Genomic DNA, 72089 nt, shown 5'->3' on the forward strand with positions numbered 1-72089 from the left:
CTAGAGCTTAGCATTGAACCAACCACCATTGAACTAGGGAATTCAAAAAGCGAATTGGTATTTCACACCATGAGTTTACGGCCGTAAACTCATGGGGAAGTGGTCCCCAGGCCGTAAACTCAAGTTAAGGTCATTCTTGGACCTTAAACTCACCTAGCCTCTTGTTTAAGCCTTGGAACACTTAACCACTTAAGACTCCTTACCTTTAAGCCTCAAATAGAGCCCCATTAGAGAGTTTAAGGTCAGGAGTAAACTCTCCTGGGCCGTAAACTCCAATAAGTATGGTCCATGGACCATAAACTCAAATACGATGCCTTGTAATCCTTTGTTGCAACCCAATGGCCTCCTAGCACTTTGATTAAAGTGTTTTCCTCACATTAGGATGTTTATACCTATTTAATTAGTGTTACAATCACTAATTGTATGTATACATATGTCTTTATATGTTATTAGGATCATTGTGTGTGTTTAAGTCTTCACTTAACACCAAGCACTTGTCCGACACTTCCATACGATCCACTCACTGCAGGTGATTTCATACCCCTTAATTAACCTTTAAATGTTTCTAAATGTTTATAAATGCTTTTATGGGGGGGGGGAATACAAGTTGAATCATGCTAGTTAGTACATCAATCACATGTGATTAATAACTAGCATACAAATGGATTTACTACACTTTTAGCTGTTTTACCAAACATATTACTTCAAATGATTTTCTTAAACGTTTCTACACATTAAAACTCTTTATCAAACCGTCTTACATACTGTATGTTTCCTTTCAAACTTTGTTACAATTGTGTTTCAAACAAAGGTTTTCTTATGCTTAAAACTGTTATTATCAAACAAACTGCTTTCAAATCGTTTACAAACTGACATCAAGTCATCATTTCTTAGTTATTAAACTTTTCAAAGGTTTTACAAAACTTCTTTTATACTTTTATATTGTCAAATGCATGCCTATATATGTATAGTTATATAAGTAATGTTTAAAGGACTTAGGACGGTTAGCTCGCTTTATTTCCTTTTCCTCGTTGGGATGTGGCCTTAGGGCATCAGTTTTTCATCCGAATGTTGTCTAAATATTAGTTATATATCATGTATACATATATAGACATAAAAGTTCCATTAGTCAGCTCAGTACCTTTGGGTAGCAAAGGCATACTTCGGTTATACACGTACATTACTAGTAACTATAATAGGTATAGTTAGGAGATACTACTTATTATTGCAAGTACAATGAATCACACAAGAGTCAGTTCATTCATGAGTCTATACTAATACATTACATACTATATGAAGAGATACGATTACATACAAATACGAGACATACAATTACAGGAGATACGTTTACATAGATACATTTACATAGATACGTTTACATAGATACATTTACATATATACGTTTACATAGATACTATTACATATAATCTATTACATACGTTTTGGGACTTACCATTCCACTTCCAAGGTTGTTAGCTACAGTAGGGAAAATGCTCATCGACGGGTGTCTACGGTTGTACTGTTCGGCGAGTTACCACGCCATGAATATCCTAGTACAAAAGGATACAATTTTAGTTATTATATTATTTTCCTTCTTACCTTTACTTTGTGACACATTCACATGAACGACGAGGTAGAATATATTTGATAGACTATTTTCCTTATTACCTTTATATTGTGACACATGGACAAAAACGATGAGGTAGACGATAGTTTTATAATAATAATAGTTATACAAAGGAAAAACTGTCACATTTACAGTGATGCATACTTTCAAAACAGTCGGGTCTTGGTAGAATGCTACTTTCAAAACAGCCAGGTCTTGATAGAAGACTACTTTTTATACTAGTAGGAAATATGGGATTTTCTAGGGTTTTCAAACGTTTACAATTACTTACAAACATGTTCATTGATACAACTCTTCAAACAATTGCAAGTCTTTCTTTACAGTTTTACAAATCAAAGACACATAAATACTTATGAATTCACCAGCTTTATTGCTGATACTCGCTTTCAAATAACTTGTATTCTCTGGTCACAAATAGACGGGTACGACGACTAGGTGTTGTGAAGACGGAGCAGTCAAGACTCATCTTTTATTTTGAGTATTCATTATGTTGTTTTATACTATGAAAGAACACACTTGTAATTAAAATTATACTATTAATGCAATGGATGATGTTGTTGCTTGTTTACTACTTTGCATTATTGTGATACTTACATGATGTCCTCCGCTCCAAAACGTTTCCACCGTTCTTGTTTTTGGTGTGTGACATTCCTCCACCTCAACACAATGATGACGCTGCCACATATCATGGTCGAGGTAATTCACCTCCTGATCATGTTCGAATATCACTATTTTGTACCCATAATGCTCATGAAGTAGAGTGTGATCATCCATCATCAGCTCATACTAAACTGTGCTCTGCTATTCAACAAGTTCTTTCCACTCGAGCAACTGTTCAGAGGAGCAACCTCAACTAGATAGTTACTTGTAGAATTCAACGATTTTCAAGTGAACAAGCTCTCAAAACGGAACTCTCTTGTTTAATTGACCTCCCACATGAATCAGAGTCTTTCCACAATCGAAATGGATGTCGCTGAGATCAAGTTTATTGTTACAAGCGCTCACATTGAAACTGAGGATGAAGGAAATCAGTCTTCTCCGGCTAATGATCAACAACCGCCACCTGTTTCTAAATGTGCTCCTTCTTCTGGCGGAAATTCTACATCCATGTTGCCTCCTCCATCAAATCCACCACCACCAAGCAGTCCTCCTCTAATCTCTATTGATGATAATCAATATCTTTCACTTAATCTGGTGCCTCCCTCTTAAACTGATGATTCCAAAAAGGGGAGAATTTAATTTAAAACACTCCGACCAGTGATTCTGCTAAAGAAGAACTAAAAACTAAAGACATCCCTGATGAGTCGGATGTGGATCATGAGGTTTATGCTATGGACTTATCATTTATTGATCTACAACCTCTTCATCTAGGAAATATTTCCTGACATTTATTGTACCGATGCTAATGCGGAGGGTGTAACGACCCGAAAATCCTTCCGTCAATGACGTTAACGTTCAGTTACTCGAAGATATATATATATATATATATATATATATATATATATATATATATATATATATATTAGCTTTATAGGGTTAAAATGGAAGAAATCAAATAAAAAAGATAATATTTAATAACTAAAAGAATTAATTTAAATTGAAGGGGTATATAATTTAATTAATTGGTTTTGTGGAAAATAGGTTAAAATATAGTTCTTTTTATTGGTGTAATTAAGGTTGGGGGGCTAAATTGTCATAAAAAGAAACTTAGATTGCCAAACTAATTGGATTATGATTGTTAGTAATTAAATCATGAAAGTGTAGGGAGTTTTTTTGAAAAATCGAATTGAAACTTTGTAATGCAATGGTCCATGTGTTTAATGAAATTGAAGGCTCCATTCGTTTTTTCCCCATGCCCGTTTTCTTCTTGCGAGTACTATTCAACCCAAACTCTTCCTTGGGGCTTAACCCTTCCCTTGGGCTGCCACAGAGGACCAGAAGTAGAAATTATATAATTAAAAAAAAACCGATCGCATAGAGAGGGCAAGGCAGGAGAGGTCGACAACTTTTGGGTTAGTGTGTTCGGTCGGCAGGAGAAGGAAGGAAGCATCGGTTGTGGTTCTAATCAAGTCTAGTAATTGATCAATACTCTTGGTAAGTTCTTGATCCTTCTTCTTAATGTGTTCATACTACAATTACTTGAGGCTATTGGAGATGGTTTCTTCCTCTTTGTAAGCCTATGGTCTTTCTTCTCATGATAATTCATCTTCAATTAGTGTGAATTGGTTGAAAACATTGTCAATTGCTTTTTATTTGACACTCTTGATCATAATGCTTCCTAGTCTCAATTCTTGAAGTTATGTATTGTTAATTTTTCAGCCCGATTGGGTGTGTTTAGTGGTTCATTGGCTGTCAAAATCTTGTTATGAACACTCCTCAATGTCTTGTTAATCATGTTCAAGAATTGTTCAAAATCATGGAATCGATGCCTTTCTTTTGTTTCTAGATTTCATGCTTTCTATGTCAATCCTAGTGGTTTTTCATGAGGTATCTTTCTATAAAAAGGCCATGTTTTGAACCATCCAAAAGGTCTTCAAAGCAGTCCCTAATGTGGCTTAATGGTGGAGAAAACTCAAGCCCTAGTCGTGTTTTCTCTTTTAGCAAAGTACTTTGTTTTCCCATATAAACAATGTATTTTGAATCATGGATTGAGGTTAGAATTGTTATTTTAACTTCTATACATGTTGTTACTGTTAAGAACTAGATTTACATCTTTATAATTGATTTTGGTTGTGGCTTAATGGGTTAAGTTGTCAATTAACCATTAAAATGCAATGCTGGGAAAATTATGAAAAATTACTAATCTGTCCCTGTTTTCAAAAAAATCTAGAAAAATCATCAGAAGTCGTATTTATGATCCGTAAACTCTCAAAGTTTTAATTTTGGGTTTAGTTTGTCCATGATTTTTTCCAAGACTTGGTATTGTCCCTAACCAAGGTGAAAATCGTCTTTTTCACTGACTGGTCGGAAATTAGCTGCACCGACATTCTGCCTTGTAAAATTCATAGAAAATTGTAGAAAATTAGGTTGGACCTGTGCAAATAGTACTTTTAAAGATAAAAGTATGAAATATCTGAATATAGAATAAAGTTGAAATTTTTATAGGTTTAAGTGGTGCTAAAGTGGCCTCGAACAGACTGTTATTTTAGGTCAAAATCTGAGAATTTGACCTAATAACCTATTTGCATGTTTGGGTAGTAAATTGCCATAATTTGTTCATGTACACTTCTAGTAATACATATATTTGTGGTGGACTAGGGTAAGGTTTAATACCTTAGGTCCTACAAGATTTGAAGTGTGGAAATGGTGCTTATTTGTTCATGCTACTGGTCATTTAAGAAACACACGTACATTTCATTAAATTACAGTAATTACCAAATAAAAGTTCTTCACATTATTTATTTGGATGAAATTTTTTGCATCCCATATATTATTGGCAATATTATAAATGCTAAATGCCATAATTATATTATGTGTATTTGCAAATGTAGATTCATGTTAATAATCATTTTAATAAAAATAGTTAAATTCGACTTTGCTTATTTAAATATAATCGTTTTAAAGTGAGATTTTTATTATACACTTATAATGAATATTACTTTGGGTGATAAATAATTTAAGAAATAGTTTTTAAGATTTATTAACTTTTGTGTAAAATGATGGAACATTTTGTATCAATGTATATGAAAATTAGAATGATTGATTGTTTGATAAAAAAATAGAATATAAACAAAAGCTGGAAAATATTAAGAGAATCTAATTTATGCATGCATGATAAAAGATTAAATATTTAAATTAACCAATTTGTATGTTCACTTAAATCTATATATGCTGGAAAGAAAATGATAAATGTTTTTTTTATAAAGGAAAACTCGTAAATTTGTAAGAATTTTCGAAAAACTTCATACGCTCTTTGAAATTTTATTTTATGCAAGTTTTTTAAAAATGATTTATAAGTTACTTTTTGGTTTGACAAATATTTTAAACATAAAATGGCATCTAGACCTATGGTATCAGGTGTTGCCCTCTTTCCTTAAGGTTGAGTGTGCAAGTCCCATCGTGGAAATAAATGGAATTAATGAGTAGTTTAGGCAAGGTTCTAAATAACATTAGGCATGACATGACGACAATGTCAAACCTCAAGCTTTTACCAGTTGTGGTGAGTCATGTCGTTCGTAAGACGTGGCTTAAGTTGACAATTTTGTATATAATTAATAATTATATATATATATATATATATATATATATATATATATATATATATATATATACTGTAATTCATTTTTATATACATATTTGATTTAAGGCAGCATTTTGTTAAAGCGTGGCGGCAGATACAAGCTTTGGAGCCATGGCGGCCCATGACGAAGCCATGACAAACTTTCCTAAAACCTTGAGTTAGGAGTAGATTAGATTTGCTGTTTCAATATATATATATATATATATATATATATATATATATATATATATATATATATATAGTTTGTTAAATACAATCTCGATGATTTTTATCAAGACACATTTCAATGGCAAAGAGTAGGCAACCAAAGATTCAAAACAAGCCACGCAGCGCAGAGCACAACGAAAATCTAGTAAATGCCAACTCCATACCATTTGATATTGGCAACTTTAAACTTAATGCTTATCTTTAATATGTATTTAACCCGTTCCATGTTCTCTTCTTGAGCTCCACCATGTGATGATGTGAAAGAAAAAAAAGTTAGTTACAAAAATAGTCTAATTGTAACTTACATATATAAAAGCACAAAACAACAACAACAAACACAATAACAATAACAATAAAATTAAGATTGGAAATAGAAAGGTAGATATCGATAATTATGTCTTTAATAGGGGTAGCTAGAGTTACTGTGTCACCTTTGACATTTCGATATTTTAAAAATGCAATAAAGGTAGAATATGTCAAATTGAGCAATAAAAAAATAATCATGATACACAGTTACCCATAGGGGTCTAGTAACCTGATATCAAAATATTATCTAAAAAAAAGTAGAGTAACTCAAATCCACATGACATAAAAAAACATTTTAGTATTAGATAGAGGGGAGAATTTTCATGATATCATCTCAGTAAAGGACAGAAGAAAACCGTGAGGAAAGAGAGAGGAAAGATGAGTAAATAACCTTTTTTTAATAAACTTAACTATATATATATATATATATATATATATATATATATATATATATATATATATGATTAAAATTAATACTATTAATTGGTAGTTAGTTTTTCCGGTTACAAACTTTATGAAAAACACTCATGCATTATTTTTCTTTTATTTTGAAGACTTGTCACATAAACAACACCTAATTAACTCACGAACCCTAAAAATAGCTTCAATGTAAAATAGTTAATATCCTACTTTTATTTGTCTATTCTTTTGTCTCACACCAACGCGACTCCATCTAGATCAGCGAAGCAGGTATGTTTCTCGATTTCGCTCTTCCTTTAACATCTCTTACCCTCTCTGTGCTTCTAACTCAATTGAATAAATCGTTATTTTTCATGAATTTTAGGGTTTAGTTATTGGTGCGGCGCATCAATCTTCTTATTTATATGTAACTTATCTACGATTTTTGCTGACTCATGATTTTATCTCTGTACGTCTTGAGTCTAACGTGATGCATGCGTATTTGGGTTGGTGATCTAAATGTGAATTAAATGCAATGTTGTTTGAATTTTGAGTATAAATTTCGCCTTTCAGTTTGGGGATGATCATTTTATCAATTAATTCAGTTTCTTTAGGGTTTCGTTTCATATCCTGGTATCTTTGTGATTATTAGTCATGAAATTTGTTTGCACATGCAATAACCATTTGTCTAGATGTGATATAGTGATCATTTGTTTGGCTATTAGTGTCTCAGGTAATAAGGTAATTAAATAAGCGGATCAGTTAGAAGGCCAATATTTAATTACTACCAAAACGAGGTCAAGTGTCGTTCATTTCAGCATCGGATAGCAGCCATGGCAAACAACACTCAACAAGTGCCTCGTGTGCTTGTGAATAGGATGTCAGAGCAAGCTGTTTTCCCGTGTGGTGGTATTATTTCAAGGTGTGTGAGTACTCTCCCCTTTTTTTCCCAAGAAACACGCAACTCAGAACCTAGTTGAAATTAATTACTAATTAATTTTGGATTATATATAAAAAATATTATTTAGTCAAGAAGAGCCTAAAGGCCCATGACCTTATCTTTGACCATTAATATTTAATAAGTCCAAGCCTACTACTAACCCAATTTGACTAGTCCAACACCACAACCCAAACCCAAGATGCTTAACCCATTACTTGATTCATTTGAATAAATGAGTGGACAAGACTTATAAGGTGAGAAAAGATTTTCTCTTCCTCCTATATGGGACAAGTCCCACATTGTAATTTTGTAGAACAAAGCTCCAACAATGATTTCATTTTTGATTGTTTAATATTTTTTTCGTTTGTGTTTAATTCGATCCAGTGCAAAGACGATCACATTACAAGGTTGGAATAGGACGTTGGTTCCCACGGACTTGAGGTTCATTATACCTGCAGGAGTACGTTTACACATTGGTATGCATTTTTATTGTAATATTTGTTTGCCAAATTAATTGTTTGTTATAAATACCATCGATTTGGTTTGTTTTGTTTTGTAGCTATTATACCTGATTTGTCGCAGCAATCCCTTTCAGTTGATCAAGGGTATATGTGTGGTCCCTGCTCAGATGCTCTGGTTTGGGTCGATATGTACAATAGGTCGGCTTCACCCTTTAAACTTAAAGCCGGCGATCATATTGCATGGTTGGATGTTTTACACAATAAAATCACACCAAAATTAATTGATGTCACCCCTCCTTTTAATAATCAACCAACTAGTTACAATTAACTAATGCATTACACAACGCTATTCAATAACCACTTCTTGATATGATACCTAACATGGTTAATTTACGAGTACAAACTTTGCGTCAATTTCAAATGGAATTGTTTTTGTTGAATTATTATGCACTTTTGAATAATATAAATCGGAAAACCACCTATACTTGGTGATAACGTTGATGTTATGTGTTTTTTATTTCTATAAAATTATACACTTACTTTTATCTAATATAATCATGTTGAAAGTTATGCATGAAAGCTATACACTTATTTAGTTTTATAGTTTCAAAAGGTGTTTGGACTGCTTATTCAACTTATGTATATCGTTTTTCAAAAGTGTTTATCAAATTATTAACCCAACAAAACAAAGGTTATTTTATTGTGTTTGAAAATTTTAAAATAATATGGCCAAAAGGGTATCCATATATTATTGACGTGTCCTTTTTTGAAATATACCTCGTTACTTTTTATTATATTTGGTACAATATATAACATAAATAATTTCGTAAACCTTGAATATATATATATATAGGTGGGTTAAATTGAGAAAATAAAAAAGGTTGAGAATGGGGGAATCATTGTCAGCCACTCATTTAATTAGCCTCTAAACATAAAAGATACGGTGACAAACTTGTAAATATGATATAATAGCCTTCAATCACAAATACGAACAGTTGAAATTCATTCGTTTTTTGTTCTTTCAATCGAACCTTCAATTCTGTTTGAATATGAACATATCTTCAATATCTACGATTAATTATACTCCCAGCATCATTAGAACATCATCGATAATCAACAAAAAAAATCAATTCGTATCATTCATTCAACATCGTTCATCAAATAAAACATCGAAATTAAAGTTAGAAAAAGATCAAATCCTTTTTTGTTAGAAATTTTCATATATTTCTCCACCAATCTACTATTTTGTAAGATTTAAGCAGTCAAAGTATCATATTTATCACATTTTTAAAAAAGTTAACTTGTATGCACTCCAACTGTTTGATGAAATGCATAAACTAAATTACTACGTTATATTCACATATGAATATGTTTTCTCATCTGAATCAATATGTGATTATTAAAACACAAAACAAATATGCAAGTCTGTATGAATAACATATAAAAAATTATATATTTCTGAAAACACATTGTAATATTCATATATGAATATACTGTGCAATATTCACATATGAATATATCAACTATTATTCATAAGTGAATATACGATGTATTATTTTAATGTGATATACCATGTAATACTATATAATATTCACATATGAAAATATCATATAATATTTATAAGTGAATATACCATCTAACATTCACAAGTGAATATACTACGTAAATATGAATATACTATGTTTAGTATATGCTATATTTCATATATGAATGATACTTAAATTGTAAAAAAAAAAAATTAATCATAGCTTTATTCATAAGTGAATAACGAATGTATTGTAGTAAAAACCAGATTCATTTTTATTCACTTATGAATAACGATAGCTGAAAATATAAAAAAAATTAACTTTTTTATTTTATCTTAAAACTATATCAATATGGATGTCTATTTGTAGAGAATAAAAAATCATGAATTTTGGTATATTTAAAATCATTTTTCGATAAAAATAGCTTCTTAAAAATAAAATAAAAAAACGAAAAAACTATGTTTTTGTATATATTAAGGTAATGTTTAGCATAATTTAAGGAAACATGTTTTGTTGGAAAAGACATGTGCATTCCTTTCCCATTTCCGCTGGTACGTTGGAGACCTTTGCTGCAAAAATAAATGATTGGTCGAGAATGATTCCCCCATTCTCAACCTTTTTTTTCTCAATTGAACCCTCCTATATATATATATATATATATATATATATATATATATATATATATATATATATAGGTAGAGGTTCATTTGAGACCACCTATATTTTGTGAGACATTGTAGCACCTGGTTCCTGGTACGTAAATCTTATTTGAGTATTTTCCATTTTTAGCCTTGGACTCGACGAGTCATAGGTCCAACTCATCGAGTAGAGACGGGACTCCGGGACACGTTTAAGTTGGTGACTCGGCGAGTCCATATTCCGGACTCGGCGAGTCACCGCTGTTGGATGAAACCCTAAGTTTCAGGGGTTTGCACCCTATTTAAACAACATATCCGCCCCAAGCCAACCCCCATTCACCCCCCCCCCCCCCCCCCCCCCCCCGAGCTTCCAACCCTCGTTCTAAGCTATTCATAGAGAGTTTGAAGCAATTGTTGTGTGTTCTTGAAGGTTTTGAGGCAAAAGGGAAGTAGATCAAGAGGAAGGGAAGGGATCCAAGCATCTTTGTGCTCTCTCAGTAGTTCCTTTGAGGTATAACCCGTTTTCCCCCTGTTTCTATGCTTATTACTTCATTTAAGTCATTCTTGAGCCAATCCCCAAGCTTGTATGTGCAAATTATTTCGTAATAAGCTGATTGGCCCTTAGATCTAGGCATGGTTGAGCCGCAGGAGCTCAGATCTGTTGCCTTTATGGACCCTCATTGCATGAAGACCCTAGATCTACCCTTTTGGGTGCATTTTGAACCCTAAAACCCTTATTGGTGAATATCTACACGTAAAGTTGGAAACTTTACGTGTGATTCATGCTCTAGGAGCCCAGATCTGTGAATAGCATGGACTGGAATCGAGAAAATCCGTGTAGTTAATGGTTGCATGGCAACGACTCGGCGAGTCGTTCATCTGACTCGGCGAGTCGGTTCGCGAGTCTCCGAGTTTGTCCCCTTTTCGTAGTGTCGAGTGAGCAACGAGTCACGGGGTGTGACTCAGTGAGTCGGAAGCTGAACTCATCTATGGAGGAACACGGGGAGTCAATGCCCTGACTCGGCGAGTTCAAGGCAATCTCCTTAGATCAAGAACGGACTCGGTGAGCTGTTCATACAACTCGGCGAGTCGCAGCATAAGTGTTCTTCGGATGAAGAAGAACTCGGCGAGCTGTTCATACAACTCGGCGAGTCTTAGCATAATTGTTCATCGGATGAAGATGAACTCGACGAGTTGTTCATACAACTCGGCGAGTAGGATGAAAGACTTGAATATCAGTTTAGAAGGAGAACTCGTCGAGTCATCGCCTAACTCGACGAGTAGAAACGGGATTCAGGACAATTGTTTGGGTAGGGACTCGGCGAGTTGGAAAGCCAACTCGGCGAGTCGGTTCAACTGAAAGTTGACTCTAACTTTGACTTAGGGCATGATCAGGGGTAAAATGGTCATTTTACCCAAATGACAGTTAGCAGTGTTTGATTGAGTATGTTGTGGGAATTGCAGCCGGAGGATTTCCGGAGCAGTAGCAGCAACAGTAGACAGTCAGTTCCCGATCAGATCAGCAGCTACTTCGAGGTGAGTTACCTTCCAGTAGCGGTGGGTCTACGGCCACAATGCCGGCCCACCAGTAGGAGTTGTATGTAGATGATTGTCTCTGTGATATTCATCTAGGGATTACTACTACCTGTGTTATGTTTATGTGCTAGTATGATATGATGCTATGTGCTAGTGACAGTAGGGGAAGATAGTCCCCGAGGTATTCGGTCGGTAGGGCCGAAGGGGTAGTCATACCCAGCCATGTTAGATAGATTTTGATATTGTGATACATGTTATGTGGTAGTAGTAGAGGGAGGAATAGTTCCCCAGTATCCGGTCGAGAGGACCGAAGGGGAGGCCAGCATCCGGATATGCTAGGCAGTATCCGATCGAGAGGACCAAAGGTGTAACACCGTGAATTTCAAAACAATTTTTCGCATAATTTAAAAACATATTCATTTAGTTTTCAACTCCAATCAATGTCATACAAATAATCCCAAGATCACATATCATAAAAATCCCATGTGTGTGTACTGATCAAGCCGGCGCCTTCCCATGGTCATCGCTAGTACCTGAAACAATAAACACCAACACCGTAAGTACAAAGCTTAGTGAGTTCCCAAAAATACCACACATAACACATATTAGCCACTCAAGGCTATAACTCTGTCGGTCCGTAGACCCTACTCTGGGAACCTTCCGGTTCCAACTCTATAAACATGCACAACATAATTCACATAGAAATAATGCAGTACAACACATAACATACATATAGCATACAAATACTCTATCACATAACTCTGATTACCTACTCAAGGTAAAGTATAGTGAGAAGACTCACCTCGTATATCTCGATAAGTCGCGAATCCCGGAAATCACTCGTGCTCGATCCTCCGAGCTATAATCCTCCTATAACATCATATATCTCTAATTAACACTTTTACAACTAAGGTTGACTACCCCTATCAAGTCAACACTGGTCAACTCTGGTCAAGGGTCAACGGTCAACTTTGACCGAACTCGGCGAGAGCACTAGAGTGACTCGACGAGTCTATACGTGTTCACTGACTCCCTAGGATCCTCTCTTGACACGTCGAGTACATCCCTAACTCGACGAGTTCCACCTGGCATGAATCACAGGGCCACCACGACTCAACTCGCCGAGTCTCAAGAACAACTCGGCGAGTTCCAGCTCGACTCAGTCCATCTGTCAACCCTCTCCAACTCTCCCTGACTCACTGAGTCAACCCTTAACTCGGCAAGACCACTCGCTGAGTGGTTAAGGACAATCTTCATGCTACTCGCCGAGTCTGTTCTTCGGACTCGGCGAGTCCATGCCATGCATCAACTCAATCTCGCTCCTGAGGTCAGATCCGCTCCAACAACTCATAGATCTAGCGCTCCCAAGCACATTCATCACGTAAAGTCGCAATCTTGGCTACCATGCAACGCCTACAAGGCTTCTTTTGGTGAAATGACATCTAAAATGGCAACCTAAGCCCCCAACACAAAAGGAAAGGCATAAAGCAGAGCATTTGGGACTCTCTGGACCTACTAAGGTCCAGATCTAGGTACCATTTCCCCATGGGACCTCTCACACTCTAAATACAAGGCAAACAAGGCATGAAGAAACCCTAGATTTGACCATATCAAGTAAAACACGAGAATAAGCTCTGAATGTTACCTCAAATAGCTTCCTCTACTGAAACGGAAGTAGATCCAAGCTCCTCCTAGCTTGGCCTTCTTCTTCCTTTCTTGGAAATACACACAAAAATGGTGAATAATGGCCTCTTATCTCACTCACAAGGACTCTCAGCTGCTCTGGTGCTCTCAAGGTCGAAGGTAGCCGCAATGAAGGGTTATAAGGCCCTTTAAATAGGGCTTAGGTGTCACAACTAGAAATTTTGTGTCTTGTAATCACTATACCTAAGTAAAATGTTGAATCAAAAACTTAAGAGCATGTGTGATACCTACTATTATGACATCAAAAACTTCAACCAAATACATCATACAAATACTACAAATAGTCAACAAGCAATTGGAAACCCTAGAAGTTCTTGCTTAAGTCCATTTTTGGACTAGGACTTCCTTATTAGACTCAATGGACCAATAAGCTTCCAATTTGACTATCATGGGCTTAGAACCCTTAATTGGGCTCTAATTGGACCCACATTAATTCATTTAACATTATGGGCCATATTGGGCCTAGAATGAAATAAATTAAAAGTTTTGAACCATAATTAACCTAAACTAGCCCAACAAGATATAAAAATCACACTTGTATCTTACAATCACACTTGTTCAGGGGAGCAACCTCAACTAGATAGTTACTTGTAGAATTCAATGATTTTCAAGTGAACGACCTCTCAAAACTGAACTCTCTTGTTTAATTGACCTCCCACATGAATTATCATATATATATATATATATATATATATATATATATATATATATATATACATATATACAATCTCGATGATTTTTATCAAGACACATTTTAATGGCAAAGAGTAGGCAACCAAAGATTCAAAACAAGCCACGCAGCGCAGAGCACAACGAAAATCTAGTAAATGCCAACTCCATACCATTTGATATTGGCAACTTTAAACTTAATGCTTATCTTTAATATGTATTTAACCCGTTCCATGTTCTCTTCTTGAGCTCCACCATGTGATAATGTGAAAGAAAAAAAAGTTAGTTACAGAAATAGTCTAATCGTAACTTACATATATAAAAACACAAAACAACAACAACAAACACAATAACTTAAGATTGGAAATAGAAAGGTAGATATCGATAATTATGTCTCTAATAGGGGTAGCTAGAGTTACTGTGTCACCTTTGACATTTCGATATTTTAAAAATGCAATAAAGGAAGAATATGTCAAATTGATCAATAAAAAATTGATCTTGTTAATTAAATAAGTCAAGTTTTAGTATTTACCTGAACTGAATCACTATTCATGATTATATGTCCATTTTCATTAAACACTCGATAACAATGAGCCCTTTCCTCTATAGTTTTAGATGTGAAAGTTAGTTTTGGGATAAAATTGACTTTTCCACCTGGAAAATCTAGGTCTTCCCTAGAAGGAGCTTCATTAGAGAACTGCATCAGGGTATGTGTGTTAATAGGGGTATAAAAAAAATGAAAGTGATTATTCATAAACGATATGATATTTTGTAGTTGTTCTGATTTATATATGTATCTCCACGTAACCCCCTGGCCCCACAAATTATTGCATACTATAATTTTTTCAGTCAAGTGCACCCAACTCAAAGATACATGTGGTCAATTGATGTGTATGCTAGGTTTGTTGTTTCTATTTAAGCAATGTACTTAACTACTTATCCTTTTTTTATACAAAAATTTAATTTTAAGTTCTTATGTTGGATTTATTCAGTTGTGGAATGAATGGTTACTTGTGGTTGTGTGAGAGAAATGGTTTCAGGATGGTGCTTCCTTCCCTAATTAATGGCTTAGGGGATATTATGAATAACCATGTCATGTAAGTTTCCTTAAAAACAGTATTTTAAAAAAAAAAACTTTTTTTTAAATTTAGTTATTGTTTTGCAGAAATGTGACGTATATAAATCCAACACCTCATAAACATATTCCAGAACCTCCAAAAGGTGTAGTCATGCCAAAGAAGGTGTGTTTTTCACCTTTTTGTGTATATATTTATTGAAAGTATTATTATATTATATAAAAAATGATGTATATATTGATGACATGTGTAACGCCCCGTTCCTAGGAGTACCTAATTGTGAGTCCCCGGGATTTAAGAGAAATGATATTTTGGTCATCTTGTGGGAAAAGTGGAAAATGAGGGACAAGTATGAAATTTGGGGACTCGCCGAGTACGCCCAACGTAAGGCGTAAGTGGACGCGGGTGCAAGGTTGAGTACGCCCAGCGTACTCTCAGAGTTCTAAAACCCTAAAATTAGGGTCAACCACTATATAAGGAACATGTTGGTGTATACCCTAGCCTCCATAAGATCTCCCTTAACCTCATAAACCCTAGATAGCCGTTCCACCTCCATTGTTGGGTGTGTTTGGCCTCGAAAAGGTTATTTTGGCAAGGAGAGCATAAAGGAAGAAAGGAGAAGTTGTCAAAGAAGGAGAGAAACGGCTGGAGCTTATAAATCTGGGAAGACATCATCCTTTGGAGCCTATTTGAGGTATAAAGCTTCTTGCTTGACATTCATATTGTGTAGATCTATGTGTTGTGAAGCTTTGACACCATTCTTGTCCCAAAAGTCCTCATCTTGATGAATGTTTTGAGTTGGCCGAGATTATTTGTCCTTTCAGACCTTTGGAGAGGTCTTGAGTGAGAAAAATGAGGTCCCAAGGGCTGTGGTTGTTTCTTGGGTGAGATATGTGGGTCTTAATGGATTAAGACCTTGGATTAAGAGCTTTATGGACGTCCCAAGTGATAAGTTTTGAGACTTTATGAACCTTAGGCATGTTTGGCCTAGGGATCTGAAGTTTGGGCTTAAGAGCTTAAGTTATTAAGAAGTTATGGGGACTTACTGAGTAGTGAAGTTACGCCCCGCGTAACAAGTGAGTACACCCCGCGTAGCGATTCAGTGCCCTGATCCTCTGTTGTGAATCGGCGTGTACGCCCAGCGTACCAAGGAGGGTACGCCCCGCGTACTCCCACTGTTGGGTTTTCATTTTGGGCCTTAGGGTTTGGGCTATTATTTGGGCTGCTGGATTTTGGGCCATGACTGGACATTATGGTTAAAGTATTGTGGGCCCATTGGTTGTTATGGATCATGAGTTTAGGCCCTTTGGTGAGGTGGGCCCAATTTAGTAAATTGGGCTAATAATGGGCTTTGTTTTGGACTTCTGGACTTTGGGCCATTAGTGGGCTTGGGAGCTTACCTAGTGTTGGGCCGGATTGAGTTAGGAGTAAAATGGTCAATTTACCCTTAGAAGAGTATTGTGCTTGGCCTAATGTTTATTTGTGCTATGTTGGCTAGTTCGGGATTTTCAGTGAGTCGGTGATTCGAGAATCTGCGTCTGCAGTTCAGAGTTTCGGCAGTGCGAGGTGAGTTATCCTCACTATATCAACAGGGTCTAAGGCACCAAGGCCGACCCTTTATCGGATTGAGATCCGGGTATTGTTGTTATGTTATTGCTTTGATATGTTTGCATCCTGGTAGTTAGGATGGTGTATGTTAGAGACCTAGTTGAGGTCGGTATCCTGATATGTAGGGTGATGCTATGCTAGTGACCGGTTAGGTCGATATCCTGGTTAGGATGATGATATGCTATATGATCTATTTGATCGGCTTGTTTTCTGTGAATTGATATACGATTGTATGTTTATGTGCACATGGTTGATTGGACTGGAGTTGGGTTGAGGTGGGTCTTGCTTTGTGCTGTAGGCCAAGATACCTAGGGCGGACCGGTTGTCCCGAAGGCCCAACGAGCGGTCCGGATAGGTTGTAGACCCCAAGAGGGCGGACCAGACGTGCCAAGGCTCGGAGAGTGGACCAGGCCGACTGAAGGCCCGGTGCGGGCAGACCAATCACACTGTAGAATCGATGTATATGGCTAGACTCGGAGGGTGGACCAGGTGGAATGTTGGCCGGTGCGGCGGACCAGCCACACAGTAGACCCGAAATGCATGGCTGTTCTGTGATCAGATATGATATGGCATGTTATGCGTGTAACAACCGAAAAATACAACCAATTTTAAATTTTTCAAAAACATCTCGATTCCATAAAATCTTTACAAAAAGGTTTTCAGTACAAAACATTTAACGTGTTCCCAGAATCACAACACTACAAAATCATGAGGAGCGGTACGATCACGCCTTCGCCTTGCCACGATCACCTGAAGAACCTGAAAAACATAAAACCGCAACTGTAAGCCCGAAAGCTTAGTGAGATATCCCCAAAATACCAACCACATATACCATACACGCATAACATGCCATAACATATCTGATCACAGAACAGCCATGCACTCCGGGTCTACTGTATGACTGGTCCGCCCGCACCGGGCCTTTAGTCTGTCTGGTCCACTCTCCGAGTCTATCCACATGCATCGAGTATGCAGTGTGATTGGTCCGCCCGTTCCCGGGCCTTCAATCCACCTGGTCCACTCTCTGAGTCTACAGTATGAATGGTCCACCCGCACCGGGCCTTCAGTCTGTCTGGTCCACTCTCCGAGCCTTCAGCATGTCTGGTCCGCCCTTTTGGGCCTACAGCCTATCTGAACCACTCGCTGGGCCTACGGGACAACCGGTCCGCCCTGGGTATCTTGGCCTACTGCACACAACAGGACCCGCCTCAACCCAACTCCAGTCCAAACAACCATGTGCACATATATACATACAATCATAAAGCAAATCACAGTCCACAAGCAGATCAAACAGATCACATAACATATCATCATCCTAACCACGATACCGACCTAACAGGTCACTAGCATAGCGCCTCCCTATCTCTCAGGATACCGATCTCAATCAGGCCTCTAACATATACCATCCTAACTCTCAGGATGCAAACATATCACAACAACAACATAACAATAACATAGCAACAACTACCCGGATCTCAATCCGATAAGGGCCGGCCTTGGTGCCTTAGACCCCGTTGATATAGTGAGGATAACTCACCTCGAAACTGCCGACTGAACAGATAACCCAAGCTGCTCCGATCACTGATACGATCTCCACCACTGGTCAACCACCAATGCACTAAACTCAAAACAATAATCAACAATTACTGAAATACCCCTGGAAACCACTGGTCAACCCTTGGCCCAAGACAAGGTCAAAGTCAACCCCTGACTGACTCTACTCGCCGAGTCAACCCTATGACTCGCCGAGTTCCCATACTCAGAACTTTACTCAATCCGCGACCTAACTCGCCGAGTCACCCCGAGACTCGCCGAGTCCAACAACTCAGAGTCCACTCGCACACAACTCACCAAGTCATCCCTTGACTCACCGATTCTCGACTCAACCAGAGAATATCAGGACTCTTCGACAAGACTCGCCGAGTCCAAGAACAGACTCGTCGAGTCTAAGGCTATCTTCAACCTACTCACCGAGTTGTTCATACAACTCGCCGAGTTCCAGGCCATCTTCATCCGACTCGCCGAGTTGTTCTTCCAACTCGTCGAGTTTCAGCTCATCTTCAAGCAACTCGTCGAGTACACCCATGTGACTCACCGATTACCACCGCTCTGAATCCATTCAGAAGCATTCCAGGCCATGAAATTGCTCCAAAACATAGATCTAGCCTCCTACAACTCATCCATCACGTAAAGTGGCAAACTTTACGTGAATCCAAAGAGATCTATGCATTTTGCACATTAGGGCTAAGGTTTGGGACAAGATAGCTTCATCCAACACTCATCACAGGGACTTTCATGCATTCCAACTCTTCTCTATTCCAGATCTGAGGTAGCAACCTCAGATCTAACCTCTAGACTCCAAAATATCCCAAGATAAGCTTCCCTCAAACCCCAAAATGAAGAAACAAGATAACAATAGCCTAAGAACGAGATATTACCTCAAAAGAACGCCCCAACTGCAAGGAAACTCGAATCCAAGCAAAGCCCCTTGTTCCACACCTTCAAACTCTCAAACTTTCTTCAACAAATACTTCTCCAAGCTCCAATCCACTCAACAATGGTGCTTCTCCGCGATTTAGGGTTTTTGGGACTCAAGGGGGGGGGGGGGGGATAAAGAGGCTGGGGAGGGAACATAATGCTCTTTATATAGGGCTCAACCCCGAGAATTAGGGTTTTCTCCACTCAGCGCCTACTCGCCGAGTCCATCTCATTGACTCGCCGAGTCGGCTACTTAACACGCGACCAAGTCGCGACTCTACTCGCCGAGTCCATCCATGGACTCGCCGAGTCACTCTTTCCCAATTAACACTTTTAGCCCTTCAACTCTACTCTTGCTATTTCGGGATGTTACAATGCGTGTATGGTATATGTGGTTGGTATTTTGGGGATATCTCACTAAGCTTTCGGGCTTACAGTTGTGGTTTAATGTTTTTCAGGTTCTTCAGGAGACCGTGGCAAGGCGAAGGCGTGATCGTACCGCTCCTCATGTTTATGTTGTGATGTGATTCTGGGAATACTTTAATTTAATTGTATTGAAAACCTTTTTTTGATAATTTAATGAAATTGGGTTGTTTTTGAAAAATTTAAATTAGATGGAATTTTTCGGTTGTTACAAGTTGGTATCAGAGCCTTGGTTTGAGTGAATTGGAGGAACACTCGTGTGACTCCAGTCTCAAATCGAGGAGGGTTTTCAAAAGAGTATTTAAAATGGTTTTCAAAATGAGTAAAGGAGGACGTGGAGGTACGATCAGCCGGAGCCAGTAAGTAACCCCAAAATACCATACATGATATTTGTTTTTGAGCTTTGATAGAACAACATGCTAGTGCTAGGCTAGGGATCTTCAGGATTTCATGATAATGTTGCCTGATTTATGATGCCTGTTAGCCTAGGGTTTCCTTGTGGGAGATTTCTAGTGTTCCTCTAGTAGTGAGGGTTGAGCGTTTGTTATGTATGTTTTCACTAGGGTGTTGTGGTAGTACTTCATACAAATATGGGTAGGTGTGGAAGGTAGTATGGGCCCGTACTACTGAAAGCACAGGACCCATACGCGTATCAAGGAAACCATGACCTCTAGGGTTGGATTGAGAGTTGGTTCCCAGGATAGTGCGAAGAATCTGAGATTTTGTGGTGTATTTCAGTATGGAGATTTCGAGGCACGCTGGGAGTGGATCCGGGTCAGGATCGGGAGCAGGAGAGGGAGTTCAGGGCAGGTCAGTACCGTCGGAGGTTATTGGTCAGATGAGCACGTGCGAGCTGGATGCGAGGATTCGTGAGATCCTGCGTGATGAGATTGTTGCGTTGTTCCGGACTGAGTTGCCGGAACTGTTTGGGTCGATCAAGACCGACATGGTTGAGTATTTTGATGAGCGCTATGCAGCTCTCATAGAGACGGCTGCCGCGGCGGCTACAACGGCTGTACCAACGACATGGGGAGGAGCTGGTCGGGGTTTTCAGTATCGGGATTTCGATAATACGAAGCCTCCCACCTTTGATGGAGTTCAGGACTCGATTGTTGCTATGAGATGGTTATCGGACGTGGAGGGGTGTTTCTTCACGTGTTCATGCCCTGCCGATCAGCGGGTGCGGTGTGCTCTGAACCTGTTGAGGCTCGGGGCAAAGGATTGGTGGAGATTGACCATGGGGTCATATTCGGATGCGCAGAGGGCTGCGGTTTCATGGGATCAGTTCAGAGAGATGTTCAGCACTCGTTATGTTCTGCGGGTTGAGAAAGAGAGATTGGCTCAGGAGTTCCTGGAGCTAAAGCAGGGATCGGAGTCAGTGACTGAGATCACCAGGATGTTCACTGAGAGGGCGATGTTTTGCCCTGAGTTCGCTTCGGAGCAGGCTTAGATGGCCCGATATCTGAGTATGCTCAAGCGAGATATCAGACAGTTTGTGTCTACGCAGAGGTGCGAGACTTTGTTGAAGTTGCAGGAGGCCGCCAGGCGGCATGAGTTGGAGATTGAGTTGCAATTGCATGAGCTGAGGCAGGCTCCGGTGCAGTCGCAACCGGCGCTGAAACGGTCCAAGACCGTTGATTCTAGGGTGGGAGATCAGAGCAGCCACGCTCGTGGGAAGTGTGGGAAGGGTCACACCGGAGTTTGTAGGTCCGGTGGTGCATGCCGCAAGTGCGGAAAGGAGGGACACTATACGAGGGATTGTCGGCAGTCAGCGCCGGTTCGGGATTTGAGGATTTGTTATCATTGTCATCAGGTTAGAAATTTTAGGGTCAACTGTCCATAGCTTGTTGCTGGACCGGTGCAGGCTCCAGCACCGGCCACTTTGAGGATCACGGGTGGAGGTCAGGGTGGAGTGGAGCCCCCAAGGGCTCAGGGTCGTGCTTTTCAGCTTGCAACAGAGGAGGTCAGAGCAGTGCCGGATGCAGCCGCGAGTATGTTTCTTTCTTGATGTCTTGTTTATCTTATGGTTATTGTGGAGTATTGTTTATCTGCTAGTCTCATTGTGTGGTTTTTGGTGCAGTATTCGTTGTTCTTTGAGGGTTATGGTTTGGTTATGGGTTAGTGTTGGGAATTTCGTTGGTTATCGTTCATGGGGGTTATTAGTGGAAATCTGGCGTCTGATTTGAGGGATGGGTAGCATCTGCATTCTGAGGAGTGGTTAGCTGCAGATTGAGTTTCTTTTGAGCTCGGGTCGATCAGCATTGATATGTGTTTTTGTGAAGGTTGTTTGCACTTAAGGGACGCAGTTCACGTGTAAGTGATTGTGTTGTGTAAGGTTGTTGAGGGAGGTCGATGTTGGCGACCGGTGATTGATAGTCAGTGCTATAAGTGGGGGAGAATTGGAAGATTCTCTGGAAGATCGATGAGCATGTGAGGTTGTTTAGCTGTTTGGGATCCAGCTATATTCTGTCAGCCAAGAGCGTAGGCTGGTATGAGTAAGTGGCAGGCATGCGGAGCAGGATACAGACCAAGGGTACTTGATTGTGGAGGGCTTGGTATCAGGCCGGGATTGAGTTTGTATGATGGAGATAGAGTTGGGAACCCCTAGAGGGCTAGAACGGTATGCATGGGAGGAATCTCCCAGAGAGATAACTCGGAATGATGAATGCTAGTTGAGCGGTCCGGATAGACTGAAGGCCGGTAGGCCTACCAGTCAGGCCGAAGGCTCGAAGAACGGTCCAGCCAGGCTAAAGGCCATGGAGGGCGGTCTAGATTGGCTGAAGGTTCTGAGAGTGGTCCAGATTGGCTGAAGGCCTGGTAAGGCGGTCCAGTCATGCTGAAGACTCTGCAGGTATTGTTAGATCGGTTTGAAGAAATGGATTGAGTATGTTGCGATGTGTTAGCATTAGAGGGTCTAGCTCCGGGTATTGATCTTGATTAGTGGAGATGGTGCATGGACTCGAGAGTCCTTGCGAGCAGATTCAGAGCATGTGTGTTGCATGGATAGCGGTTATGCTATAAGGGAGTGGTGTAGCGTTGGACAAGCACCGTGGCACTTGTCGTAGTGACGAGGCAACCAATTGGATTTCCTTGGTAAGGAAAGAGAGAGGAATGTGGTGCCGAGAGGGAGTGTAATTCACGGAAGTGAAAGCAGCAGCGCAGAGTTATGTTTGGAGTGGTCCAATTATGGTCATTGAGCAGCATGATTGCGGCAGTGGTATGGGATCACATCCGGAATGGATGTCTGCTGAGATCGCGAAAGGGATTCTGCAGGAGTAGAGCCGAGAGGCTCGGAAGGGGTGCAGGGATGGGGTCTTAGATTCCCAGTTTGATTCTGATCAAGGAATTGTGTATGTAGTGGCGATTCATCCTGGGGGATGTTTGGAGGTGTCGTGAGTGTGACGGGTTTTCCTAACCCGAGGGTGTTAGTGCTAGTGCAGCATGTGCATGCGATTGCAAGAGGAGAACTCATGGGAGTTGCTCTGAGGCTGAAGAATGTGTTATTCTGTCAGCATGGGATGGATAGAGTTGGACTCGGATCAAGACCCCGGTGGTTTAGGGTTATATCTAGCTCGTAAGAGCCAAGTGATTGCTGTGATTAGGATCGAGGAAGTGCCATGGAGTGGTACTCGGTTGATAAGTGTGGAGCCTGATAGGTGTGGTTATCAGAGGGTGAAGCCGGTGGCCGGCTTGAGGCGGTAGTCAGGACAACACTAGAAAGGAGAAAGTGAGTTTCGGGTTTCGATGGTTGTGTCTTGAGGAACCTGGTTTGGCTAATGCCAGGTGGTGCGTGGCGGGAGAAGTTCTGGAGTAGAGGTGCCGAAGGCTTCGAGGGCGAAGCCTAATTTAAGTGGGGGAGAATTGTAACGCCCTGTTCCTAAGAGTACCTAGTTGTGAGTCCCCGGGATTTAAGAGAAATGATATTTTGGTAATCTTGTGGGAAAAGTGGAAAATGAGGGACAAGTATGAAATTTGGGGACTCGCCGAGTTCGCCCAACGTAAGGCGAAGTGGACGCGGGTGCAAGGTTGAGTACGCCCAGCGTACTAGAGGTACGCCCAACGTACTAGAGGTACGCCCAGCGTACTCTCAGAGTTCTAAAACCCTAAAATTAGGGTCAGCCACTATATAAGGAACATGTTGGTGCATACCCTAGCCTCCATAAGCTCTCCCTTAACCTCAGAAACCCTAGATAACCGTTCCACCTCCATTGTTGGGTGTGTTTGGCCTTGAAAAGGTTATTTTGGCAAGGAGAGCATAAAGGAAGAAAGGAGAAGTTGTCAAAGAAGGAGAGAAACGGCTGGAGCTTATAAATCTGGGAAGACATCATCCTTTGGAGCCTATTTGATATAAAGCTTCTTGCTTGACATTCATATTGTGTAGATCTATGTGTTGTGAAGCATTGACACCATTCTTGTCCCAAAAGTCCTCATCTTGATGCATGTTTTGAGTTGGCCGAGATTATCTGTCCTTTCAGACCTTTGGAGAGGTCTTGAGTGATAAAAATGAGGTCCCAAGGGTTTTGTTTGTTTCTTGGGTGAGATATGTGGGTCTTAATGGATTAAAACCTTGGATTAAGAGCTTTATGGACGTCCCAAGTGATAAAGTTTGAGACTTTATGATCTTAGGCATGTTTGGCCTAGGGATCTAAAGTTTGGGCTTAAGAGCTTAAGTTATTAAGAAGTTATGGGGACTTACTGAGTAGTGAAGTTACGCCCCGCGTAACAAGTGAGTACACCCCGCGTAGCGATTCAGTGCCCCGATCCTCTGTTGTGAATCGGCGTGTACGCCCAGCGTACCAAGGAGGGTACGCCTAGCGTACTCCCACTGTTGGGTTTTCATTTTGGGCCTTAGGGTTTGGGCTGTTATTTGGGCTGCTGGATTTTGGGCCGTGACTAGACATTATGGTTAGAGTATTATGGGCCCATTGGTTGTTATGGATCATGAGTTTAGGCCCTTTGGTGAGGTGGGCCCAATTTAGTAAATTGGGCCAATAATGGGCTTTGTTTTGGACTTCTGGACTTTGGGCCATTAGTGGGCTTGGGAGCTTACCTAGTGTTGGGCCGGATTGAGTTAGGAGTAAAATGGTCAATTTACCCTTAGAAGAGTATTGTGCTTGGCCTAATGTTTATTTGTGCTATGTTGGCTAGTTCGGGATTTTCGGTGAGTCGGTGATTCGAGAATCTGCGTCTTCAGTTCAGAGTTTCGGCAGTGCAAGGTGAGTTATCCTTACTATATCAACAGGGTCTAAGGCACCAAGGCCGACCCTTTATCGGATTGAGATCCGGGTATTGTTGTTATGTTATTGCTTTGATATGTTTGCATCCTGGTAGTTAGGATGGTGTATGTTAGAGACCTGGTTGAGGTCGGTATCCTGATATGTAGGCTGATGCTATGCTAGTGACCGGTTAGGTCGGTATCCTGGTTAGGATGGTGATATGCTATGTGATTTGTTTGATCGGCTTGTTGTCTGTGAATTGATATACGATTGTATGTTTATGTGCACATGGTTGATTGGACTGGAGTTGGGTTGAGGCGGGTCCTACTTTGTGCTGTAGGCCAAGATACCCAGGGCGGACCGGTTGTCCCGAAGGCCTAGCGAGCGGTCCGGATAGGCTATAGGCCCTAAGAGGACGGACCAGACGTGCCAAGGCTCGGAGAGTGGACCAGGCTGACTAAAGGCCCGGTGCGGGCGGACCAGTCATACTGTAGACTCAGAGAGTGGACCAGGTGGATTGAAGGCCCGGTGCGGGCTGACCAATCACACTGTAGACTCGATGTATATGGCTAGACTCGGAGGGTGGACCAGGTGGACTGTTGGCCGGTGTGGCGGACCAGTCACACAGTAGACCCGAAATGCATGGCTGTTCTGTGATCGGATATGATATGGCATGTTATGCGTGTATGGTATATGTCGTTGGTATTTTGGGGATATCTCACTAAGCTTTCGGGTTTATAGTTGTGGTTTAATGTTTTTCAGGTTCTTCAGGAGACCGTGGCAAGGCGAAGGCGTGATTGTACCGCTCCTTATGTTTATGTTGTGATGTGATTCTAGGAATACTTTAATTTAATTGTATTGAAAACCTTTTTGTGATAATTTAATGAAATCGGGTTGTTTTTGAAAAATTTAAATTGGCTGAAATTTTTCGGTTGTTACAGCATGTAATTGTAATTATTATTATTTATTGCAGATTTTAAAAGCTTTGATATAAAACTGTTGCCTATTTTATGGCATGAAGACAACAATGGATGTCGAAGACAAGGCAGTTATAATAGGTATACTTGCATCTTTCTTGCTAATAATTCTTAAATATATAAGGGTATTTTGTTTTTTTTAATGCATGACATTGCTATAATTATTCAAGCCACAAGTACATATAATTTATTACATTTAGTATATTCAAATACCAACGTATTATATGTAAATATGCTGCATTTTTTTTTGTTTTTTTTAATGCATGACATTGTTGTAATACCAGCGTATGTATGTTATAATAGGTACACTGGATTGTGGTTCACATATGATTCACATGTAAATCACATATTAATCACAATTGATTCACATCTAAATCACATGTGATTCACATGTAAATCACATATTAATCACATTTGATTCACATGTGATTCATATGTGAATTACATGTGATTTACAAGTAAATCACGTGTAATTCACATATGAATCACATGTATTTCACACTTGTAAATCACATGTAATTCACATATGAATCACATGTATTTCACATGTAAATCGCATATTTACTTGTAAATCAGATGTAATTCACAAGTAAATCACAAGTGATTCACATATGAATTACATATGATTCACATGTAATTCACATGTAAATCACATGTAATTCAAATGTAATTCACATATGAGTTACATATGAATCACAAATGATTCACATATTAATTACATGTGATTCACATGTGGATCACAAGTGAATCACATAAGAATTACATGTGATTCACATGTAATTAACATATAAAGTACATGTGATTCACATGTAATTGACATATGATTCATTTCTGATTCACATGTAAATCACAAGTGAATCACATATGAATTACATGTGATTCACATGTAAATCACAAGTGAATCACATATAAATTACATGTGATTCACATGTAACTAACATGTAATTCACATATGAATTACATGTGATTCATATGTAATTCACATACCAATCACATGTGAATCTTACATGATATATGCATGTGCATTTTTGTGAGTGTTCTTGTATTAATCAATTTTTTCTTAATTTTCTTGTAGATTTTAAAGAATTTGTGGAAAATATTGAAGAGGTGAGTGAAAATTTGAAGAAAATACGGAAATCTTGATATGAAGAAATGATAGCACTATGAATCTTTGTCGTTTTTTTTTATATTTTATTTTGTGTTGAATAAAATACTTGTAGTATTATGTTTATAAATTGATTAATAAAAATGAGATTTTTTATGACTTACTTACGAATATTATAGTGTAGGAAATATGCATATATGCACCTAAGACGTTGATTTTCTTTTGTTATAAAAATTAGAGTTTTTTTTTTTTTTTTTTTTTTTTTTTTTTTTTTTTTAATTTTAAATATCCAACTTTCTTTTTTTTTTTTAATTTATTGATTTTAAAAAAATGCAATTTTTTTAAAAAATTGCAGATTTGTTTTTTAAACTACTGTTTTTTAAAAAGATTGTAGTTTTTTTTAAATAATTGCATTTTTTTTTAAATGCTGTCTTAGAAAAATGCAGATTTTTTAAAAAGAATGCAGTTTTTTTTTTCTAAAGAAATTGTAGTTTTATTTTTTTTTGAAAAAATGTAGTCTTTTTAAAAAAAATGCAGTTCTTTTGAAAAATTGCAGTTTTTTTGAAAAAAATTGCAGTTTTTTTTGAAAAAAAAATGCAGTTTTTTTAACAAAAGTTGCAGTTTTTAATTTTTTTTTTCACTTTTATTTAAAAATTCATGTTTTCTGAAAAATAAAAAAATCTTCATTTTTTAAAAAAAATTCCGAAATTTTATTTATTATGTTAATTTTTTAAAACGTTTTATTAATATTTCCAATAACAAAAAAACATTAAACATTAAATGAGATCGGTAAGATGACGATCATGCCTGTAATAAGTTAATTTTGATCTAACGCTCCACTTTTAGTTCTCAGGTTTTCGGAAAACTATGAGTTCTCAACGGATCTTACCCCTATATATATATATATATATATATATATATATATATATATATATATATATATATATATATATATATATATATAAGCATATTTAGTCAGATGCTGAATTTTAAGTCGTACAAACCTTTAATGCATATTTACAATCATTTTATGCATTAAAAAAATACTACCGGCTGAAAAAGTCAAGATAAGAAGGCGGGATACATTGACACTGTTCCCTATCCATTTAACAACCTCCTCAACTATGTTCCTTTTCTTCCGCCTAGTGATTATTACTCTTTTTCCCCCATTTATATAACCCTCCTCATTCTCCCATCTCCACTCAAGATCTGAACCAGATTACGCTCTCCTATCTCACCTCTACCCTACATTGACTGCCACAACAATCACGCAACCATATCTGCTACGGTACACCTAGTTGCCGCCACCACTACTTCTACTTTGATGTTAATTACCTAGGGTAAATAACTTCATGTGGTGGTGGTTACAAGAACATTCATATGTTTTTTCTTTTTATTTCATATTTGATGAACTCTTTACAACTTCAGGTTCACATTTGTTGTTTTTTTACTCTATTTCTGATCCGTATAACACATCCAGGTATTATATGTAAGTATAATCGCATTATTTCCATCGATTTTTTTTATTCATTTTGATTTCCCTTTGATTTTCTCTTTCTTTTGGTGTTCGTTTGATTTTATATGATTTCCCTGTACTTGCAATTAAAGAAAACGATATGACCAGGTATTATGAAGAAAGGCATCACATGACTAAGTTTTGAGAAGAAACGTTTGGAGCTTTCTACATCAATAAGTTATACAATCATGGATGCTTAGTTTTCCTTTTGGTTTTTCTTCTTCTCTTTTCAATGATTTTTAGTTTTTTCCTTGTTTGACATCTTCTAGCTGTGTTGGTGGTGATAGTTATCAGGTAAAGTTTGAGAATCATGAATCAATGTGTTTTGAATGTCTAATTTAGATATAGATTAGTGGTTAGTGTGCTTTGTTGATCTTCATTCAGACATGAGTTATGAGTTTTATTTTATTTTTCAAATTATTTGTGTGATTAACTGTATTCAAGTACTATCTAATGTGCTTGTGGTTTATTTCAAAATCTTGATACTGTTAATTTGTTTTAAAGGTGAAATTGCTTCTTGTGGTTATATAATGAAATCATTTCTTCCACCTAAATTGATGGTCGATCTGATCAATAAATAGTCAATATATTTGTTAAGTGCTTCACTGTTTGTATTATATTTCTAGGGATGTTGGTTTTCAGCTATCCATAGTTAGGAAATATGTAGCGATCTTCCTTACCCATATGGATAAAAACAACTTTGTATTCAAAGATGTATAGTTTAATCACAAAACTTTATATAGATCCATGTTTAACAAGAATATTTGCAGTTTGCTAAGTCCTTTGCTCGATCACACTGTTCTCAGTCTCCCTGTTAGGTTCCTGCCCATTTAGCGTAACATATTAACTGTGATTTGCAGGTTAATGAGAAGTTTGGTCTGGTACAAGCTCAATCGGAAGAAATGAAACTGTAAAACAGGAAGAGGTGTCGTGAGTTGTGCCTCAGGACTACCCAAAGATAAGAGACCATTTTACTTAGGTCACTTTGAGGTCTATCTCCTGATGTTCTTACCCTTTTACTGATAATGAAAATGTTGCTTAAACTTTTGCCATTAATAGCAACATAGTTAATTTTCAATTAGGTATTGTTTTCATTCTCCTTTGCTTGGGTTGATCTCACATGGTGAATTGCAATTTGTGGTTCCATTTTTCACTTCAGGTACCTATTTTTGGTTGCTATTGTTCTTCTACTCGATGCTTGATAACTAGACTGAATTAGGTTTGCATCAGTTTTCATATTTAACAGATTGCAATAATTGGTTGTAGTTGGGGAACGCCAGTACAATAATTGTATTTTTTTTTTTGTTTACTTTAGGTCATAATGTGAAAACTGGAACTTGCTTATTTATGTGTGTAATAATGTTGGCCATTGTTTTGGCAATTAAAAATTGGACCGACTTCTATCTTGCTCAAATTCAAATGATGGAGAAGATATCAAAAGAATAGACTTCTGGTAATTATGATTTTCCATTTTATAGCATTTTATTCTCCTTTTTAGGTTTTTTCATGCCTATTTTGGATTATGTTTATTGATAATGTGTAGTCTTTGAGATGTGCAAAAGTACATTACTTTTATTATATGCTTTGTTTACACCATAACTATAAACCCGAAAATGTCAAAAGTGGTTGTATTTTGCTGTTATACATTTCTTGAATGGATGACATATTCCCAGTTTATATGCTTTGTTTGTGAAATTAATTCATGGTTCCATAATTGTAAACTGGACATAATATCAAAATTACCCTTTGATGTCTACTCTTTTATGTAGCTATTCTGATAGGTGAAATGATGGATATCCCCCTCAATTGCTTCTAAATGGGTTAGTAAAATATTGGCACTGCAATTTTCTAATGGATTTTTAGGCAACTATGATCAACCACAACAAAAAAAAATGTTAATTAGTGACGAAAACAAAACGGTCACTAACAATAGAAGTAGTCATCACTAAATGATTTAGTGACCAAAATTCTGGTCGTCACTATAGGTCCGTCACAAAACCAATTTAGTGACGAAAATATATAAGTAGTCACTAAATAGTGACTAAAATGACTTGGTCACTAAATCAATGACGACCCATTTGGTCACTAAATGTTGTCAGTAATCAATGAAAGTCGTCACTATTTTGTTCCATTTGTGACCATAAAAAGTTGTCACTAGGTTATTCAACTAGTGACCATACAAAGTTTGTCACTGGTTTATACAATTAGTGACCGTAAAAAGTTGTCACCATGTTAATTTGTGACCATACAAAGTCGTCACTTTGCTATTCAATTAGTGACCATAAAAAGTCGTCACTGGTTTTTGTTACTATTTTTTGTATTTAACCCATTTAAGTAAGTAGTCAATGGTAAAATATACTATGATTCATTTATAAAGATAAAACAAAAACTATTCTCAAATTTAAATAAACCTACAATATCTAAAAACAAAAATGATTATTGGAGTTGGAGGTGCTGGACCTGTTGGTGGCCTGCTACTCATTGCTGAGTTCTAATAGAAAAAAAAATGAAAGTATGATGTTATAATAAGCAAATAATGAAAGTGCATTGGTATTTATAGGATTTATAATGTTGTAATAGAATTGGAAAATTGAAATAGAAGAAAAAAAATTATTAACTAAAAAGTAAATAAGGATCTCACTAACCCGTGAGACTGAAGCATCTCGTGTAAACTCTCTTAAACTGGCAAAATATTCGACTATCCAACAATCTGCAAGAATGATATTAGAAATGGTTAAATGCAAGAAATAACAATGAACTTTCATACTACGTTAATGAAATATACCAATTTATAACAATGTCATCCAAATACAAAGCAAGTTTATGCGGTAATTTGAAGGTATAAGGTATTAGTAAGATAAAATTGAAAGTACAATGCTATAATTGTGCATTTTTAAAGTATGATGCCTGTATATGAAACAAAAATGAAAGCACGTTGCCATTTCTTACCATGTAGAAAACCTAAGTACCAAAAGTTTTGTTCCTAACATTAAAAATACATTCAGTTATTGTAAACGAAGTTTGTGTTCCTCAAAAAGAGAAATGGTTTGTAAATAAAGTAAAATAACTTGAATTTGTAAAAGACTACCTTTGAGTCCTTTGTTTCCTCCATAAATTTGACATATTAAAATCTTTTTTTCACTTCATACCATGAAAATTGCAGCTCTTGACTTAACACAAATTTAACATGCCTGACTACTTCTCATTAAAATTTCACACCCCTGTTTCCATCACATACCATGTAGCACACACATAGTCGTAAAAAAAATTACAATCAACTTCGAGTGATTTGCTTGAACTAATAGTCTGTTTTGGCCTAGAACAAAATAAGTTCATAAAAGATTTTAGAAAATTGGAGTTTAGATTCCACATTTATAAAAAAAAAAAAGAACTTTTGCAGTTTCACACTTTTACTAACCTGTTAACAGTAGGGAAGAGACTACTTTAATAATGAAGATTGAGCTTTGAATTCTTTTTCAGATCTTTAACCTTCACAATGTTAAAAGCCAATAAATAAACATGGTTATATATTGTTGTAAAATGAAAATTTAGAAGATTTTGGTGACTTCTTTTCTTGTTTTCATTACTAAACCTTTCTTTCCACTTGTTCTAGGTTTCATTGAACCTTTGGATGCTTCATTAGACGCGTGTTTTTGAAACCGATAAATGTTTGCTTAAGTAGTGTTGCCCTTGTAAGTTTCTTTTCTGATGCATGCTTTACCTAAAACCAGTCATAAATCAAGCTTTTGAAGCATGGAAAATATATGAAAAGGACATTCAAGAAAGTAAAGTAGTAAACAATGTTTAGAAAGATTTACCTTGGGAGAAAACGTTTTGATAGGTTCAGTCACTCTAATGCTAGTATTATCATCATCCTTATCAAGTGGTTGACGAGTAAGGGGCAAATAAGTCATTTCTGATGGCACATCCAAAACTATTTCTTCAGTGATTCCCACTATATCCTTAGTTTCACTTTCATGTGTCCCATCAATCTTCACATGCTCATTAGTTTCTTGCACATCTTTAAAAGTGAAATTTAAATTTAAATACAAAATAAAAAACACTTTTTATTCCATAAAAAATATTAATCTTGAAATTGTGTAATACTAAATTTCTACAAAAATACCTCAGAAGCAGTCTCATTCCCTCAAGGCATTACATGAATATGTGTCAAATAATAATTTGATCATTAGTTTCTTCCACATCTTTAAAAATGCCAACTGGACATTCCTGCAAATGTACACATAAATAAAGAATCAGAACCTACTTAAAAGGGTAAACACAAGGAGGTAAATCACAATATTACCAAATATATCTTGCCGAATGTACCATAAAATCCTTTAGTTGCTGTACCATCCTCCCTAGGGAGAGCCTCTCCATTCCCTTCACCACTCCTATAGTAAATACAAATTAGGATTCAGTTAATTATATATATATATATATATATATATATATATATGCAAGAAATGAAGAAATAGCAACTTACAACATTATTTTTCACTTATTGAGGCCTTGTTCTTCAAAAAGATTACCAAATTATAATATTGGACTTCCATTTTATTTTCTTATCAAGACATGTTACTTCGAAAAAATAATCCTATTGTAGCAATGAAAATTGCTTTTTATTTGAATGATGTTGCTATATATGGCTAGCTTTTTCCAAAGGACCAAATGAAAGTAAGATGTTATTTCTTTCCTTATATAAGTGTAGTATGGTGTGGAGTGTAAACACTTGGTGAATAACTTAGAAGCTACAAATTGATAAGTTGTAGTGTGGAATAAGTAAAAAGTTTTAAGAATAGGAAGCCTACCAAGTGTTGTTAGTAGTATTTATCATTGCAAGAGGAACATAGTCATCTGTTGTGCCAATTTTGGACCAGTGGAAATGAACCACCACCAACAAGGACACCATGGCCTCCAGTAATAGATAAAGAGGGAAAGAGCTGGTTTGGCATATGTTGTACTACCTTCACTCAGCCTTCCATGATACAGTTCAGTACCCCCTCTGCCACCATGCACAATACCGCCACTCACTCCATTTGAATAGTTTCCCAAACCACAACATTTCAACAACCTGCGTTAAAACTATGCACATTTTGGTATTTAAAAAAAGAGATTGATAGAATATAATGTCCTACGGAGTTTGAAACCAAAAGTATGCATGCAAATCGGAAACAGAGGTCTTGGCTACTACAAGGGTATTTGGTTCGAACTGGAGTTGTACCATTAACATTTCATTGTGGAATTTCATCGAACACTTGGTGCTCATAAAATTGAAGTTATTAAGATTAGCGAAATTAACCTATAACAGAACCAGTAATGATCCAACAATAGCAAAATCCACCTAAACTTAACATCAATTTGATGTTCTATATTAAAAATTAAAAATTCAACTGATTGATTATTTCTGGAAGAGTGATCGTCATGCGAAGTAGATGAGCATTGAGAAACATACCTAAAATCGAAGCAAAGATGAAATTGTAAGTATTAGAAGCTTGTGTTGGTATACATACACGGGTTGGAGCAGAGTCGACACTCGACAGACGGAAGTCAAGGTAACGATGGAGTCGGTGGTCGATGCAGATTGCGGATAGAAGAAAGGGAGGCGAGGATTGTGCGTAATGGAGATGAGACTTCTCTTCCGTTCAATATAAGGGCATTGTTGTAATTTAAGTTAATAAATTATCCATTGAAATGTTATTAAATTTATCCCAAATGATAATTTGCGTAACTAACTTCTCTTTGGTTCAATGACCACTGTTTGATGGTCATATTTTTTTTTACCGAGCGACCACTTTTTTTTGGTCATAAATTTATTCAGTGACCACCTATTAAGTAGTCACAATGTGTCGGTCTAAACAAATAACATTAAATGACCATTATTTTTGGTCAATAAGTCTTTGATGTAGTGACAACTATTTGTGGTCATTAGGGGTCAAATCAGTGACCACTATTTTTAGTCACTAATATTTATTATGAAATTAAATATATAATTTTTTTTACGGTTAGTGACCACTGAGTGACGACTATTAAAGAATTGGTCACTAAACTTGCAGCATTAACAAATTTCAGTAATGACTTAATATATGGTCACTAAATGATCATATTAGTGACCAAATTTTTGGTGGTCACTAAAAAGAACTTTTCTTGTAGTGAACGCTTATAGCTTGAAAAAAGAGGCTTGGGGGTTAATAAATTCACTTGTGGTGGATTGATTTGTTGTGATAGATTTTGTTGGAATAATAAAGAAAATGTGTGTTGTTTGAAGAAAAGGAGGCTCTGTGATTGCCAAATATGTGGGACGGTCCTTAAAAACTAGTGTTATACCTGCCCGTTGGTCGGGTTGTCGGATTTAAATAAAAAATGAATTGATTTTATTTTTATCAAATGAATGTAGTTTTTAACATATTTACTAAAAATATTTAGATAAGTAACAAAAGGTCTTTTTTACTCAAAAATACATACATTGTCCATGAAGATCATTAAATGGGCTTTTTAGTGCATCTTTTTTGTGCAAATTGCAAAGAATAGCAACTTACTTTACCAAATCTTCCAATATAGGAGATAAACTTCGTTATTACCTGCATGAAGTTGGTAAGTAAATTGTTGTTATAGGTAAACAAATGTTATGATTTTATAGTATAGGTAAAAGATTAGCAACAAATAAAACATTGACAATCAGGAGGAATGTGCAAAACTCTACAACAATAAATAAAACATAAGAAATCGTTCATATACATTTGTAAATCACATCAAACCTTCTTACATATTAACATTTTCTATACTTCTATGATACAAACACATTTCAACATTATGAATGAAAAACAGGACATACTCTTCATCAAATTTTATATAAATATAAAATAAAACAAGGAAAATAGGAAAATCAACATTATATGTAAGATAAATAAGTTATAACATTGTGGTGGAAGTGAAACAACTACTAAATTTAAATGCAAAAAAAAACTTCATACAAAAAAAACCTTCTACATTTCTATCAATACTTCCATTTCGAATTTTTTTTTTATAAAAAACTTAATAAACGTAGACCTGAAAATGACATGGAAAATGATATATTCCAAATTACAAAAAATGAATGGACAAATGTTATTACGGTTAAATCTATATCAATAATGTATGTATGCACATCATAATTAGATGGATAAAGAGTAAACATATAAATTTTAATTTTTCTTCCATTTTCCCATGTTTTCTTTGATATTTACCATTCTTTGAACCACTTAAACAAAAATAATAGAGTAAATTTAAAATATTCCATTGCTAATATTAAATTATGTGCAGAGGTGAAAAAAAATAAAAACTAAACCACTAATATCTGCAAGGTTGATGGTGCTAAAAACAATGCATAAATCATAATCATTCCTTGGAAATACAATGTATTAGCATAAAATTTTCGGATGTGATTATGTTGGCCAATACATTAAAGGCCAAGATTGTTGTTTTTTACTAGAGTATCAAACTTGAAATTTTCTTTAATATCCACAAAACTCTAAAAATCCATATCCACAAAACTCTAAAAGTCCATATGCATTCAAACACATGCCCCCTTATGGTACATTCCTATATAAGATATGTAAGATATGAAAAGTATATAGAAACCTCATTCCTGCCATAAACAATAAGTAACTTTTCAGAGTACAAACTTCTACGCCTTGAAGCCACATTGCCATTAACCATAAAAGGGTGAACCAAGAACCTATCCATCATATTTGCACAGTAACCTATCAATGAGAGTAACAATGTACTATAAGATATGATTGGATCTTCATTATGCAAGATCAGGAGTGATCATGTCACAACAACATTAATTGTTAAGGTAGATATTTCAAGAGATGGATTATCAAATTATTACAACTATAAGTATACCATCAACAAAATTACAAAACTCAAAATTCAAAACTTCTTAAGGGCCATTTGAGAATCACGTGTGGGTTCCCTTCAAACAGCTTGCATGTTCAGAGATTAGACCGTTTTACCCTTGGGACTGTTCCTTACGTGCTATGAGGTTTTCCTCTATATGGATATTATCTTTTGGTGCTGGATTCAGAGTTTTGTAGATTTTCCATGTACTTCCCAGCCTTCCTGTTTCTTTTCAATTTACGACGTTTTTGCCCCTGGCGCTGATACAAAGGTTATATGGGCCTAGCCTTTTCGATGTTGCTATTCCCTTTGGAGGTGTGACCATATACAACGAAATTGAAAAGAGACTTATCAACTTTGTTTCCTGCAGTTGATAAGTCAGATCTTTGTGATTAGAAGTTACAATAACCAATGTTAGAAGAAGCACACCTAACTGATTAAGCTCACAGAATATGCTTGACATAAAAGAAAAAATAGCCATACACTTCACATAATAGAAAAAAACATATTTTTGAACATATATTCATAATAGAGAAAAAACAATTAAAAATTGATAAAGTTGAAAAAAATGCCTTCATAAGAATTCATTTTCTGATATCGTTAAGCACAAACTTCACATTGGAGGTGTACTTTGAAGGCCATTGTAAGTCCATAAATCACCAACTATGGGCTAAATGCATTAAAAAGCAAAGCACTTTCATTTTTTTACTAAAATACATTATCATTCATTATTTATATAATCTCATTTTCTATATAATTTTAAAAACCAATTTATAGTTATATCATTCATATAAAGTTAAAGTTGTTTATTTTAAAACAACAACTTCTAATAAACTCGACAACAAATCTTGATCGATCAAATAGTAGCATTTGATAAGCTTAGACAACTGCTTAGATCTAAACAAATTCAACCCCTACAGCTCCAACTTTATTTTATAACATTACCCTTCCTATTTGGTTAGTTTTTTATTTTTTATTAAGTTCAAAATGCAATGTTATAACTGGTTAGTTTAAAAAAATGGAAATGCAAGGTAACAACTGGTTAGTTAAAACAAAACTAAATTAGAATGTTATAATTAGTTAGATTTTCAAAAACCCAATTTTGATGTAAAGAAAACTCCAATTTAGTAATTAAAAGACCATGTTTTATGAGAAAATCTCACTTTGGATATCAAGTAATCCCAAATTTGTTGTAAAAAATCTCACTTTTACTGCAAATAATCCAAACATCAATGTTAAAATATCCATCTTTTATTCAAAAGCCCTATTTTGTTGTCTAATAATATTATTTTAATCAAATTACATTAGATAAATATTTTCAAAATGATATTAAATTGATTATTGTTTTATTTAGTCAGTCAAATTATATCAATGTAAATTGCTTTGTATTTTGAACATATTACTACTAGAAGATAGATTTTTCAATTAAAAATATCTAAGAATAAATAAATACATTTAGTGAATTTACAATTATTGATTCAATTTATCATTATAACTTAAACCAACTTGAAAACAATATTTAACTTTGTATTTCATTTCAAACCGCAAAACATATAGCCATGAATGATTAGTTAATTTAAAAGAAATAGTAGTCAAAATTTTAACCCTCATAATTTTTCATTTATTCTTTATTATTTAATCTAGTTCAAGTTATCAAAAAATATCAAAAAAAAAAAAAACTTTATAGGTAAGATAAGATTCAACAATTAACTAATTATGTACTTCATAAAAAAAATTTATACAAATAAGAATAAGATAAAATAATATTTTTCTAAGTTAATAAGCATATATTGTTATATACTTATATAGATCTATTGTTGAGAACATATACCAATATAATTAAATAATATTAGTTCTGGATAAAAAAATCCACATATTTAATTTATGTTTTGACTTGGTTTTAAGCATATAATCCCTTTTCTTCGTTTTAGTGTTTTAGTGTTTTTCCAAAATCATAGAGTAGTTTGGGCCCATCCATACCTGAAATCTCCATGTAATAAGTCACATATAACTATTAAATTGATTAAGATGATAAATAAATTTTGTTTTTTTTACCAAATCCATGGCCAATATTGTAGATCCCATATTAGTGGTGGCAAAAGATACACAAAAATGATCCATCTTCCTATATGACACCCTCATAGTAGAACCTATCAAAACTCCACATATGCTTTTATCTATGTCATTCATCAAATCTAATCATAATATAAGATTCAAAATTTCAACCAAAATTATCACCACCTTTAATAATCATGGATAAAAATACTTCAAAAGTCAAGTAAACACAAACCATGCTCCTTTGTGTGTTTGCTTTTTTCTTGTTTACTTTACTTTTCTGAAAAGCAAATCAAAATAATATTTTAGCTTATCATTGTGATTGTCATTAAATACATTAATTTCAATTTTCAACCATTTTATAGCTAGGGAACATATAAAAAAATTCAAATCTCTTCTTTCTCAGGATTTTAATTATGGCTCGTAAAGATTGTAGAAACTCTAACAAATGATTGTATTGATAGTAATTGGCACTTCAAAAAACCAATAATCTCCTAGAGGATGAAATCCTAAATAACAGAAAAATTATAATCTCCCCACCCCCTGCACCACTACTACTTAAGCATCATAACAATAAAAGCAGTAAATTACTTAATTACCCCTGAGTCCTAACAGATTGATCACTCAGATAACCCTTCCTGAAGTAAGTGAATTGTAATGGGGGGTTTAGCATAACTCCAAAGTTTTTTGTCCTTTGCACCACGAACCAAATCAACACACACTGTCAAGAATCCCAAATTCAAAAAGGTTTGTCAAGACTCTTCTAAGCAATAACTAATATAGATATCAATGATTAGATCATGGAAGTTTAGATATGAGCCCTAACCAGAAACTACGCAAACCTATTATTCAAAGATATCCATTTCCCTATATAAAACAAATAATCTCTCAATTCAGGGGTAATTGGGTTAATAAGCTTCTAGTCGTTACCTTATTATTCCAAGATATCCATTTCCCTTTCTACATCTTTTGATCTGCACCAATTCTGCCAAAGAATAATAATAATAATAAGGGTGAAAAGGAACCTGTGATCGATTTAGAAGGAGAAGAGAGGGCATACCAATTCGACTTCCTTGAAACTTACCTGTGAACAATGCGAACAAATCAGAAGAAAAGGAAAAGAAAAAAAGTAAACCTGGTGCTTGATGGAAAAAAGTAAACCTGGTGTTTTGTATAATATGTTGCGTCTACTGGGCTCGTTAGCTAGTCCATTTTTGTATCTCCGGTATGGGCCTGTCCATCCGTGAGTTTAGTAGGGTTTAATATAAATATAGGTGCTTGCATGCATCTTAGAAAAACGATAGAATAGAACGATCAGAGCATTATTTAGAAGTTTATTATTATCGTTCTTGTAACCCTAAATCCTCTACAGCGGAAGTTCTTAGTCGAGCTCTGCTGAGGATTGTTTGATCTAATCATTCAACATATTTTGATCCACTCTTGTCTTATTTATTGTTTTGTGTTCATCGCAATACCTGTTACAAAGATCTAATCGATCTTCACGTTTTTTTTATAACTTATCAATTGGTATCAGAGCAGGAGGCTGTGTAATTCATACACATCTTTTCTGTGAAAAAGGTTGTGATTAGGGTTATTCCGCATCAACTAATATTTATTGAGCCGTCATCCCATAATTGACGTAACTCAACATTTATTCGTTTTGCCCTAATTTAATATATTACAAGTCTGATCTTTTAAACAGGTTATTCAATCAAGCATGGACGAGTCACAATCAAATCCCATTAACATCTCAAACAACATTGGATCAACGACGAAGATTCCCATCCTTTACACCCAGGATTACGAAGTCTGGGCACATCACTTTTAAGATTATGTCATTGGATTTGAGGACAACGGATATCTTATTTGGGAAGCAATCGTGTCTGGACCATTCGCTCATTCAGCAACATCAAGAATCATTGAAACTCAGAAAGAGTATAAGTTGAAAGACGTAAAAGATATTGCCTAAGACGAAAAAGATAAATTTTAGTGCAATATTAAAGCATTGAGACTAATCAGATTCGCTCTTCAATCTGATACTTTCAGGCTGGTGAGTTCGTGCAGCACTGCTAAAGAAATATGGGATAGGCTGCGAGAGTTATATTCCACAGATGAAGATCTCGAGCATTCCATTCAAACCTTAATTTTGACCGAGTTTGATGAATTCAAGCAGAGTCCTGAAGAAACTATAACTCAGACGTTCGATCGCTTCAATCATCTTCTTAGTAAGATGATTAAACATGATATTGAAAGGAAGTTGATTGAACAAAAGGTTATGTTTTTAAACGGTCTTAGATCTGAGTGGAGAGCGGTTGTGTCCACTGTTAAAGCACATGAGCAATTCAAATCTTACTCATTGGCAAAGCTGGTAGGGATTTTGAAATCCCAAGAAAAGATTGTCTTGCAGGAGAAAAATGTGGTTTCAAGCTTGGGATCATTGACCCTTCTGTCCAAAAGCAAAGGTGTGATGGAAGATGAAGACCTTAACTTAGAGGACTATGACCTTACCTCTAAAGACTATGCAATGATGGTGTCAAACCCGAAGAGATTCATCAAGAAAATGTTTCCTACCAATAAGAACCAAAATTGGCAGGGAAGTTATAGTTCTGAAAAGGTCAGGGAAGAACCGAAGGCAGAAGAACCAAAGAAGGAACCAAAAGCTGAAGGAGATTCGGGTGTGAACTGCTACTATTGTGGAGGAAAGAACCACTATGCCAAAGATTGTGTCCTCAAGAAAATGGAAGAAAACGATGAGGAGAAAGATGAAGAAGCTATGTTAATGAAAAAGCTGGAAGAGATCAAGAAAAAGAAAGTTGTCACTAACCCTTCAATGAATGCTTTAATTGTGCAGGGTTCGGTAGCAGATGATGAGTTCGGTGGCGGGGAGGCCTGGTCAACCGACTTTGAGGATGATGAAGTAAGGAAGTCATCTCATGGAAAGGCTTATGTTGCGAAAGATGAAGGAAGCGGTGGAAAGTGCTTGATGGTGTCGGATGTATCTCAAATGAGGGGATACAACACAGACGGTGGGAATGAAGACACAAAGGAGCGAGAGGACTTGTGCTTCACAGCAAAACCTCTCAACGTGCAGTTTAACGAGCTTGATGAATTAATCAAGAAGGTACAATCCATTTTTGTTCATTCAAAGTCCCACAAAGTTCATATGAAAAAGAATTAAAAATGTAAATTCAAGAATCTCTCATCTAGACAGCAATTTAACTCAAACACGGGTCACCAATTCTAACCTAACTGACCAAATAAGCAGGGTGTCTTCAAAGAGTGAGGAACGGAGGATGTGGATCGAGCTGAAGGAGTCGGAGTTAATCAAATCCAAGGACGAAAACATTTATTTACAAAGAGACAATTTGAAACTTTTAAAACAGAGAAATGTCTTTTGTTTAATTGCTAAGCGTCTTTACACTAATATCACTCAACTTCATTTGAACTGTGAAATAGGGCAGAAAATTCATCACATGATTTTGCCCTTCCTTGAGTTTAAGGAGGATGAAATCGACGCTAAAGCATATAATTGTGAAAGTGTAGTTTCGTCTGAGGATGTAAATCCGACATATATGTATGGTCTAGACAAAATCGAATCTTTCATAAAGTCCAAGGACCATAAGGACATGCTGAAAAATCTTTTGGATGAAAATGATAAACTAAAACTAAGGACCAAAACCATACAAAAGTTTGACTCATTGAGTGCCAAATTGAGCTCAGAAAATAAAATTGATGTTGAAAATGCATCTGAGCTTAATGAGGACGATGATATGAGTGAAATTTCTGTAGAGGATGAAGTTGACTGTTCTGAGTTTGTCAAGAGCGAACCCGAAAACCACAAAAATCTTATTTCAGAAAATTCTATGGAGTTTGCTCGTCTTTCCCAACAAAAGTCCCCGATCCTTGAAGAAAAGGCTGTTGTATACCAAAAGGTAAGAATGACTCCAAATCAGGTGTATAAGGTCACAGGTGTAACCGAACATCAGACAGCCAAACTCACATCCATTGTAAACGAAGATAATGCTGATGGTTGTGATGAGTTCTTCTGGTCCGCCCCTATCGACAATGCTGACGAAACCGTTGGTCTATCAGAAAGGACGTCATGGAAAACCAAAGGCAGATATGTGCCAGAGCCTTTGAACAAGCTTGATAGCTTCGACATGTCAAGTACTAGTGGTACAAAAGATGTTCCTGAAGAAAAAGCAGTTTCTGCAAAAGAAGTCACTCCTTCAAGCGAAACATCATCAGTTCAAAGTGAACCAGCTGACAGAAAGCAAAAACAAAAAGCGAATATCCATCGTCAGCCGAAGCAGGTGAAAAATCAAAAACAACAAAGGAATCAAAGATACAAGAAGAATCTCTCTGAAAGAAAACAGTTTTGGCAATCTCAAAACGCACATTTCTCTTATCATGACAGAAATTCAAAGTCAGAGAAAAGTACTGTTAGATCGCAAGAAAGTAATAACAACCGAAGGGGGAGAGGTTCGGTTCTGAGGGTCATAACAACCAAAAGGATACGTTCGGTTCTGAAAATTATGACAACCGAAGGCAAAGGTTCGGTTCAGAAAACACAAGCTACCGAAAGCATAAGTTCGGTTTTGAGAGCAAAAGCAACCAAAGTTCTAAGTTCGGTCCCATTAATGATAAAAAACAAAAGGGTCACTTAGAACCTCAAGTCAAGAAAACATCTCAGTTTAAATTCTCTCGTTCTACTTCTTCTAATTCTTCTAATTCCTCTCAACCACATTCTAAATTCAATTCTGTTCGCACTCAAAAACCTTAATCTTCAACAGATCTGAAAGGAAAATCGAAGGTTTCATCAGTCGAAACAAATCAAAATCATCCCAAAGTCCAAATACCTAAACCAGAATCCAAACCGAAAGCAACAAATCCCAATAAAATTAAGGTTTTCACCATTAAAAAGAAAGATGAAACAACGTTAATAAAAAGAACATATCTTGTTGACATCTCTCTTACTATTCCTGTTCCTGTGAAAGGCTCACGTGGACCCAAGAAACTTTGGGTTCCTAAATCTGCTTAATTTTTGCAGGTTATCAGTGACGAGCAGTTTGACGAAGAATGGTATATTGATAGTGGCTGCTCGCATCACATGACAGGAAGGAAGGAAGAGCTGAGGGAATTTCGGTCTCTTTCAAACGGTGGAAATGTCAAGTTCGGGAACAACTCATTCGACACAATAAAAGGCTATGGAATGATAACAAATGGTGATTTTACGATTAGGAAGGTCGCATACGTTGAAGGACTACAGCACAACCTCATCAGTGTATCTCAGCTTGTTGGAGGTACCGGTCTCAAGGTCTCATTCGATGATGAGGGTTCGGAAATAATTGAAAAGAAAACGAAAAGAGTAATTCTCAAATCGGAGCGCAAAGGCGAAATGTTTCCCCTGAACCTCAAACCCATCAAAGGGAATCCAGCTATCTGCCTGTTATCTAAAGCACAATCTGATGATAGCTGGCTGTGGCACCGAAGGCTCTCTCATCTCAACTTTAAGGATATCAACAAATTTGTCACTGGAGGTCATGTTCGAGGTCTTCCATTGCTCAAGTACAATCGAGAACATTTATATCCTCCAACGAACCTCCATAGCACAATGCTTCAGTTGAGGGGGAGGACCCATCTTTTTCATCACAGCCGAGCTCACATGTTGAGGGGGAGAACAGTTCTCAAGCTGCTCCCGAACGCACATCAGTACCCGAAGGTGCTACAACACCCGAAAGTGCTACAACACCCGAAGGTGCTACAACACCCGAAAGTGATACAACACCCGAAGGTGCGTCAACACCCGAAAGCTCGACACCACCCGAAACCCCTGTAGCTCCGGAAACTCAAGACACACCTGAAAGCTTATCTGTCGAGGGGGAGAATGGCGATATACTTTATGATGATGAAAGTCAATCTGAACTAGAAGAGATGGTAAACGCTGAATTGGATCCATCTTATGATCCAAATTACCCTCCTCTTGTCAAATGGACCAGAGATCATCCTGTTTCCCAGGTTGTAGGTAATGTCTCTGAAAAGGTCCTGACCCGATCACAACTAAAGGCAAAACAAACTTCCTTATTTTCAAAAGTAGAATTTTGTATGTTTAACTCCTTCGTCTCAAAAGTTGAACCAAAGACAGTTAACACTGCTCTTGATCACTCCGATTGGGTTCAAGCTATGCAAGACGAACTGAATGAATTCGAAAGGAATAAAGTTTGGCGCCTCATTGCAACTCCTCAAGATGCCTCAGTTGTTGGTCTCAAATGGGTCTTCAGAAATAAGATGGACAAGGAAGGCAACATGATACGAAGCAAAGCCGGTCTGGTGGTGAAAGGATACTGTCAGGAGGAAGGAATCGACTATGAAGAAACTTTTGCTCCTGTAGCTAGGCTGGAATCCGTTAGAATATTTATTGCCTATGCTCACAAAAACTTTGAGGTCTACCAAATGGATGTCAAGTACGCATTTCTAAATGGAGAACTTGAAGAAACGGTGTATGTGGAGCAACCTCCTGGATTCGTCAATGAAAGGTACCCCAATCACTGTTACATTTTGGACAAAGCCGTATATGGACTGAAACAAACTCCGAGGGCCTGGTATGAAACGCTAACCAAGTTTTTAAAGATGTCCAAATTCAAACAAGGTTCGGTTGACCCAACCTTCTTTCGTAAGAAGGAAGGTAACCACCTTATGATTGTTCAAATTTATGTCGATGATATCATATTTGGCTCAACGAATCCTAGCTTAACGACTGAATTCAGAAAGCTGATGGAGACTAAATTTGAAATGAGCTCAATGGGTCCAATTAACTTTTTCCTTGGTTTAAATATTAGACAGGGACCCGAAGGCATCTTTATTAATCAGGAAGCTTACACGAAGACTCTCCTTGCAAAATTTGACATGATGGGAGATTCAAAGGTTAAAGTTCCAATGGCGTTCGGCACCAAGCTCACTCCATCCTTGGATAAGCCAGCAGTTGATATTACGCTATATCGCCAGATGATCGGTTCTCTGATGTATCTTACTGCTAGCAGGCTTGATATAATGTTCTCTGTTTGTTACTGTGCTAGATTTCAGGCGAATCCACGTGAACCTCATATGCTTGAAGCGAAGAACATACTCCGTTATCTCAAGCGAACTACCTCTTTAGGCCTATGGTATCCATCCAACTCAGGCTTCTTCGTTCAAGCCTACTCAGATGCAGACCTTGGAGGTTGTGGACTAGACAGGAAAAGCACCACGGGAGGCTGCCAATTCCTTGATGGGAAGTTAGTTAGCTGGAAATCAAAGAAACAGACTTGTGTGTCTTTGTCTACAGTTGAAGTAGAATACATTCAGTTGCCTCCTATACTTCTCAAGTGATTTGGATCCAAAGTCAACTCCGGGACTATGGACTCAATATGAAAAAGATCCCACTATATTGTGACTCTGAAAGTGCAACTAGGATCTGTTATAACCCTGTGCAACACTCCAAGACTAAGCACATAGCACTGAGGTATCACTTCATTAAGGATCATGTGGAAGATGGGAACGTCGAAATTCATTTTGTTCGAACCACTGATCAATTGGCTGACATCTTCACCAAATCTCTTCCTGAAGCGTCGTTCAACAAAATTCTACAAGGGCTAGGTATGATGGAATCGGAGTCAGTACCAAAAATTACCTCTCAAACTCAAAAGTAAGAAGCAAAATAGACCGAACGTTCGGGTTCGGGTCTTGTACTAATGTACCGAAATGAACCGAACGCTCGGTTTCGGTTGAATAATCTGCTTTTCGCTCATCAATCAAAGGTAGTTTTCTTGGTTGTAGATCTTATGTATAATTGTTCCACATGCATTTATCTTATTGTCAAAGTTATTCTCTTTTTTAAAACCTATTTTCTTTGGCAACCGAAATATACCGAACGTTCGGGTTCGGTTCCAAAATTTTTCTCACCCGAAATAGACCGAACGCTCGGGTTCGGTTCCAAAGTTTTTCACAACCGAAATAAACCGAACGCTCGGGTTCGGTTCCAATTTTTTTTTTCTCTGTATTTTTTTATGTCTTATTTTTTATTTCATTTTATTTTTTTATCAATTCAAAAACTCCAAAAATATTTTGTTCTTTATTTTTTTTTGGCTTTAATTTTATTTGTGTGTTCGTTTATGGGGAAATTGTTGAATTAGCTAAATGTCCCTAAAAGCATGCTGCTGTATGTGTCCAAAGCCTCGCCTGATTCTGAATAATAGCCTTAATGACTTCGTATACACAAACCTTGTCTTCCCAATTAGGCTATCATATTTATTCTAATCATTAGCTACCTAACTATCTTCTCACATGAGATAAGAGTTTTCTGCTTGGTCCTATTTTTCACAGCAGAGGTACTTTGATTTCTTACACTATCTAAATTGCATTTCTCCATCACATTCGTTTCACAAACGTAACCCTTGAGACTCTCAGAAATTACCACTGAGGTTTATGGTTACACAATTACTGTGTTCATGATCTTAGTTTCGTGCCACTACGAGCTAAGTGAAACCCAAAATTCAATACCCAATACGAATTGACGGTGAACAATTAATTTGCTCTAGTTTTCACTAATGCATTGACGGACGTACCTCCATGAAATCTCAAAATTTTCTTTTGTGTGATTCCTATGAAATTGTTCAAACCAATAACATTTCTTCCCTTGGGATCCAGTTTTAAATTTTTGTTGAGATTTTATACATATATATTTCCTAGCCAAATTAAATTATCTCCAACCTACTTGTTCAATAGACTACACCGGTCTCACAAGTACTTCGTTCACTTTCTATCTTATATCAAGATTAGGAATTTTGAATCGAAGCGAAAGCCACCCTACTAAGCCTAGTTAAAAGAAGCCTTTCAACACTTCTTAATACGTGTTTGATCGTTATTCAACGGGAAACCACATAAACACTTTAAGGTCTCTCTTGACTTTGAAGGAAGAGATTCGTGCCCGAGATCATTTGTTTCGTGTCTTTATTGACATCACATATTTTCCCAAAAATATTGCTTTATTTCTTTTCTTTTACACCCTAAGCACGAAAATCTTTGATTTTCCTAAATTCAGGTTCTATTAATTACAAGGCATTTTACTTGGATTGGTGGTTGATTAAAATCAGGTTCACTACGTTGGAACCTATTGTTCACCAGCTGGCAATGCCAGTCTCCACTGAGTTGAAGTCCTTCGCTTCTTTTCGTCAAACGCTTTCAGACGACAACTCAGCCTTTCGCACAACCATTGACGAGCGTCTCTCGAAGCTACAAGAAGATTTGGCTGCCGAGAACTCTCTTATGGATGTCCTAGCCAGGAAGACCACCGCTCTGAAGGTCAGGAGCGTTCAACTCTCCAACTCTCAACATGAGATTGACTCTCTTCGGTCCGAAAGGGAGGTGATAAAGTCGTGTGTTTCGGATGTCCACTCTGCCATCTCCAACATCCTCGAAGCACATGATCCTATTCTTAACTATACTGTGAGGCGTGACCTTGCAGAGAAGCTCGCTCCCGCGCTTGCCCTGCTCAGCAAAATCGAAGGGCTACTTGATTTCGTGTCCATTCTGAAACAAGGGGGAGAGAAGGAATCAATGTCTCAACCACCTCCTACCTCAAAGGCAACTCACACAACCGAACCTCCTCCAATAGGCCAAGCCTCCGGTTCTGGTGTGAAAGACAAAGGCAAAAAGATTGCTGAGGAGGATGAAGATGAAGATAAAGAGACAATCGCTGAATTGTTGAAGCGAAAAAGTCGAAACGATGAGGCTGATATCAGTGCTCGTGTGGCTAGAGAGGCTGAAGAAGCAGAACGAAAACAGAAGGAAGCCCACGACCTTCTTGAGAGTAGGAAAACTCTTTTTCCTGCCTGGACTCTCGAGAGGATGATAAAAGAAGCCATTGACACACCGAGTATCTTGTGGCTGGAACCTGTAATCTCTCTTGATTGTTCCAACACTGTCGACTCACAGTTCGACATGCTACTGACCCGAAAGGCGTTCATCTTTCATGCCTTCTCCAACGTTGCAGAGCTCCCTCATCCTCATCCACAGGTTGATCGAGACTTAATCAATTTTTATCTGAAGGCTGCTCAACCTCAGTATCAGACTTGGAGCGCTCAGAAAATTGTGAACGTTCGGGTCTTGAAGCCGTATAGTGAAGGGAACTTCATCAACATTCGGTTCAAGGTACTTCGTGGATTTGCCAAAACCGAACATACTATTTCCCTTGCAGATCTTCCCAACCTTAATCCCCATGATTGGATTATCTTGCACAACATCCTACTCACCAACGAAGCTGAATACGGTCCGATCATCGACCATTTCAAGAGGATGCTCGTGTGCTACATCATGGAAGTTGCATTGATGGATCAGGAGATTACGAGCGTATTTAAGAAGAAACCAACAATATCTCCTGTTGGCTCTGCCAGTGATCTCAACCAAATGCAGATGGGTAAAATTGACTCGAGAAGGAATTCGTTCATGTTCACCAGGAACGAAGGACAGAAATGTCTTTTCGCCTTGGCTGACAAACACCTCTACACCACTGCTTGTTTAGAGCATGTTTTGGGGATCATCCACAGATGCAAGCAGAACACAGCGGATGATGCAAGTACTTCGATGACATGATTCAATGGTACATTCGGTTCAGACAGACTATTCTCGCGCTAATCTGTCGTCTGTTTGATACTACGAAGAAAGTTCCTGCTGCTGGCCCAAGCAAGAAGAAGAAGTAGTCTCGCTCCAATTTGACGCAAAGGGGGAGATTGTTGGGTCGTGTTTTGTATAATATGTTGCGTATATTGGGCTCGTTAGCTAGTCCATTTTTGTATCTCCGGTATGGGCTTGTCCATCCGTGAGTTTAGTAGGGTTTAATATAAATATAGGTGCTTGCATGCATCTTAGAAAAACGATAGAATAGAACGATCAAAGCATTATTCAGAAGTTTATTATTATCGTTCTTGTAACCCTAAATCCTCTACAGCGGAAGTTCTTAGTCGAGCTCTGCTGAGGATTGTTTGATCTAATCATTCGACATATTTTGATCCACTCTTGTCTTATTTATTGTTTTGTGTTCATCGCAATACCTGTTACAAAGATCTAATCGATCTTCACGTTTGTTTTATAACTTATCAATGTTTTATAATTAATCAATTAAAATGAAATTTTTGGACTCGAAATTTGGGATGTTACAAGTTGGTATTAGAGCCCTGGTTTGAGGGATTGAGACACACCCTCGGGGGTGTCTGGACTCAAATCGAGGGATTAAAAGACTTTTACAAGAAAATGGTTTTCTAAAAGCTAAGTTAAATTTTTTTTTGAGAAAGAACGAAGTTTGTGATGAGCGCGACCGACTGAGCTCGAGTAAGTACTCCCAAATTACCCATACAAGTTTATGTTATGATTATCAGTTTCAGATTCCATAGAACAACATGTTAGAATAGGACTAAGGATCTAGGAGGATGCCTTATGTGCCTGTTATACGTGTTTCAGCTTTATGAGAATTGGATGCTAGTATTGAGTAGACAACAGTAGGATAGCCTGTTTAGGTTATGCCTGATAGTATGAGCTTAACATTGTATGCTAGTACAGTTTCTCGTTATGAGGATAGAACTGCTTGAGTAGTTTCCTGTGTCCGAATGTTGCTTGCTTTGTGCTTTGTGGGACTCTGAGTGATGGGAGTTAGCCATTAGGTGAATACGTCACGTCACATGTGATCAGGGTTGAATAATCTCAGAGTGCTAGATTTGGCCCTATTGCACTTGTGATGATATTCAGGTGATGACTAATTGGCATTATAATGAGGCCTTCAGCAGCTGAGGACTAGATTTGATTGAGTCAGAGGTACCCTAGGGCAAGCCTTGGATGAGAATAGCAGAGATCAGTGACAGTAGAAGGGACGTGGTGGAGTCGAGGCAATTCTTGAGGAAAGTACGGATAGATTTGGCAGGTAGTATAGGCATGTACTACTTAAAGCAAATGATCCATACTTGAATCAAGGAGGGCTAAGGAAAGAACAAGGAACTTGTGATAGATGTGATCCCTCTAGATATATCAATATCACTGATGATTGTTGTTATGTATTGTAAAATGGTGGTACTACGTCCGAAGCCAACAGTTGGCAGTTTAGGGGAGGGATCGGGTTCGGGTTCAGGTTCCAAGCTAGTGGATGAGAGACTACGCGAGTTCGTCGAGTCCGAGATCACTAGAGGCATCCTTGATGTGACCCCAGTCATTTTTGGGTCGATCAAGGAAGAGATTATTGAGTTGATGGAGGATCGCCTCCAGGTATTTAGGAGCGATATGGCGACCAGCCAGTCAGGATCACACATGCTGTCCTTTAAGGACTTTAGGGGCAGTGGTGCGCCGGATTTCCATGGGGCGAAGGACCCCATTGCAGCCAGGCGGTGGATTGCAGACATTGATTCTACAGAGTTGACCAGCTTCTACCCTGAGGGGTCGAAGGTGAGATATGTAGCAGGGTGCTTCAGAGACAGGGCCAAAGATTGGTGGGAGTTGGTTGGTGACTCTCTTGGAGCCTCGACTGTTGAGGCTATGACGTGGCCGAACTTTGTGACCCGGTTCAGAGCAGATTTTGCACCTGCAGTGGAGCTCCAGTAGTTGGCTAGGGAGTTCTTAGACATGAGACAGACGACGGAGACAGTGGCGGAGATCACCGCCAAGTTCCAGGAGAGGGCGTTACTGGTTCCCTAGTATGCGGGAGATGAGGACATGAGGAGGACCCGCTTCTATGACATGTTGCGAGCCGACATTCAGGAGCATGTTAGTTTTTCAACTTGCCCTACCCTGGATTCCATGATTTCCAGGGCAAGGGAAAGGGAGATTGATCTGGAGCACATCCGGAAGAGGAAGGTAGAGGAGGGGCAGGTGACTGAGGCTTCGGGGAAGAAGCCCAAGGGATCAGATGGTAGGCCGAAAGGCCAATCAGGACTGGGCCACTGCAGGAAATGTGGCAGGCCGCACGAGGGAGCATGTAGGTTGGGATCGTCGGGCCGCTACAAGTGCGGCAAGACGGGGCACTTCATAAGGGATTGTACCGCCCGTGCACCCACTATTCAAACATCTGAGTTGCTATGTTTTCACTGCAACCAGAGGGGCCATAAGAAGGCCAATTGCCTCTAGTTGACAACAGCAGCGCCAGTGAAGGCACCAGCTCTACCGACCCTGCGGATTACTAATGGCCGACAAGGCAAGGCAGAGGCTCCAGTGGTGAGGAGCCGGTCCTTCTAGTTGACTACCGAGGAGGCACGTGCCACACCCGATGTGGTGATGGTTATGATTCTTTGTGACAACTGTCAATTTCCGGTCAAGTCAAAGTCAACTAAAGTCAACAAGTCAAACCGGTCGACTCAATTAACCCGTGGGTACTAGGGCTTACGTTAGGTAATTACTATACAACTCACTATGCTAATGAGAAATCATCAATTGAAAAGTTCGTATATCTAGACTTCATTAATCTAAAACTGCGTTAAGTAATGAACCAAACCGATAAAACAATGTTGCATACTCATCGGGAGTGTGTAAGATCCTTAAACATGGCATAACAGGGTTTAAGGACCTTGCGTTGCGAAGCCGGACACTCACAAATGTCACACACGAAACCTATCTCAATTGTTTTCACTCTATCTCTCTCTATCTAGAATCTCTCCCAAATCTCTCCATGTATGCCAAATCTGATGCGTGTATGGGCTTGATTTAGTGAGTGGGGTAGTGTTTAGGTAAATTAAGAGAGAATAGCAACCACAAATGATATGTGAATGGAAAGAAATAGATAGATTAGTAACAACTCAAGACCTATTAAGTTGTATACCGATGAAAACAATCCAAGACCTATTGGATTGAGTTCGTATCAAGTCAAGAACACGTCCCAACAAGATAATTTGAGAATTATAACAATAATTCAAAGTGAAAATAATGGTTCTTTGATTAAAATTCGTGTAACACTTTTTCCATGCATAATTTGGCTTTATATGAAGCCTTTATTACAAATTTGGTGGTTACAAGCCAACCAACCAATTATTCATTAAAACTAGTAAATAGAAATTAAGGTAACTCTTGGAAGAACACAAAAAAACGTCCATAAGACTTGTGAATGAAAAAAAAACGGCTATGCTTCATTAAGGAGCCATAAGAAGCATTAAGGAGTCATCATAAGCATTAAAGTGTAACCCTAATCCACCAAAGAGTGTCAAAAACGGCTAGGAGGCTTTATGAAGCAAATAGTAACGTTTTTAGCACTTATGAAGCCTTAAAAATGTTGCCCTAGTCTTCATGCAACCCTAATTCAATTTGTGGGTTACCATGCACAACCCAACCATTGAGCCCAAACCACCTTCTAGCCCACTAGTAATCACTAATCCATCACATTTTGGGCTTTCATCACAAATGTCACACACGAAACCTATCTCAATTCTTTTCACTCTATCTCTCTCTATCTAGAATCTCTCCCAAATCTCTCCATGTATGCCAAATCTCTCCTAAATCTCTCTAAATGTGAGAAATCTCACCAAGTATGTGAAATCTCTCCACGTATGCCAAATCTCTCCCAAATCTGTCTAAGTATGAGAAATCTCTCCAAGTATGTGAAATCTCTCTCAAAAGTTCCTTAAACCTTTTTGTAGTCTTTCGGGCCATCCCGACCCTTAACCAGGTCAAAAACCGCTTAAAACGGGGTAAGAACGGATAAAATAGACTTAAGGACCCGAAACCCCTCTTAAGGAGCCGAACCCTCTTAAGGACCCGAAACCCCTCTTAGGAACCGAACTTGTCAGAAGCGAAGGTGTCAGAAGCGAACTACCGTATCTCGGACCAAACCCTCTCAAGAACCGAAGGTCCCTTCGGTTCGAACCTCGCATAGGTTAAACCCTACCTTCACCTTTGCCTCCTACCCATTTCGCTCCATTTCGCCTTCACCCCAGCAGCAGAACGGACCGAACCTCGGCCTAGGACCGAGAGGTCTCGCATGAAGCTCTTTTTCACCCGGTTTTCGACTAGTTTTGCGTTTTAGGTTCGTTTTTAATTATTTTAACGCGGGATTTTCACCCAAAGCTTTATTTTAACATATAAGGCCCCATATTTATTAATTAATCACGTTTTTGGGGATAAATCTTATCCAAGAAGAGTGGGTGAAGTACAAGAGGTGGAGTGTTGACTTTTCTTTAGTTTATGACACAAGCAACCACCCACACCCACTTCATGACCAGCCACACTCTTTCTACCATACTTAGGTCATGTCAAAGTACTTTATCATGATTTCCAGCCATTTCCCACGTTCTTAGAGATGGAACATCCATCCTCTCTCCTCACACTTCATTCATTATCTCATTTCCACCAAAAGATCAAACACTTTTCTCTCAAACTTTTTCTCTCTATTTCGAGACTCCAAGGCTGATCATCAAGCTTTATTATACTCTTGGTAAGTATAATTCGTCCTCCTTGTGATTATTACACTTCATTCTACTCCAATCATCGATTGCTTACATAAACTCCATCACTTTGATGTTAGATTCTCGAAAATCTTCAAGGCATCTTCAAGTGTTCTTGAGTTGAACACTTCCTTTCTCCAACATTCATCTAATGAAATCACATAAGGTGATTTCATACCCCTATTTTTTTCATGTTTTCTTAAGTTTTAAGGGGGGGGGGGATACAAGTTAAAACACCAAGAACATAACTAAACTTTTCTAACAGCTTTCATCAGAAAAGTTGGACTCCATTCTGGGACTGTTTTGGACAACTTAAATATTTTAGTTTTCAAAACTATATTAGGCGCAAATAGTTCAACTCATTCACGGCTTCAATCTTCTCACGAACTTGTTGGTGTAGTTTCATCATAGCCTTCAACTTGTCATTAGTATCCTTGTGAACCAATTCATCCTTTGGCAATGGAATCAAATCCAAAGGCATGTAAGGATTCACACCATACACCACCTCAAAAGGAGAGTGACCTATAGCATAAGTAGGAGAACGATTAAAGGCAAATTCAGCATGTGCAAGTTTGATGTCCCAATCTTTTTGAGTTTTGCTAACTAACCCTCTCAACAAAGTACCCAAAGTTCTATTAGTCACCTCCGTTTGCCCATCTGTTTGTGGATGATGGGATGTACTAAAAAGTAACTTAGCATCATTTGTTTTATGACATGGCACAAAGTGAGCCATTTTTGAAAACCTATCCACCACCACCATAATGGAATCCTTCCCCCTTTGAGTTCTAGGCAAAGACATAATGAAATCCATGGACACATCTTCCCAAGGACGAATAGGAACCGGCAAAGGAGTGTAAACACCATGCTTGAAAGTTGTTTTTGCCATATGACATGTAACACACTTTCCCACTATGTTGGTTGCATCCCCCAACATCTTCGGCCAAAAGAAATGTTCTTTAAGCACCTGAAAAGTTTTGGTAATGCCAAAATGACCAGCCAAACCACCGCCATGAGCTTCACGAATCAACAACTCCCGTATTGCATGTTTTGGGACACAAAGGCGATTGCCTTTGAATAGAAAGCCATCTTGAATCACAAATTCACCATTAGGACCACCTGCACATTTCAAAAACATATCTCCAAAGTCCATATCAGATTGATAATGGTCCTTTAGAGTTTCAAATCCCAAGAAACGAACATCCAAAGTCACCAACAATGAGTAACGCCTCGAGAGTGCATCAGCCACCACATTGATTTTGCTATCCTTGTATTTGCATGAGAAATGAAAGGATTGCAAGAACTCCACCCAGTTTGCATGTCTTGTGCTCAACTTTTGTTGCCCATTGATGTACTTTAAGGATTCATGATCAGAATGCAAAATAAAATGATTTGCACGCAAATAATGACTCCAATGATCTAAAGCACAGATAATAGCATAAAACTCCTTATCATAAGTGTAATAATTCAAACGAGCACCACCCAACTTTTCAGAAAAATAAGCAATAGGACGTTTGGATTGGATCAAAACAGTCCCAATACCAACTCCACTTGCATCACACTCCACTTCAAATGGTTGAGAAAAATCAGGAAGAGCCAAAATAGGAGCATCACACAACAATGCCTTGAGTTTCTCAAACGCCTTTTGAGCTTCTTCTCCCCATGCAAAGACTCCTTTCTTCAAACAACCTGTTATGGGACTTGCAATGGTGCTAAAATCATGAACAAATCTTCTATAGAAAGAAGCAAGACCATGAAATGATCTAACTTCAGAAATATTAGTAGGAATAGGCCATGACTTGATTGCTTCGGTTTTGGATGGGTCCACGGACACGCCATTTCTTGACATCACAAAACCCAAAAATGCCACTTCTTCCACCAAAAATGAACATTTTTCTTGCTTCCCATAGAGTTTTTGAGCTCTAAGCGTCTCGAAAACCTGTTTTAAGTGCACCAAATGATCCTCCAAGCTCTTGCTATATACCAAGATATCATCAAGGTACACAACCACAAACCTGCCCAAAAAAGATTTTAGCACTTCATTCATTAGTCGCATGAAAGTGCTAGGTGCGTTAGTTAGAACGAAAGGCATCACGGTCCATTCATACAAGCCATGTTTAGTTTTAAAGGCTGTTTTCCATTCACCCCCTTCACGCATACGGATTTGATGGTAACCACTTCTCAAATCAATTTTTGAGAACACAATATCACCATGCAACTCATCCAGCAAATCATCAACTCTAGGAATAGGAAATCGGTATTTTATGGTGATGTTATTAACAGCCCTACTATCAACACACATCCTCCAAGAACCATCTTTTTTTGGAACCAACAAAACTGGAACAGCACAAGGACTTAGGCTTTCACGAACATAACCCATTTTCATGAGTTCATCAATTTGTTTTTGCAACTCTTTTGTCACCACCGGATTACATCTATAGGAAGCTTTATTAGGCAAAGGAGCACCCGGAATAAGGTCAATTTGGTGTTCGATACCACGGATTGGAGGCAAACCCGGTGGTAATTCGCTTGGAAACACATCTTGAAACTCCAAAAGCAAATCAGCAATAGCGTTTTCTCCATGCACCATCTTCTCCACCTTTGCATGCTCTTTGGCCACAAGCATGTAGATAACATCACCATTGTCAAGAACTTGCTCCACCTCCCTTTCACTAGCAAACATAGAAAGATTAGGTTTTTTTTACTTGTTTAGAATTCATGGACCTTATGGCTGTTGGTGTCACACCCCAAAACCAAGAATGGCGGAAACGTTCTGGGGCGGAGGACGTCATGTAAGGTAATCACAACATAGTAAATGTAAATAGGCAAACAACATCATCCATTGCATTAAATATATAAATTTAATACATGCGTGTTCTGTACAGTTTTAGACACCAAAAATATAACGTAAATCAAAATAATAAAATGATGAGTCTTGAGTACGCTCCATCATCTCAAAAGTTGGCATCGGTACTTGTCTACTGATGACCTGTGAATACAAGTTATTTTGAAAGAGTAGATCAGCATTAAGCTGGTGAGTTCATAAGTATTTTAGTGTCAATGTTCGTTGTCAAAAACGTTTGAACCTATCTCAATGTATAAGTTTGTAAAAATGTAAGTAAATGTTTAAAAGTGTTTGTAAAAGTTTGAATCTCCCAGAAAATCCTATATTTTCTATAAAAGTAACCTTCTACCGAGGCTAAATGTTTTGTAAACTCGTCTGTTGTAAAAGTGTGTAATTACCCAAGTATAACTATCATTTGATATAATATAGTTTGTACATCAATGCTTAAGTGAGATTATCACCAAAATATGTAATGGGTAAATCATTGTAGTACTGTAGTTTTGTATAATAAGAACTACTGTTGTACTAATTACTACTACCTTAAACCGGATTTATATTAAGGTATAATGTGATAATTGCACCATACTATCGACTGATAACAACGACATAAAGAATGGTCGTAATAACGGAATGACGTTTGGCACCCGCAGACCTGCAGGTCCGGCTGTAGCTAGCAGCAAGGTGTAGGATAGTCAATCCAGTATAGATCTACACGCAAACTCAACGCTCTCCCTCCAAGAGAATTCTGGCTACAACTCGGGACATGACATTTAAGGCATGCTCCGATACAGTGGATCACATTTGTTATCGTATTCTTGCATATGTGATGAAATGTTTCTTGTTCTAGTATAGTTGTATATGTTCTCGTAGTATAGTTGTATATATTCTCTTCCTAGTATAGACTCATGAATGAACTGACTCATTGATCTAGCAGTTGTAATAGTATGGTTCCGTGTTACCCCGATGGTAACTTGTTAACGGTGCGTCTAGTACGTATGGTTATGGAAGTACTTTTATGTCTATATATGTATATTTGATATATAATTAACATGGAAACGACCTTCGGATGGTCACCCAAAATCCCACTAGACCACATCCAAATCGAGGAAAAGGAAATAGGGTGGATGGCCTTCCTAAGCCCTTTAAACATTATTTATACATCTATACATATATGGGCATCCAATTTATAATATAAAAACATAAATAAGTATTTATAAGACATTTGAAACATAAGTATTATTTTTAAAGAAAGATTGACTTGATGTCAATCTATAAAACAATTTGAAGGCGTAGATTTGATTAAAACAGATTAAGTATAAGGAACATTTGTTTAAATCACAGTTGCAGTGTAAATTCGAAAAGTAAATGGGTTTGGAAAACATTTAGAAGTAAAACAGTTTGATAGATAGTTTGAATAGTGATAAAATCACTGATTTCCCTAGTTATTAATCACATGTGATTAGTGCAATCACATGTGATTGAAACAATAACTATAAGTATTTAACTTGTGTTCCCCCCCTTTTGAAAGCATATAAAAGCATTTAGAATATTTAACAGGTTGATTAAGGGGTATGAAACTCACTTGATTGATTGAAGAAAGCGAGATGGAAAACCGGGAAGAGTTTCGTCTCGGAAAACGGATTTTTCTCGGGATTCTCGGGAATCTCGGGAGTAAAATCGACCCTCGGGACTTGAGCAAAAAAGACCAGAGCTTCGGGTTATAACGGGCACGGAAAACGAGGCAAGGTTGTGAGAGAGAGGAGAGAAATGAGCAACATTTTCGGAAAGCCTCGCATCCTATTTATAGGAAGGCTGAACCACCTCCGAACGCGGGGCGTACGCTCGTACGCAGCGTGTACGCGTACGTCATGCATGACCGAAGACTCGACTGCCTCGGTTCGGATGGGACGGGTTGCTGGGTACGTAGGTCGGATGGGACGGCGGGTCGGACGGGACAGCGGGTCGGACGGGTCGGAGCTTCGGACGGGTCGGACGGTTTAGAATTCTTCGGATAGTGCGACGTGGACGATCCGAGACCCTCGATCGCAGTACGCGGGGCGTACGAAGGTACGCGGGGCGTACTTCGGTCCAATCCGATGACTCCCCTTCGGATATTACTGGGAATTTATAATTAAATTTATATTTATTATAAATAAACTTCAAAAATTCATATCTCCCTCATACGAACTCCGTTTTTGACGTTCTTTATATCCACGCGAAGTTGAGACCATGATCTACAACTTTCGTTTAGATTCCGTTGGCAATTTCCGAAATCATTTTTATTATTTATTTATTAAAATGACGTGATTAAGGAATTTCTTCAAAAATTCATAACTTCCTCATACGAAGTCAGATTTGGACGTTCTTTTTATGTACGCAAACCTTGATATGATTCCTACTACTTTATTTAGTCCGAACAAGATTTTAGGAAGGTTACATTTTGAAATAAATTTGATCGGTTTTACATTACATTGACTCGAAATATCGGGTTGTCACATCATCCCCCGTTAGAAGGAATTTCGTCCCGAAATTAGAATTTTTAGTAAGATAGAAATTACAACGAACTAAGCAAAAAGGTGAGGGTATTTCAGTTTCGTCTGATCCTCACGTTCCCAAGTGAATTCCGGTCCTCGCTTGGCATTCCAGCGAACCTTCACGATAGGGATACGGCTTTGCTTTGTCTGCTTGACCTCACGGTCCATGATCTCTACAGGTTCTTCCACGAAGTTGAGGCTCTCGTTGATTTCGATCTCGTCGAGTGGGATTACAAGAGTCTCTTCGGATAGACACTTTTTCAAGTTAGATATGTGGAATGTAGAATGTACGTTACGAAGTGCGTCTGGTAGTTCGAGTTTGTAAGCTACGGGGCCGACTCTTGCAAGAATCTCGAAAGGCCCTATGTATCTCGGATTAAGCTTTCCACGCTTGCCGAAGCGTATCAAGCCCTTCTAGGGTGAGACTTTGAGGAGGACTCGGTCTCCCACCTGAAATTCCAAAGGTTTCCTTCGTTTATCAGCGTAGCTCTTCTGTCGGTCTCTAGAGGCTTTCAATCGTTCACGGATCTGAACGATTTTCTCAGTTGTTTCCCGAATGATCTCCGGACCGGTGAGAGTACTGTCAGAAGTTTGCCCCCTGGCTAATTGGGTATCACCCACCTCAGCCCAGCACAGAGGGGATCTGCACTTACGGCCGTAGAGAGCTTCAAATGGAGCAGCCTTGATGCTCGTGTGATAACTGTTATTATAGGAAAACTCGACATGGGGTAAATGAGTATCCCATGTCTTCCCAAAGTCAATCACGCAGGCTCACAACATATCTTCCAGAGTTTGGATGGTCCTCTCACTCTGTCCGTCGGTCTGAGGATGGTAGGCTGTGCTCATGTCCAGCCTTGTTCCTAGGGAATGTTGTAGTGATTGCCAAAATCTTGAGGTGAACCTACTATCTCTATCGGAGATAATGGACATAGGTACACCATGTAGCCGTACGATTTCCCTAATGTATTGTGACAACCCAAGTTACCCCGTTACATTTCCCCGTTACCGTTAACGGAATATTCCACTGTATAAAAGTTCCGCTAATTTGAGGGCATCAATTTAATAAACACTCCATTTGATTACCTTTAACATGCCGTTAAGTCGTAATGAAAGGAAATAAAAACACAGGACACACATTTTCATTCAATTGGAAAATGTCAAGTATTAATATTACGACCACTAAATCGGGTGCGACCAAAAGCCCTGTTTAACGGCAGTATCGGGTAAAATTCCACTGAGCCTCGACTGTGAAACCTATATATGGGTGAGTGGAGTCAAATGGGAGACTTTTTACACTCTCTCTCTATACTCTCTCTCTAGACCCGTTTTCGCCCCGAATTCGTAACCAAACGCTTCCATATTGTAAGTCCGCTTACCCTAGCCTATTCTAAACATATTGATTCATGTGTATGGACCAAAATACGGACTTAGAAGCAATGGAAAAGGAGTTTACGGCCTAAGCTTTTTCTTAGGCCGTAAACACCTAAAACAAGGCCTAAACGACCCAAACTTGTCCCCATTGGCTAGGAAATAAATTGAGGTAATAGCCTAGGAGTGTTTTAACACAAAAACTCATGGAATTAGGGGGTAAAGGAGAGTTTACGGCCCAAGCACAAGCTTAGGCCGTAAACTCCTCAAAATCCTGTCAAAAGTGCCCCAAAACACTCCCAAACTCATCCTAGGGCTTATTACATAATTTAGGGACTTATCCTCTTGAGTTTAGACCCTTGAAACACTCCAAAATGAATTAAAGAAAGGATTTTACGGCCCGGACATGGTCAAGGCCGTAAACACCCTAATTCATGCCCAAAATAGTAGTTTTTGCCCCCCAAATGACCAAAGGCTATTTCTATAAAATGCTAGAACGGAATTAAGGGCTTAAACACAAGAAAAATGAAGGATTTCTTGGAGTTTACGGCCCAAGCATTATCTAGGCCGTAAACTCCAAAAAAACCCCCTCAAATGTTGGTTTTAATCACCCAAAATGGCATCACACTTCATTAGAAATCACTAGAAAGGCATTAGGGGCTTAAAACTTCACTAAACTCAAAGATTGAGAGTTTACGGCCGTAAACTCCCTTGGGAGAGTTCCTAGGCCGTAAACTCCTATAAAGTACCCTTAGAAGCCTCAAATCCAATCATGCCTTTGAGGAAAAGTGCTTAGAATAATCCTATGAACAAGCTAGAAACATCAAACACCCAAGAAATTGACCTTGGGAGTTTACGGCCGTAAACTCCCTTAGGTTGGGCCGTAAACTCCTTGTTTGGTCCATGTTGATGCTTTAAGTCCATTCACACACTAGATATGTGAGTATAGCAAAGTCCTACAGCTGATAGGAGACCCTTAGCACCCTTAAACGCTACCCGGGACCCCAAACACTCAACCAAAAGTGTTTTCCACTCCTTTGAGTGTGAATAATTGTTTAATTAGTATATTATATGCTAATTGTATGTGAACATATGTTATCATATGTTAAAATAGGTCCTTGTGTGTGTTCAAGTCCTTGCGTGACCCCGAACGCCTAAACGGCACTACCGTCGGACCTACTTACACCAGGTGAGTGCATACCCCTGAATGAACCTTTTAAATGCTTTTAAATGTTTTAAAGGGGGGGATTACAAGTTAAACATGCCAGTTATCATATCAATCACATGTGATTGATAACCCGCATGCACAAGATTTTACCACTGTACACTGTTTTACCGAGTAGGACACTGTAAATGGCTTTCAAAAAGGGTTTTTAAATTGTTCAAGTTCTTACTTTCATAGCTTATCAAAGATTCATTTTCAAACTGATTTATAAAAGATTCCCAAAGATTTCTAAAGGTTTTCACACCCATTTTATCAAAGAATACAAATGCGATTTTCCTGAGTAATAAAGTCTTCAAAGGTTTTCATGAACACTTTTGATTGTTAGATACCGCTGCTTCGCTTATACTTATTTTATACTCCTACTCTGTAATGCTTCCACTTATACCTGAAGTCACTTATACCTGATAACGCTTATACTTATTCACCCTCTTACTTAGTGATACGATTCTTCCTCGCTTATACTTGTGCGACACTTCTACTTCACTTGCGAACGCTTTTACTTCACTTATTAGGCGCTACTACTTCACAAGGATCACTTCTACTTAAAACGCACTTAGTCATAGTTAGATGTATGTCCGTGCTTATATAGGTATATATAAGTAATGATTGAAAGACTTAGGAAGGCTCGTCGGCCCTATTTCCTTTTCTTCGTTGAGATGTGGTCTGGTGGGATCGGGTAGCCGTCCGAAGGTCGTTTGGTTCATTAGTTAAATACTATGTATATGAGTATGGACATACAAGAAATTCTCTAGTAAAGTCAGTTAAGAATCTCTACCTCTATTCTACACTTACTTTAGAAACACACTACCCACTGTTTGAAAGTCTTTACCTCTAGTATATCACTTACATTAGAAACCCACTCCTCTCAAGAAACACACTACCCTCTATTTGGGATGCATCTTCGGGACGCGGCCTTCTCCGTCGTCTAGTTGGTAACCAGAGTCTCCTGTAGGGAGAGCGGACATTATGTGTATAGGCCTATACGGGATTGACAACCCCGCACCCTGACTGCTAGCTACAGTCCACGGCCCACCAAGCCAAGGGGTGACAAATGTCACATTCTATAGATGCTTGTAGGGCGTCTGGAACTCTAGTCAGTATGGTTACGAGTATCCTGGGTTGCCTTATAATTCATGGCTTTAAGGTAACGGTATTTCGTCAGCAATTTACACTGTATGCTGATGTCACTTTTCAGAGTCACACTGTTTCGACCTTGCTAGCTGTATCTTTCATTTGATACTGTCTGGGGTCTATAGTCTTTGTTTTGACCTTCCTAGCTGTATCTTTCATTTGATACTGTCTGGGGTCTATAGTCTTTGTTTTGACCTTGCTAGCTGTATCTTTCATTTGATACTGTCTGGGGTCTATAGTCTTTGTTTTGACCTTGCTAGCTGTATCTTTCATTTGATACTGTCTGGGGTCTATAGTCTTTGTTTTGACCTTGCTAGCTGTATCTTTCATTTGATACTGTCTGGGGTCTATAGTCTCTGTTTTGACCTTGCTAGCTGTATCTTTCAATTGATACTGTCTGGGGTCTGTAGTCCTTGTTTTGACCTTGCGAGATGTACTTTTGTTTTGATATCGTCTGCGGTCTATATTCACTGTTTTAGACCTTACTAGCTGTACCTTTCACCTAGTACCTTCTGGGGTCTGCGTCTCCCCTTTGTTAGACTGAACCAGGCGTGTCGTTAGTTCGATACCCTCCTGGGGTCTATGATTCTTTGCCTTAGCCAGCAGTCCTCACTGCTGAGGCATATGTTATTCCCTGATGTCTCTTGCTTTCTTTAATAATCAAATTCAGTATTTTGATAATAATAGCAATTAAGGGAAAATACCTCTTACCACAATACACTGAACAGTCTTGGTAGAAGGCTGCTTTATTTAAAGAAAATATAGGATTTTCTGGAAAGAACACTGATGCTCAGAAAACAATTAAACTACTACTTATCAATGTTATTTGACTAAATGACATTAAATACTTATGAACTCACCAACATTTGTAAAAATGCTGATACCCACTTTTCAAATAGCTTGTAATCTCAGGTCAGCAATTAGACAGGTACATCCCCTGGAGCTGGTGATGAAGATGGCTTAAGTACCTTGCTGCACTTTATATATATTTTGCTTGTATTACTTTGATACTGTGTAATGTAACTATGTAAAATTATTACTATTAATGCAATGTTTTGTTGTACTTTGATTACTATATGCATGTGTTGTGATACTTGACATGACGTCATCCACCCCAGAACGTTTCCGCCGTTCCGGTTTTGGGGTGTGACAGATTGGTATCAGAGCATTGTTTATAGTGAGCTAAGTATATCAATTCATAAAAGATATACAACCTATAAATACAATGGGATAAAACACTCTGACCAAGAATTATACTTTAAAATATAACCATATTTTACCAAAGTATAATAACATCCAGAATCTAAACACTCGAACAAAAGTATCACAAGAAGAACAATAATAAAAGTCTTCGGATGTTGAGCACTACAGTCAAACCCGGGCAGTTATGTAATCGTAAGTTGGGATAAATGTAACCTGATCAACTACATTTATCCGAGATGCGATGGACGTGTGCTCGGGAGTGATAGTGGTGTGCAGCAGGTCTGAAACTTACCAAATAGGAATTCTAGAGCCAAACATATAGTTAAAATACTATGGGAGTATTTTAGAACGCTAAAAGATTCACACTAATCCCAGAAGCCATATTCAGAAGATAAGAACACAAACAAGAGTTAAAATACCATATGGGTATTTTAGGAAACATAAACAACCTTGCGTGAATAACTAAAAAGATCCTTGTTGATATACCTACAACTACAGAGGGTGTACTCCCAAGGTTATATATAATAAGGACCCCATAGGCTGAGAATGTGTGGTTTCGCTCTATTTCCTTTTCCTCGTTGGGATGTGGTTCTGGAGTAGTATCACATATTCGAAGGCCTATTGGATCTAAGCTATATATGATTTGTATACCTTGTGTAATCGTAGCAGGACTCGATATGGATCATACAGTGAAATGTTAATAATCCCTTAGGATTCTTTAGACATTTCCATTCTCGCGCGAACCCTGTAGAAAACCTTACCCACTTCAGTGCTTGACAGAAGAGTTGATTCCGACCCCGAGGAGATTCATTGAGAAAATTTCCTGTTCGGAAATAAATGAACTGGGTCGAGACTATTGAATGCACCAAGTGCCCATATTCTCTTAGGGACAATGGTGAGAGATTCGCCTAAACTTCGGAGATTCCCAGTTATCCATCATGAAGTGATGACACCCACAGTTGGAATCAGAAGGAAGGCGGAGTAGAAATTCGATATGTCCATATGAGAAGAGAACCCTAGGAAACTACCCCAAAGGAAGCCAACGCCGATTCCAGTCAAAGATACGAGGCAGACCGAGGGAGCTAGTACATGGAACTCGGGAATTGTCTTTTCCTCGTATTCGTCACGATAATTCACCCTTAAAATGATGCAATTTAGTGAGTTAGTGGTTACACTACTCACTCTATGTGTTAGGTAAATCGTCGTTTCCCGTTGCCAAATACGCAATTAGGGCGGATCCCCGCATTTCTATTGAGAGAATTTTAGCCATCTGCCCTTGTGAGCCTCTCTTTCCGCGATTTCGTTCCGAAGCATTCTCAAATCTCTCCAGGCCGGAGAGTGAAACCTTTCCCCGGTATACAGGTAACTTAGTAGGAACGACTCGCATCTTATGGCCTTTTTCCGATACTCATACTCCTACTTCGATTACCAGGACTACATCATAGGAATGTAGGTCAACGTTCAAACAACCAGTACCCGAGGCACGGGAAAATCTAGGCCTGACCTATTTAGGACAGAAATGTCTAGGGTTAACCATCGTCTCTCATTACCTTGTATTCCTTTCCGTGTAGGAAAAACCATGCCACCGAAGAAGCGTAACCAATCCGCAAGCAAGAAACCTGCCCTCTTATTCGATGAAGCTACATTCCAAGCTGCAGTCTCAGCAGCCGTAGCAGCTGTCATGGCTCACCTGAATGCTATCAACGCCAATGTTAGCAAGGGCCCTGTTGGGATTTCCAATCCTGGCAATGGACGGCAGCAACCCACTCTTCCACACTCAGCCACCCAAGAACCTCCACTGAACCCACTAAAGAGAAAACTCAAGATAGAGGAGGGAAGTACCTCGGCTCCAGGACCTTCCGAAGGGCAACGAGCTGAGGCAGTCGATACCCCTGTAAATCCTTCCCTCCCGACCTCAAGAAGACCATACCTTGGAGACCTTCCCCACTGCAGCAAGTGCAGCTACCATCATCATGGTACCTGCCGGGAACTCTATTGTGCTAGGTGCCACATGCTGGGGCATACTGCTCGTGTCTGCAGAACCCCGGTTGAGTTCATTACACCAACCACCAATGTGGCGACCCGTATAGTTTGCCACCTATGTGGTAAAATGGGACACTTTAAGAGGGTCTGCCCAACTGAAGAGAAAGACAAAGGCACAGAAGGAGCCTGACACTACTGCTTAGGGAGAAGCAGCAAGGAAACTCATTAGATTTTGGTACGTCTCTTGATCTCGGATAACTAAGCTAAGAACAATAAAAGACTAACTCAAATATAAATTCTTTCCAGTAAGGCGAAAGTCACAGCACTGTTATAAAATTTAAAATTCATTATGTAAAACTATGATGGCTAAACATATACGTTACGACCATGTATATTTGAGATGGACAGACCTAGAGTGAGCAAATGCCGCCTCATTTCCTGTTCCTTGTTTGGTTGTGGATTTAGGGCGGAGTCGCTCAGTCAACAGTCCTCTCCACCTTAAATATACATGACTAGTATATGTGAGGCGATTATAGAAATGCCTCGTGAGAATCCATTCATGAAAAGATATTCTATTCGGAAGCACTTAGAACTCTCTATAGTTCCGCGTCGACTCTATCGGTCCATGTATCCGTAGTAGTGATACATAGGACGGAACTCGAGACGCCTATGTGCCCGTTCGGCACATGACTCTATCAATCTTCATTATACATCATGTCGGAGTGTGTCAACTTCGACGACTCTATTGAGCATGGTTTGACTCCGTACAACCATGTGTACCTTCTTAGTGCTGTGAGCTTTCTCCATAGCCATATCGGCAAATGAAGGTTCTTTCGAACCTGAACCTAACACAAATAATCAAACTTAATGCGATCCGTCAATCGTCCCTCTTATCTCAAACCTTTTGAAGTACCCAAGGGAGGGTACCCTGCACTGTGGACCGACCCCTCGTAGTTAGATGACAACCGAAGCGAAGGACACCGGAGATACTCTAGAAGACGACAACCAGCTAGAGCATACTCCGTAGATTCCCCTGGGTGACCCTTCTCACCTCGCACATCAGGTTCGTGAACCCCGAGAATAGAACTCATGAGGCTGGCCACTATGACCAGGTATACTGTTGGCATCCATCAAGTATTGGCGGTTAAGCCAAGCATGAGTTCTACCATGAACCTCTTCGCAAAACACTTTCACCCCATTCGATAACATAGGAGCAGAAATCAAGAGAACTACTGCGGATTGAGCTAGTAAAGTTCCGAGTGAAGAGACCCTATACCCACTAGATTTGACTTAGACCGAGAAAACTTAGAACCTTCGGAAGAGTAGTTGCAATTGATGCTCTGACTACTCAGGCACCTTGCCCACCCAGTTATAGGCAGGTAGTGCTTATCATCCTCCACCCTCTCACAAGGAGGAAATCGTCGTCGCCCTGTAGATGATGAATTATATTTTCCGAAGTAAACACTAGGATACCGAGAACCACAGGATAACCTTCGCAGCCAAGAATACTTGGTCGAGTGCGAAGGTAGTTGCGTTAAATCTCACGGCCCGGATCCCGAAAAGATTATAGACTCGACACCAGCCTTGGTGTTAGTCGAGGGATTATGCAGGAGCACGCACTTTCCACACTAAAATGAACCACAGTCTTAGAGATTCCTTGGACTAATAGGTGTTCCCCGAATACTATCTCAAGCAGAGATAGTAGAACCACCTCCCGAGATAGTCCAACACTCGTCTGGTGAAAACCCTATCTCCCCGATCTTTAGGGTTTCCGTATCTCAAGCGTCGTTAGTGCAGGTCCATTTTGCACAAGCTTGGGATAGACACTCTATAGCAAACCGATGACCATGGTCACGTAACCCACTTGACGATCTAGGAAGTCTCTATCAGCCAGTTGACAGAAAACACGAAACTGAAGACCACTTGAGATTCCTAAGAACCAACCCGAAGGACTACACTACCCGTACGAGAGAGAACGTTAGGAACTTCGGAATGGCGATCACGCCAATGATGATCTTGCCATAGAAGTACACTATGTTCTAAGTACTGAAAGGCTCTAACCTTCCGAGAGCGTAGGACCATCCGAGAATACTCATGGAGACATGGTCCAACCCTTTTCAGGGCGCTACTACCTTCGGATATGCCACCAGATTCACACCCGATCGATCCACTTCTTAGACTTGATAGGTGATTTCCCGACAACACTTTTCGTGCCTCACTCGTCTTGATAGAATCCATTGAGAACCCTGACCTCATAGATACACCAGTCGGAACCCGCTAGCTACACTAGACGGAATCCACATCCCGTATGTGAAGGTCTGTGAGAAGGACAAACACAGACTAGAGATCACTTGGGAATGCGAGGGCAACCGTATAGGAAGTACTCCCTCATCTCTACTTGGCCCTTCATACCTACTTCCCTGTCTAGACTTGAATTTCGGGACGAAATTCCCTCTAACGGGGGGATGATGTGACAACCCAAGTTACCCCGTTACATTTCCCCGTTACCGTTAACGGAATATTCCACTGTATAAAAGTTCTGCTAATTTGAGGGCATCAATTTAATAAACACTCCATTTGATTACCTTTAACATGTCGTTAAGTCGTAATAAAAGGAAATAAAAACACAGGACACACATTTTCATTCAATTGGAAAATGTCAAGTATTAATATTACGACCACTAAATCGGGTGCGACCAAAAGCCCCTTTTAACGGCAGTATCGGGTAAAATTCCACTGAGCCCCGACTGTAAACCTATATATGGGTGAGTGGAGTCAAATGGGAGACTTTTTACACTCTCTCTCTATACTCTCTCTCTAGACCCGTTTTCGCCCCGAATTCGTAACCAAACGCTTCCATATTGTAAGTCCGCTTACCCTAGCCTATTCTAAACATATTGATTCATGTGTATGGACCAAAATACGGACTTAGAAGCAATGGAAAAGGAGTTTACGACCTAAGCTTTTTCTTAGGCCGTAAACACCTAAAACAAGGCCTAAACGACCCAAACTTGTCCCCATTGGCTAGGAAATAAATTGAGGTAATAGCCTAGGAGTGTTTTAACACAAAAACTCATGGAATTAGGGGGTAAAGGAGAGTTTACGGCCCAAGCACAAGCTTAGGCCGTAAACTCCTCAAAATCATGTCAAAAGTGCCCCAAAACACTCCCAAACTCATCCTAGGGCTTATTACATAATTTAGGGACTTATCCTCTTGAGTTTAGACCCTTGAAACACTCCAAAATGAATTAAAGAAAGGAGTTTATGGCCCAGACATGGTCAAGGCCGTAAACACCCTAATTCATGCCCAAAATAGTAGTTTTTGCCCCCCAAATGACCAAAGGCTATTTCTATAAAATGCTAGAAAGGAATTAAGGGCTTAAACACAAGAAAAATGAGGGATTTCTTGGAGTTTACGGCCCAAGCATTATCTAGGCCGTAAACTCCCCAAAACCCCCCTCAAATGTTGGTTTTAATCACCCAAAATGGCATCACACTTCATTAGAAATCACTAGAAAGGCATTAGGGGCTTAAAACTTCACTAAACTCAAAGATTGAGAGTTTACGGCCGTAAACTCCCTTGGGAGAGTTCCTAGGCCGTAAACTCCTATAAAGTACCCTTAGAAGCCTCAAATCCAATCATGCCTTTGAGGAAAAGTGCTTAGAATAATCCTATGAACAAGCTAGAAGCATCAAACACCCAAGAAATTGACCTTGGGAGTTTACGGCCGTAAACTCCCTTAGGTTGGGCCGTAAACTCCTTGTTTGGTCCATGTTGATGCTTTAAGTCCATTCACACACTAGATATGTGAGTATAGCAAAGTCCTACAGCTGATAGGAGACCCTTAGCACCCTTAAACGCTACCCGGGACCCCAAACACTCAACCAAAAGTGTTTTCCACTCCTTTGAGTGTGAATAATTGTTTAATTAGTATATTATATGCTAATTGTATGTGAACATATGTTATCACATGTTAAAATAGGTCCTTGTGTGTGTTCAAGTCCTTGCGTGACCCCGAACGCCTAAACGGCACTACCGTCGGACCTACTTACACCAGGTGAGTTCATACCCCTGAATGAACCTTTTAAATGCTTTTAAATGTTTTAAAGGGGGGGATTACAAGTTAAACATGCCAGTTATCATATCAATCACATGTGATTGATAACCCGCATGCACAAGATTTTACCACTGTACACTGTTTTACCGAGTAGGACACTGTAAATGGCTTTCAAAAAGGGTTTTTAAATTGTTCAAGTTCTTACTTTCATAGCTTATCAAAGATTCATTTTCAAACTGATTTATAAAAGATTCCCAAAGATTTCTAAAGGTTTTCACACCCATTTTATCAAAGAATACAAATGCGATTTTCCTGAGTAATAAAGTCTTCAAAGGTTTTCATGAACACTTTTGATTGTTAGATACCGCTGCTTCGCTTATACTTATTTTATACTCCTACTCTGTAACGCTTCCGCTTATACCTGAAGTCACTTATACCTGATAACGCTTATACTTATTCACCCTCTTACTTAGTGATACGATTCTTCCTCGCTTATACTTGTGCGACACTTCTACTTCACTTGCGAACGCTTTTACTTCACTTATTAGGCGCTACTACTTCACAAGGATCACTTCTACTTAAAACGCACTTAGTCATAGTTAGATGTATGTCCGTGCTTATATAGGTATATATAAGTAATGATTGAAAGACTTAGGAAGGCTCGTCGGCCCTATTTCCTTTTCTTCGTTGAGATGTGGTCTGGTGGGATCGGGTAGCCGTCCGAAGGTCGTTTGGTTCATTAGTTAAATACTATGTATATGAGTATGGACATACAAGAAATTCTCTAGTGAAGTCAGTTAAGAATCTCTACCTCTATTCTACACTTACTTTAGAAACACACTACCCACTGTTTGAAAGTCTTTACCTCTAGTACATCACTTACATTAGAAACCCACTCCTCTCAAGAAACACACTACCCTCTATTTGGGATGCATCTTCGGGACGCGACCTTCTCTGTCGTCTAGTTGGTAACCAGAGTCTCCTGTAGGGAGAGCGGACATTATGTGTATAGGCCTATACGGGATTGACAACCCCGCACCCTGACTGCTAGCTACAGTCCATGGCCCACCAAACCAAGGGGTGACAAATGTCACATTCTATAGATGCTTGTAGGGCGTCTGGAACTCTAGTCAGTATGGTTACGAGTATCCTGGGTTGCCTTATAATTCATGGCTTTAAGGTAACGGTATTTCGTCAGCAATTTACACTGTATGCTGATGTCACTTTTCAGAGTCACACTGTTTCGACCTTGCTAGCTGTATCTTTCATTTGATACTGTCTGGGGTCTATAGTCTTTGTTTTGACCTTCCTAGCTGTATCTTTCATTTGATACTGTCTGGGGTCTATAGTCTTTGTTTTGACCTTGCTAGTTGTATCTTTCATTTGATACTGTCTGGGGTCTATAGTCTTTGTTTTGACCTTGCTAGCTGTATCTTTCATTTGATACTGTCTGGGGTCTATAGTCTCTGTTTTGACCTTGCTAGCTGTATCTTTCAATTGATACTGTCTGGGGTCTGTAGTCCTTGTTTTGACCTTGCGAGATGTACTTTTCTTTTGATATCGTCTGCGGTCTATATTCACTGTTTTAGACCTTACTAGCTGTACCTTTCACCTAGTACCTTCTGGGGTCTGCGTCTCCCCTTTGTTAGACTGAACCAAGCGTTTCATTAGTTCGATACCCTCCTGGGGTCTATGATTCTTTGCCTTAGCC

The 72089-nt window shown here is 38.5% G+C and overlaps 1 protein-coding gene and 3 long non-coding RNA genes across 11 annotated transcripts; 2 read left to right on the forward strand and 2 right to left on the reverse strand.

Moving 5' to 3' along the window:
- Nucleotides 1–3496: 3496 nt before the first annotated feature.
- Nucleotides 3497–8681, forward strand: LOC145093635 (deoxyuridine 5'-triphosphate nucleotidohydrolase-like). 2 transcript variants are annotated; one of them, XM_079031834.1, is made up of 4 exons: nucleotides 3497–3721; nucleotides 7505–7701; nucleotides 8104–8195; nucleotides 8279–8681. In XM_079031834.1, exons 2-4 carry the CDS (start codon nucleotides 7613–7615, stop codon nucleotides 8506–8508), a joined length of 411 nt encoding a protein of 136 aa, XP_078887960.1. In that variant the 5' UTR covers nucleotides 3497–3721; nucleotides 7505–7612; the 3' UTR covers nucleotides 8509–8681. The 2 variants fall into 2 exon arrangements, with proteins under 2 accessions (XP_078887960.1, XP_078887961.1); XM_079031835.1 differs by having other exon boundaries at nucleotides 7513–7701.
- Nucleotides 8682–14358: 5677 nt separating this feature from the next.
- On the reverse strand, nucleotides 14359–34262 carry LOC145093637 (uncharacterized). Of its 7 annotated transcripts, XR_013702977.1 has the most exons (12): nucleotides 34108–34262; nucleotides 33464–33737; nucleotides 32959–33046; nucleotides 32779–32882; nucleotides 32471–32673; nucleotides 32245–32373; nucleotides 32071–32141; nucleotides 31741–31968; nucleotides 31602–31635; nucleotides 31298–31362; nucleotides 30396–31143; nucleotides 14359–14950 (listed from the first exon to the last, which is right to left on the reverse strand). It is a non-coding gene; the product is annotated as an uncharacterized LOC145093637 (long non-coding RNA). The 7 variants fall into 7 exon arrangements; XR_013702976.1 differs by lacking the exon at nucleotides 31602–31635 and having other exon boundaries at nucleotides 31891–31968; XR_013702974.1 differs by lacking the exon at nucleotides 31602–31635.
- LOC145093638 (uncharacterized) lies at nucleotides 14920–26214 on the forward strand. The gene is made up of 3 exons (XR_013702980.1): nucleotides 14920–15153; nucleotides 15246–15350; nucleotides 15419–26214. It is a non-coding gene; the product is annotated as an uncharacterized LOC145093638 (long non-coding RNA).
- Nucleotides 34263–38973: 4711 nt separating the features above from the next.
- On the reverse strand, nucleotides 38974–39711 carry LOC145094813 (uncharacterized). Its single transcript, XR_013703582.1, has 2 exons — nucleotides 39519–39711; nucleotides 38974–39309 (listed from the first exon to the last, which is right to left on the reverse strand). It is a non-coding gene; the product is annotated as an uncharacterized LOC145094813 (long non-coding RNA).
- Between the last annotated feature and the right edge of the window lie 32378 nt (nucleotides 39712–72089).

Source organism: Lactuca serriola, chromosome 3 (assembly GCF_051521515.1).
Source record: "Lactuca serriola cultivar US96UC23 chromosome 3, Lser_US96UC23_V15, whole genome shotgun sequence".
Lineage (NCBI taxonomy): Eukaryota > Viridiplantae > Streptophyta > Magnoliopsida > Asterales > Asteraceae > Lactuca > Lactuca serriola.

Coding starts and splice junctions, on each gene's coding strand:
- LOC145093635 (XM_079031834.1), top strand. CDS start 7,613: ATGGCAAACAACACTCAACAAGTGCCTCGTGTGCTTGTGAATAGGATG. Junction 7,702..8,103: donor TGTGGTGGTATTATTTCAAG/GTGTGTGAGTAC, acceptor AATTCGATCCAG/TGCAAAGACGATCACATTAC. Junction 8,196..8,278: donor AGGAGTACGTTTACACATTG/GTATGCATTTTT, acceptor TTTGTTTTGTAG/CTATTATACCTGATTTGTCG.